Source organism: Ceratotherium simum, chromosome 33 (assembly GCF_057802395.1).
Source record: "Ceratotherium simum simum isolate JZ-2026a chromosome 33, ASM5780239v1, whole genome shotgun sequence".
Taxonomy (NCBI): domain Eukaryota; kingdom Metazoa; phylum Chordata; class Mammalia; order Perissodactyla; family Rhinocerotidae; genus Ceratotherium; species Ceratotherium simum.
The window spans coordinates 17,356,472-17,428,560 of record NC_141932.1 but is presented as its reverse complement, the minus strand read 5'-3'; the positions used below and the strand labels follow the sequence as shown (position 1 = coordinate 17,428,560).

The 72,089-nt window shown below is 41.9% G+C and overlaps 2 protein-coding genes across 4 annotated transcripts; both read right to left on the bottom strand.

Annotated features, from left to right (window-relative positions):
* Positions 1-25,960: 25,960 nt before the first annotated feature.
* Positions 25,961-40,689, bottom strand: ZNF285 (zinc finger protein 285). Its single transcript, XM_087421612.1, is given in 7 exon segments — positions 25,961-27,873; positions 27,876-28,958; positions 31,375-31,548; positions 33,053-33,141; positions 34,471-34,528; positions 38,893-39,017; positions 39,275-40,689. Coding segments are annotated over 3 exon segments (1,593 nt in total). The 5' UTR covers positions 31,409-31,548; positions 33,053-33,141; positions 34,471-34,528; positions 38,893-39,017; positions 39,275-40,689; the 3' UTR covers positions 25,961-27,397.
* A 3,352-nt stretch (positions 40,690-44,041) lies between these two features.
* Positions 44,042-67,135, bottom strand: ZNF229 (zinc finger protein 229). Of its 3 annotated transcripts, none has more exons than XM_087421605.1 (7): positions 67,106-67,135; positions 66,173-66,260; positions 61,066-61,313; positions 60,814-60,869; positions 52,747-52,873; positions 52,137-52,232; positions 44,042-50,701 (listed from the first exon to the last, which is right to left on the bottom strand). In XM_087421605.1, exons 3-7 carry the CDS (start codon positions 61,097-61,099, stop codon positions 48,477-48,479), a joined length of 2,538 nt encoding a protein of 845 aa, XP_087277731.1. In that variant the 5' UTR covers positions 61,100-61,313; positions 66,173-66,260; positions 67,106-67,135; the 3' UTR covers positions 44,042-48,476. The 3 variants fall into 3 exon arrangements, with proteins under 3 accessions (XP_087277731.1, XP_087277730.1, XP_087277732.1); XM_087421604.1 differs by having other exon boundaries at positions 61,066-61,306; XM_087421606.1 differs by lacking the exon at positions 52,137-52,232 and having other exon boundaries at positions 61,066-61,306.
* Between the last annotated feature and the right edge of the window lie 4,954 nt (positions 67,136-72,089).

Genomic DNA, 72,089 nt, shown 5'->3' with positions numbered 1-72,089 from the left:
TTTTGGATAAAATTACAGGAAATTTTTAAAAAAACAATAGACAATGTTTTGTATACTTCCAGTAATAATGAAATAGGTAATTTGGAAGAAACATGTGGCAGATGAAAGATGAACATTTTTTTTAAAGGTGTCAGAAGGCATCAAAAGACAAGATAATGGAGAAGTAGTGGGCTAAAATTCAGAAAAGTTTGGGGAGTCATGCATTTTGGGCTACTTTTCTCCTAAGGATGACAGTTTAGTCGAGAAGCTGGAAAGTCTAGAAGCTCTATAGCACTTTTGATACCCATTTGAGGCTAGGGTAACAAAAGGTTCTGGTAACATCTATAAAATATACGTCTTTTCAAGCACACATATGAAAAGGGACAATATAGTGGGCCAAAAGCAATAACAACAAATTTCAACATATTGAAGTAATACTAAATATGCTTTCTGAATACAATGAAATTAAGCCAGAAATCAATAACAAAAAGATATTTAAAAAATTCTCCTGCATGCGCTTAATAAATTATTATCTCTTAGCTCCACACCCACTCATCTTTACTCGGCTTTATGGAGCTGGAATGGGAAACCTGCAGCCAATCTTTCTGCTTTGCCATCTGGTTCTACATTAGGTTCTGCCAATAGCAGGAGACTGCAAGGCTGGGGGAGGAAGAAGATACTTGCTACTTCCTGTGGGCTTCTAGGCAGCGGTGTTTCTTTCCTGTAGCGGCTGCCCAATCTAATTTGCAGTTTTTCCAACACTTGAATAACCAGTTTCATCATGGCTCTTCAAAGACATTATCAATAGTTTCCCAAAGCCTGTCCCTCAGATGTCTAAATGCCAGAACTACAGGGTCCTGCTTCTCATGCTCAGGGACACCAGAACCAGCTGAACCTCCCCTCCTCAGAGGATTGAGTTTCAGGACAGCAGGATCTTCCTCCAAGCTTCTAAATTGTAATAATCCTACCTCTTCACTTTGTTTCCCCAGACCTCAGGGTGGTTGCTGCTTGCTGCAGTTGCTGCCTCCATCATACCTTAAGAGTTCCCTTCTTGCCTTTTCAGTGATTTAGTTACTGACTCTGTACGTACACTCGTTTTCTTCTTTCATTTTATCTACGCAGTGGACCCTGAATCATACACTGTGTTTGGAAATAAATCAAACCCATGCATCAAAGAAATACTGCACCAGAAACTGGAATACAGTTTTAAATGAATGGTAATAAAAATACCTCCTGTCAAAGTTTGTGAAATGCATTCAACGCTTCAAATGAAATGGAAAGCTTTAGATACACATGAGAAAAAAAATAAAGGCTGGAAATCAAACAATGAAGCATCCATCTCAGGAAGTTAGAAAAAGCAGAGCAAATTCCTTCCCCTCCCAGTGTAAAGGTATGATAAAGATGAGAACAGACAAGTGAAATAGGAAACAAACATAATACAAGGGGATTAAAAAGGTTATTCTTTGAAATGAGACAAAAAAAATTATAAAGCCATGTGAAGATTTCCTATTAAAACAGTTAGAAATCATAAATTACCAAGAAAAAGAATGGAAAAGGAAATAATGCTACATATTCTATGGACTTAACGGGATATGATGTGGAACTTAATGCTAACGAAATTGAGAACTTAAATGAATAAATTTCTAGAGAATTTAACAAACATAACATTTACCAAGATGGACACAAGTAGTAATAGAAAATCTGACTAGATCTAGAAGTATTGAAAAATTGAATTTGTTGTTAAAAACTTCACAAAAGGAATTCTCTAGTCTCAAGTCATGTCACTAGTGAATTTTATATCAAGTATTTAAGAAAGAAACCATGCTTATCTTAAAATTCTTCCTGAGAATAAAAAAATAGGAAATACTTTCCAACTAATTTCCAACCATAACACTGACACCAAAATCTGTCAGAGGCTTTATTAGAATGGAAAATGGCAGGCCTATCTCATAAATATAGGTGTAAAAATTCTAAACAAAATGTCACCACACTATATCCAACAATATATAAAAGGATGACACATCACAACTTAGGTGACTTATCAGGAATGCAAAACAAGAAAGAGTTTGATAAATTTATCATGCACTCATGAGGAGAAAATTTAGGAAACTAGCAATACATTATAGCAACAATACTAAGTATTGAAAATATTTCCTATGAGATTGGGAATAAGATAAAGATGCTCACCCTTACCACTTCTGCTAAACATTGCATTTGCCCCTTTATTCTTCAATCTGGCCAACTTGTCTGATTAATTTTAATAATTTATATGTACATCCTTTGGATTTTCCATGTACACAACGTCATGTTGACTTCAGATGTGCAATAAATGTGGCACTGCAGAGCTGTGGAAACATGGCAGATATTCCCCACATGGTGCTGAGTTAAAGTGGGTATTAAGCAAAAAAATTGATCTCTACCTCATGCAATAAGCAAAAATCTAGTGCTGGTGGATTATAGAGCCAAATTTTAAATGCATGTCTTACAAAACTTCAAATCTACTCAAGGTAGATATACACCCATAAGAAATGTTTATACCAAAACTCACGTATATGTTCATAGGAGCATCAATCATAATAATGATATGCTGGAATTACTCCAAATGTTTGTCAATGATAGAATGAAGAAACATTTTTTGGTGTATTCATACAAGGACACTGAACAAACTAGTTCTATACGTCACTATGGATGAATCTTACAAATATGATGCCAAACAAAAGAGCAAGACAGAAAACAGTAGACACAGTGTGATTCCAATTATACAAAGTTCATAAGACAGGCAAAATTAAACTGTAATATTTAGGATGCACACAAGTAGTAAAAAATAAAGAAAAGCAAGAGAATCTTATGAAATAGGATTGTGATTACTTATGATAGGGAAGGAAGCACGTGATGCTCTGAGTGGGTGGGGCTTTTGCAATTCTAGTGTGCTTCATTTCTTGATGTGGGTGGTGATTACATAGCTGGTCAACTTCTGTTTATACTTTCACATGTATATTTGAGATTGGAACATTCTTCTCAATATGAGTGATATTTCACATCCATAAAACTCAATGATACATGATCAACAAATTGGTGCATCCATGCAATGGAGTATTATTTGGTGATAAAAAGAAATGAGCTATCAAGTTACAAAAAGACACAGAAGAACCCTAAATGCATATTACAAAGTGAAAGAAGCCAGTCCGAAAAAAACCACGTACTATAGGATTCCAACTATTTGACGTTCTGGAAAATGCAAAACTATAGAGACAGTAAAAAGACCAGTAGTTGGCAGCGGTTTTGGGGGAGGGGAGAAGGATTAATTAGTGGAACAGTGTATTTTTAGGGTAATGAAATTATTCTGCTTGATACTGTATGGGAAATACAGGACATTATGTTTTTTCAAAACTCACAGAACTGTACAACATAAAGAGTGAACCCTAATACAAACCATGAACTTTATTTAATGATAATGTATCAATAATGGTTCAACAGTTGTAACAAATATACCACAGTAATGCAAGATGTTAATAATAGGAGAAATTGTGTGTGAGGGGGGAGTGGAGGTATATGGGAAATCTCTGTACTTTCTCCACAATTTTTCTGTGAACCTAAAACTGCTCTACAAAATAAAGTCTATTTTTTAAAAAATCAATAATATGCTTTAAAGGAAATTGAACATACGGTAAGAAGAATGTTTCATAAGCTTTTTTCAGAACTCAAAGGAAAAGGCTGAAGATAATAATGAGAAGAGTCTATAAATGACTATGAACACATCAATCCGGTGCATCTTAGAGGCTAATTAGAAAAAAAAAATGAGGATTAGAGAAGAAAGCAGATTGTAATAAATAATCAAGAGAGAATGAACAAAATTTCTCCATGTGAGCAATATTAAACACTGAAAGGAGGAGAATAGGGGAGGAGGAGGAAGAGGAAGAGAAGTATAGAGAAGCACTTGACATTTGAGAAATTTTTGGAATACAAGGGTAAAGAAAAAATTGAGTCAATTTCAAAGGAATGAAAAATAAGCTATGCATTTTAATTCTCTTCTGCAACATTAAAAGCACCAAAAAATGTAACAATATCCACAGAATTTTGAGATGAAAGGACTGTGTTCTTTCTATGGTCAGAGAATGTACTGCCCACATGCAATATTCCTGGCACACAAGATTCAGGAGTGATTCACTCCAAACACTTCCTGGAAAATTTTCTTTTTTCTTTTTTCTCTGGATTGCTTTAGCTATTCAGGGTCTTTTTTTTGCCTCATATGAATTTTAGTATTCCTTGTTCTATTTCTGTGAAGAATGTCCTTGGGATTCTGATTGGGATTGCATTGAATCTGTAAATTGCTTTAGGTAGTATGGACATTTTAACTATGTTTATTCTTCCAATCCAAGTGCATGGAATATTTTTCCATTTCTCTATGTCATCACTGATTTCCCTCAATAATGTCTTATAGTTTTCATTGTATAGGTCTTTCACTTCCTTGGTTAAATTTATTCCTAGATATTTAATTCTTTTTGTTGCAGTTGTAAATGAGATTGGAACAGTTACATTTTTTTTCTCTCCAAGAAATAAATTTTACTGGAAGAACACAAGTATTTTACAAAATCCAAGAAACCAAATCAACAAACACATTTCAAAGGCAAAGAAATGAGGGGTGCGCAGGAAAACTCAACAAGTGGTCTGTTAAATACATTCTCTGCAAAAAAAAAAAAAAAAGGCATTAGGGAGACTTAGCAGAAAAATCACTCAGTTTCAAGGTTTATTTTTTTTTTATTTTTTATTTTTTTTTTAAATTTTTTTTAATTTATTTATTTTTCCCCTAAAGCCCCAAGCGATAGTTGTAAGTCATAGTTGCACATTCTTCTAGTTGCTGTATGTGGCACGCGGCCTCAGCATGGCCGGAGAAGCAGTGCGTCTGTGCGCGCCCGGGATCCGAACCCGGGCAGCCTGCATCGGAGCGCACGCACTTAACCGCTAAGCCACGGGGCCGGCCCTCAAGGTTTATTTTTAAAAGCTAAGGGGCTGGGCCCATGGTGTAGCAGTTAAATGCACGTGCTCTGGGTTCAGATCCCGGGTGCGCACTGACGCACCGCTTGTCAGGCCATGCTGTGGCAGCGGAAGATGGGCAGGATGTTAGCCCAGGGCCAGTCTTCCTCATCAAAAAGAGGAGGATTGGTATGGATGTTAGCTCAGGGCTGATCTTCCTCACAAAAAAAAAAAAAAAGCTAAAATTAGTAGGACAAACACTGTGATTGGCTCAACTAAGGCAAGGTGAAAAGTAGCAAACCAAGTAGCTATGGGCCAGGGGACTCAGTCACACAGCAAACAGAAGGTCTCAGAGAAAAGGTGCCTGCTAGGCAGACCAATCAGCCTGAGACTACTGCCTTCCACTCTGTAGGATGTAAATACAGTATAGACATGTTTTGATATATCATAAGTAAAATTTCAGGATCCCTTGTGTAAGCACAAATGCAGATATGGAACAAAGGAAACAACCCAAAAATCCAAGCTAAAACCAATCCCAAAGTCACAGTCCCCAAAAGGCAAATATGTTCATATCAATAAATTACTAATGTCTTGGGGCTATTTGTTGAGCTTAAATAATCCTGGTGTAATTCATGGCTCCTGTAAAACTGCTATGATTGAGATTCAGCAACCTATGGACTGAAGGTTAAATTAAACAGTGCAGATACAAAACATTACATATAAATTGAAGAATCAAGAAAAATCCATTTCCCCTAATAGGGGCATTCTTCCCCTTGAGTTCTAAAATCTAAAATCATCCGAGGGCAATAAACTAGGAAGAGAGGAGAACTTCCTGAGCTTGATAAAGAATATCTACACAAAACCTACAGCTAACATCATATTTAATGGGGAGAAACTAGAAGCTTTCCCACTAAGATCAGGAACAAGGCAAGGATGTTTCTTCTCACCACTCCTTTTCAATATCATACTGGAAGTGCTAGCTAATGCAATAAGACAAGAAAAGGAAATTACAAGTATACAGATTAGGAAGGAAGAAATAAAACTGTCATTGTTCACAGATGACATGATCATCTATGTAGAAAGTCCAAAAGAATCAACAAAAAACTCCTGGAACTACTGAGTGATTATAGAAAGGTTGCAGGATACAAGGTTAATAAAAAAGTCAATCACTTTCATACATGCCAGCAATGAACAAGTAGAATTTGAAATTAAAACATAATACCATTTACATTAGCACACCCAAAAATGAAATACTTAGGTATAAATCTAACAAAATATGTACAAGATGTATATGAGGAAAACTACAAAACTCTGATAGCAGAAATCAAAGAAGAAGTAAATAAACAGAGAGATGTTCCATGTTCATAGATAGGAAGACTCAATATTGTCAAGATGTCAGTTCCTCTCAATTTGATCTATACATTCAATGCAATATCAATCAAAATCCCACCAAATTACTTTGAGGATATTGACAAACTGATTCTAAAGTTTATATGGAGAGGCAAAAGACCCAGAATAGCCAACACAATACTGAAGGAGAATAAAATTGGGGTACTGATACTATTGGCAAAAAAATAGACAAATATATCAGTGGAACAGACTAGAGAGCCCAGAAATAGACTCACATAAGAATAGTCAACTAATCTTTGACAAGAGAGCAAAGGTGATACTATGGAACAAGGAAAGTCTCTTCAAGGAATGGTGTTAGAACAACTGGATGTCCTAATGCAAAAAAAAAAAAAGAATCTACACACAGACCTTACACCCTGCACAAAAATTAGCTCAAAATGGATCAAAGACCTAAGTGTAAAATTCAAATAAAAACTCCTAGAAGATAACATAGGATAAAACCTAGATTATCTTGAGGATGATCATAACTTTTTAGATACAACACCAAAGGCATGATCCATGAAAGAAATAATTGATAAATTGGACTTTATTAAAATCAAAAACTTCTGCTCTGCAAAAGACAATGGGAAGATAAGCCACAGACTGGGAGAAAATATTTGCAAAAGACACATCTGATAACGGACTTTTATCCAAAATATACAAAGAACTCTTAAAACTCAATAAGAAGAAAACAAACAATCGAATTTAAAAATGGACCAAAGACTTTAACTGATACCTCACCAAGAAGATATACATACGGCAAATAAGAATATGAAGAGTTGCTCCCATCACGTCATCAGGGAAATGCAAAACAAAAGATTAGTTTCTCATATTTCCTAATGAAAATCCCACCAATAAGTAAAAACAATTGTGGTACATCCATACAATGAAAGTACTAGTCAACAGTGAAACAAAACAAACTAGTAGTAATTACTAGATTCATGCAACAATGAAGATGAATTTCACAAGTATTATGCCAAGTGTAGGAATCCAGACCAAAAAAAGTGTATGTACATTGTATGATTCCATTGATACGGCGTTCTGTGAAAGAAAAGCTGTAAGGACAGAAATCAGATTCATGGTCGCCAAGGGCTGGGGGGTGGGTTGAGTGGATTGACTATGTAGTGGTGCTAGGGACCCATTTTTGTTGGGCAAAGTTTTTGTCTCTAAGCAGGGCAATTAGCTTGTTAAAGATCAGTTTCTAAATGGTAAAAATGTAACCAAGAAAGCTCCTGATGGATAGTTGGCAGAAGGTAAGGACTCAGATCCTATGTTATGGATATATAGTGTCCAGGCCTCCAAAAAACAGTAGACAGAATGTGCAAAACGTGTACACTCCCAGTACAATGTGAATAATCTCCTGTAGATCTCTCTGGATTTCAGTTTACCTTGCCAGCCTGTTGTCCTTACTTCAATAATACAATATGTAGATTACTGACTGCTGCCAGGCAATCCACCTAATAACTTATATTTGGGTTGGCCTTGCATCTTTTTATTCATATGCTGATCTCCTGTACTACTTCTTATAAACTTAGAAAGAGAACAGCAGTGCACTCAGTGATTTTCTCAGTCTCCTTATCAGTCAGACACAGGGGCCTTATGGAATGCTGGAAAGGCCTGGTGTAGACTCCGCTCTAGTATCAGCTTGGAGATTACAGGTGTGCAGTCAGGGTGCTGAGCTACAAGATGCGGGATATGCTTTAAGCTAGGAACCAGGCACCTGTGCTTCTCCTCTGGAGCCCAGAAGAGATGAATCTTGGAACTTGGGGCTAGAGGTGAGCATGGAATCTCTCACGATTACAGGCGAGTGCTCCCCCTCATGTGTTTTTATTAAAAGACTTTACTTTTTAGAGTAGTTTTAGATACACAGCAAAATTAAGAGGAACGAACAGGCATTTCTTATATATCCCCTGCCCCACCACATGCATAGCCTCCCCCATTATCAACACCCCATGCAAGAGTGGTACATTTGTAACAATTGATGAACCTACACTGACACATCATAATCACCCAAAGTCCATAGTTTACAACAGTGTTCACTCTTGTATTGTATATTCTACGGGTTTGGACAAATGTGTAAAGACATGTATCCATCATTACAGTATCATAGAGTATTCTCACTGCCCTAAAAATCCTTTGTGCTCTGCCTACTCATCCCTTCCTCCCCCAGCATCCCTCCCCCCAACACCAACAGTATTTGGTGTTGTCAGTGTTTTAGATTTTGGTCATTCTAATAGGTGTGTAATGGTATCCTATTGTTGTTTTAATTTGCATTTCCCTGATGACATATAATGTGGAACATATCTTCATATACATATACATTCCATATACATTTGTTCAAACTTACAGAATGTACAACACCAAGAGAAAACTCTATTGTAAACTATGGAGTTTGGGTGATTATGAGGTGTCAGTGTAGGTTCATTTAGGTCTGTGATCCATTTTTAAGTTAATTTTTTTTGAAGGGCATAGAGAGAGAGCTTGGGAAAAGGAAAAAAAAACCATAATGCCAACTCTTAAAGCTTGCTGTAGAAAGGGAGAGCTATATTCTGCCTTTAAGAATTATTCTTCCAGATAACTTTGCCTTAATCTCTCACATCTTTCAGGGCTCTGCTCATGTGTCACATTATCAGTGACACTATACCACTCAACACAATTTAGCAAATCTTTTCCAACCACCCCTCAACCGCGGTAATCTTTATCCCCTTACCCTTGCTTAATTTTTCTACATAGACTTTATTACTATCTGACTTAAGATATATATATATATATATACACATATATCTATATATCTTTTTAGTTGTTTTTATGTGTCTTTTCCAACTGAAATGGAGTATTCCTAGGGACCAGCATTTATATAGCCTCTTCCCAGAACAGTGCTTGCCACATAGCAGATGCTTGATAAATAGATGTTGAATAACTAAATACAACCATTTAATTTCTTTGTGAGAGCTTGAACTAAATCATAGAAGTAAAAAATATCTTTTCAAAAGATCTGTTCATGGTACCCATAATGGGACAAGTTTGGAAGTGCCAGTTCTGCTAGGATTAAAGGCTATCAGAGGCAAAGCTACACTCAGGTGGAAGGTGGTGATGAGAAATCAAAGCTGAGGAGAAAAGAAAGTATGAGACATAAGACCAACAATGGCACCTACAGATTGGCTCTCTCTGAAGTTCTTATGTTGTCTCTCAAGATGTGTTAAAATATTCACTTTCCAACTAATGTCACCAGACATGGACCCTAAAGTGGTTCTCTTGTCCTGCTTAAACTCTAACCTTTGTGTTGGACCTAATTCTGCTGTCTTCTTGAAAGGTGCAGGTGTTCCTGTATCTAACACCTGGGAGACTTGAGCTTATGCACTTTTCAGCTAGGTTCCAGGAAGAAGCTCTAAGTGACAACCGCCCTGGGCCCAGCCTCTCTGAACCAGACCAGACCTGCCCAGACTGCAAGCACAAGACTAGCACCTGCACAAATAGGCAGAGAGTTGGACTAAAGTAACCTGCCTTCAGTGACATCGTAAATTCCCCTCCTCTGGGAGAGGTGGAACAGCCATTTTTAGATCATGCAACGTACGTAAAAGCATGATTTCAAACCATGCATGTGCAAACCTATGCCCACCTCTACATGCGATGATAAAACTTCCCCTTTGGATATTCATTCCCTACCCCAAATAAAGATACCCATCTCCTCGTGCTCAAGAAGCCACAGCTTTGTGAAATTATTCCCTATGGTCTCGATTTTTCTTTGCTGCATGCCGCAAATAAAAATTCCGCTTTATGAAACAACTACTTCTGGTGCAGTTTGATTTAACTCGCCAAGGAGGGGCCCACATTTGGTCTGGCAACACTAACAGTCAAATTTAAATGTTAGAGAACAATGTTATCTCTTTCAAAGCAGAATATAAAATTTACAGATATAGATAAATTGACCTATATGGAAATAACAGTTTTTCAAACTGAAAGTGGGGAGCCCATTAGAAATATGTGAAGTAAACTTACCAGCTTGTAATAGATATTTTAAAAAAAACAGGAGAGAGATTATCAGAGGTGAATTACAAACAGTAAATGGGTCATTGCTTAGTCAAGTTACACATCTACAGCTATACACACGTAAATGTACCAGTTATAATGTAAACTGTGTTTCTGACTATGGATCACACTAAAAAAAGGTTTAAAAGCTCTGGTCAAAATAATTGAGGAAGGTGCGAAGTTCTTAACCAAACAATTAAATGGCCCAGATGGAAACTTGGGGAGAAAGACACTAACAGGTAGGTGCATACCTGTACTCATTGTCGAATCTAAATATATTAACAAAGTGGCACTTCAAAATACATGCCTTGTTTCCCTAAGAATGTGTCAGTTTGGGGAGGGCAATTGCCTGATTCTTTCCAGGTTACAGTGTTCACCAGTTAAAAACTGTACACTAGGTCTTTATTAATACAAAGAGCTTTCTTCATTAATATTTGATGTTTAATGACTAAATTTGTTTGAAAAAATTAAAAAATAAAAATACATAGCCATAGTTTTCTGCGTGACCAGAAAGATGGGAAACATTCTGCTCTGTAACTCTTATTACTCTCCCCCTAATTTTCTTTCCTGGCACAGGAAAAGGGAACCTGGGGGAGTAACACGGATGCTAACTTTAGGAGTTAAAAATGGGATGCAAATAGGAAAACACCTCAAGGTAAAAGCCAGCTGAGAAGCTGGTTATTTTCTATGAGTTTCTTTTACCTGAATTAATGGGACCTGTCAAAAAAGTAGTTCTAACAATCTTCATTTTAAAATAAATTTTCTCCTCTAAGTGAACATGTTCAGCCATGGAAAGCTATACAAAAACCAAGGAGAAAGAATGATATTCAATTTGTTTGCAACCAAAATGTCAAAACTCCCATAAGCTGTGGACTAATGGACATATATCACCATATACCCCAAGACACTTAAGAAATTGGAATTAGGTTAGAAAATGCCATGCAATTCTGACACTAATCACTCAGAGTTGGCACAGACTCCACAGATTCAAGGCCAGTCTCCAATAAGACTGCCCCCATTTCAGACACAGTTTCACAAGTTTGGGGGTTTCCAGGCCACCTGCACTTCTGACCAACTGGCTACAAATTCAGGGGTTCTCATGACCCCCTCAGGTTCAATAATTCATTAGACTTACAAAATTCAGGAAAGTGCTCTATTTATGATTACAATTATATTATAAAGGATATGAATCAGGACCAGCCAAGTGAAGAGACACATAAGGCGAGGTCTGGAAGGGTCCCAGACGCAGAGCTTCCATGCCCCCTCCCCATGGAATCAGGTCATGTCACCCTCCTGGTACCTCAATGTGTTTACCAACCAAGAAGCTCATCTGAGGCTCAGTGTCCAGAGTTTTTATTGGGGTTTCCTTATGGAGGCATGACTGAATCATTAGCCACATGATTGAACTCAATCTCCAGCCTCCCTCCCCTCCTGGGAGGAGGTCCGGCTGATTTCACCTGCTTCTAAGCCCCAACCTTCTAATCACATGGTTAGCTTTGCTGGTGACCAGCCCCCATCCTGAGTCATTTTATTAGCATAAACTCAGGTGTGATCCAAGGGGCCCATGATCAATAACAAAGATACTCCTATCATTTGGGAAAGTCCAAAGATTTAGAGGTTACCACTGATGGTGCTCAAGGCAAGCTACCCCAGGAGGCACCACTCTGGTATGCAGATTATTTTGAGCTGAAGACAATAAGAACTCAGAGAACTCAGGAAGAATATTTGATGGTGCTCAAGGCAAGCTACCCCAGGAGGCACCACTCTGGTATGCAGATTATTTTGAGCTGAAGACAATAAGGACGCAGAGAACTCAGGAAGAATATTTGAGTTTCCCCTACCAAACTGCCTAAAGAATTTAAAACAAAAGATCTGTTTCAGGAAGGAGTTATTATCATGATGGCTGTAAAGATAATGTAGGATAGAGGTTACAATAGAAAAGGCACCAACAAGCCCATCTTATCTGAAGTTCTGTCTCCCTGGCCACATTCTCTGGATGGCCCTGGGAGAAGTTGCCAGACAAACATTTACATTTATAAGGGAAATCTCCATTTGTAAAGGTATCTCCCTCTCTGTATTGGGAAGAGGGGGGATGGCCTCATTTCTAGAGACTTATTAATGTGGAAAGTGAGGCCTTAAATCTGCATAACAACCTTACTCCTGTTTACTGTGCTTTAGTGGTAATCTCCTGTAACTGACGGCCCCCACCCCCAACACCCTCCTTTGTCATTGGCTGAACATGGTATTTAAGACGAGAATTTCTGCTATTGTGTTGAGAAATGCAGTGTCCCTGCTTTCTCCCATGTATACATGCTATTAAACTTGGGATTATTTTCTCCTGCTAACCTGTCTTGTTAATTATTTGGCCAGCAAAAAGAACCTTAAGGAAAAGGGCAGAGGCAGATTCTTGCCCTCCCCCAACACCACCCAGGAACCCAGGACAAAGACCAGACAAGTTATTATACAGTTCAGGCATTTATTAGAAGCTTTAAAAAAACACAATTCTAGAACATGTGTCAACAAGATTTCTTAAAGGGCTAGACAGTATTTCAGGCTTGAGGACAACACCCAACTACTCCGCTCTGTCACTGTAGTGCAAAATTGCCATAGACAATATGTGAACAAATGGGTTTAGGTGTGTTACACCAACAGAACTTTATTTACAAAAACAGGGCCATAGTTTGCCCACCCCTGTAGAATATCCCTTAATCATATTGGCTTGTTTATAATCTCAAAGTCTAACTGAGATATTGAGATCTGTCTATCCACTATCTCATTCATATTCAACAAATATTGACTGAACACCTCCATGTTCCAGGCCTGTCCTAGTCACCAAAAATACAGCAATAAGCAAGAGACAAAATTCCTCCTCACACGAAGATTACATTAAAGTGGGGAGAGAGGTGATAAAGAAAACAAATTCATGGTCATGGATTAGACGACTCAATAGTGTTAGGATATTCGTTCTCCCAAAATTGATCTATAGATTCAGTGCAATCCCAGTGAAAATCCCACTAGCCTTTTTCTTGTAGAAATTAGTATGCTAATTCCAAAATTCACAATCTTGAAAAGAACCTATTTAGGATACTTACCCTATCTGATCTCAAGATTTACTATCAAACTATAATAATCTTGAAAGTGTGGAAGTGACAAAAAATAGACACAGATCAAAGGGACAGAACAGTCTATGTATGTATGTCAACTGAGATTCTTCCACAAAGATGCTAAGGTAATTCAATGGGGAAAGGATAGTCTTCAACAAACAGAACTTGAACAACTGGCTATCTATATGGGAATAAAAGATGAAACTTGATCCTTAACTCATACTATACACGAAAATTAACTCAAAATATATCATGGATTCCAACTTAAAAGCTAAAATATACAGCTTCTAGAAGAAACCATAGGAGAAAATCTTTGTGACCTTAGGATAGGCAAAAATTTCTTAGATAAGACACAAAAAGCACAGACCATAAAATACTGACATACTGGACTTCATCAAAATTAAAATATTCTGCCCTCCAAAAGAAATCCCTAAGAATATAAAAAGAAAAACCACAGAGAGGAGAAAATATTTGAATACATAGATCTGATACAGGACTTGTATTGAGAACACCTGAACTCTTACAACTCAATAAGAAAGCTAACAACAAAAAATTGCAAAAAAAACTCTAAAGATACTTCAAAATAGAAGATATGTGAATTGCCAATGAGCACATAGAAAATGTTCAACACTAGTCATCAGGAAAATGCAAAATTAACCCCAGAAATGCAATTTGATATTTCCAAAGGCCCCTAGAAATTTTTATCAGTTTAATCTCAATATTGTTTGATAATTGCCTGTCACTCCTGTCTTGCACAAGCTAACTCTGGATAATGCACTTTTTTTTTTTGCAACAGGCCACCAGTCACTCTTCAAGGGTTGGTATCAAGTTTGTCCTCTGTGTTCTCAAGGTACCTGGCATGTTCATCTACTCAGTGTCAAGGTTAAGAGCAGTCTCTGGAGCCAGACAGCCTCACTGGAATCCCAAGGCTGCATACCTTATTCGCTTGCTCAGACAAATTCTTTTACCATTTAGTATCTCAATCACTTCATCTGTAAAATGGAACCTATACCATAGAGGTACTGAAAGAATAAATGAATGGATATATGAGAAACACTCAAAACAGAGCCTGGAAAATAGTAAGTGCTCAGTAAATGTTAGCTTTTATTATTATCATCATTATCAATTTTATTTCATTTCATGGCTCATGTGATTCCACGGAATGGATGATTAAAATATATGTAATGGTTCCACATAACGCACACTTAGCTTTTGGTTCCTTCCTATTAAGAACAATACTGCAAAGAACTTCTTTTTCCCAGATCTTAGCCTACCTGTTTATTTCTCTCAAGTGAATTTCAAGAAGTGAAAACTGAAACACCAAACACCATTTTACGCACCTTTAAAATTTGGATAGTAAAATAGCATATATCCTCACCACAAGTTTTTCCTATTTTATCTTTCTCCCAAGAGAGTGTAAGTACTCCTGATTTTCCATACTGTGAGCAACATTAGATATTTCCAATTTTTAAAAACTTTGGATGACATGGTCAGTGAAGAACAACTTGTTTTAAAATGTTCATTTATTTGATCATCACATTTTCATGTATTTACTTGCTGTATCCACTGCTTCTTTTTTCAACCCGCCTATTCATATCCTTTGCTGTATTCATATCCATATTCCTATTGGCGTTTCATTATCTTATGAAGCTCTTAAGATTCCTATCAAGGGTTTTAAGCCATTTTCTAGCATATATGTCAATACATGTCAAATAGGTCAATATTTCCAGCCTAGTTTACTGTATGTCTTCTACTTTTATGTATGATGCGTTTCTAACATAGAGAAATTTAAAATTTTCATAGACTTGCTCATTGCTATATCTGCTTCGGCTGGGGCTTTGCGCATCCATAACAAGCAACCTTTTCTGTGTGCCATTCCCGTTCTAAGCGTTTTAAAAGTATTAACTCCATTTAACTTGCACAACCCCAGCGGGTAAGTACTATATTTATACCCTGGAAACTGATTCACGGAGATCCACTCGCCCAACGTTAGATCGCTAGGAAGCGGCCATGCTGATGGGCACAGAAGCCAGGCACGACCCCAGCCCGCCCCCAACTTGGGACGCGCGAACCGCCCCAAACGGTAGGATGCCCTGCCGAAAGGGAAACGCAAACGCCTCTACCCCTTGTCGTCCACTGGAGGCCACTCTTCCTCCTCAAGCCAGGGGGCCGGGCCCCTGTTGGTCCCTCGCCTAGGCTGGAGAGGCGCGGAGGCGTTGCTGGAACTCAAGTCTCACCTCCACATGGGGAATCATGGCCGCGACCTTCCTGGAGCGGAAGTTCCTGAGACTCACGTCCCAGAGTCCGGAGCCCATACCAGAGGGCCACACCCCTCACCCCTGAAGAGGAAGCGTTGTGGACTACAGGGGACTTGGGGACTACACTTCCCAGAATGCCAAAGTGGCATTGGGCTCCGCCCCGCCCGCCTGGGGTGGAAGTGCTTCCGACTATACCTCCCAGAATCCTCTGCGTGGTAGTGCTTCCGCCTTCCCGCCATTATGTCTTCTGATTAAATTCAACCCTGAGTAGCTTCTGTAGCGTGAATAGCGCTTGGCTTTTTTTTTTTTGTAATTTTTTTTTTTGTCTCAAGAAAAAACTGGTACGGGGGAACTTAAAGAAAATATGGATATTTAGGGAAAAAAGCGAAGCTTTTCATGTGAAAAGAAAATTAACATATTTTAGCAGAAAAGCGATGTGTATGACTAAAGACAAGATTCTAAAAGGGACTTGGTCTGTGCTGCACTGGACCTCGACCTTAAGGAATAGGGGATCTCAGACTTGGTTTGACTCGGTTGTTTCTTTATATGTGCCTCTATGCATCTCCCTCTGATTTATATCTGGCATGAACTATTTATTCCAAGATACCAAGAATCCACAAGGAGTTCCAAGCACAGACCAGGCTAATAAAACAGAAACAGCTTTGTTGTTTTTGGCAAATGTAAGGAGCTGCACTGGCAAGGAATTGGAGAAAATATTGTAATAAGGAAAAGGGCTCTTCCCTTGAAATTTTTTGAGTTCAAACTCAGGCTTTCTTTTGACAACTCCTGTGTTGCTCTTTGACATCATATATTTGCTATGAATATGTCTTTTCTATGAATCAGTTCAAACAAGGCGAGGTCATGATTATTCAGGAAGGCAGGGTAGGTTGAAGTGGGAGATGGAGTCCAGAAAATTACAACAAGTGAAACTAAAGCAAGTATGTACTTACCACTTTCCTTCTGGGCAGGAAATAATTTTAAAAGTGAAACTTCTAAAAGTAATACGAAAATACTGAAAATAATAACATGAAATACCAAATAAATATACCTTAAATTCAACACATCAACATTATGTCACTTATCTTTTTTTTTTTTTTTTAGCTTCTAAATACCATTCATTTATTTCAGTCAACCTCCTTAGAAGGACTTGAGGATTTTTCCTATAATGAGGCACTTTACTTATTCATTCATTCATTCATTTATTTATTTATTTATTTATTGAAGTATAGTTGATGTACAATATTGTATTAGTTTCAGGTATACAACATAGTGATTTGACATTTATTTATACTACAAAATGATCTCCCTGATACAACTAGTTACCATCTGTTATCATAGAAAGTTATTACAATATTGTTGACTATATTTTAATTTTGTTACTAAAGTATTTTAAAGCAACTCCTTGACATTGCCATTTTCTTCCAAATACTACATATATCACTTAAAAATCACAATGTTTTCTTATATAGCCACAAAATCATTCCATTATGAAACAAAATTAACAATTCATAATATTATCTGATATGTATCCTGATCTGAATTCCTGTTGATTGAAAAAATGCTTTTTACAGCTGGTTTATTCCAATCAATATCCAAACAGATCAATTCACTGTATTTGGTTATCTCGCCTGAAGCTCATATATTCTAGAACTATATCCTTCACACATACACTACTACCACTATTTTTCATGTCCTTGAACTGTTGGAGAAATCTAGATGTCAAATTAAGTGTCCAAATTCTAGATTTGTCATGGCTTCTCATATTTTCTCTTCCAGTCTTCTAAATCTTCTGTAAAGTAGAATTTTGATTTAAGGGCTAGATTAGATATAGTTTCTTTTTTGTTTTTGGCAAGAATACTTCATAGACGGGACTGGAAATCTTTGAACAAGGAACCACATTCCCTTCAACCAAAGCCACGGAAAATCCTGGGCAAGTTTCTCTGTGAAGAGAAAAATAAAAAGTAATAATAGCAAATATGTAAAAAGAGACAGGGCTTAAACCAAGGAAACCATTATCACAAATCAGCCTATGTGATTCCCCTATACAATAGCTTCTGTCTCTGTGAAAGGAAAAAGATTATTTGGTAATCTCAGTTTTAAAGTTTCATATATATTAAACAGGATAAGATAAAAGCAAAGATTTTTTCAGATGAAAAGAATTTTTAAATGCAGTGGGAAGCAGTCAAGAGTCTATTGTAGCCATCCAGTCCAGTGGTCATCTAAGAAGTAATTGGATGCCATCTCCTGATGAAGAAAAGGAACATCCTTCTCAAGGTATCAGAGAATTTAAAAGGTATTGAAGAAATGATGGGAAGACCTAGGATAAGAAGGAAATCCATCAGGGTAATCTAGGTATTTGAGACCACTTTTAACTGTGGGGTAATTTGTCAATTCCTTGGGAATTGCCTGAGAAGCTAAAGGTAAAAGGTAAAAGCCTGAGAAGCTAATAGTTGAAATTCAGGACCTGCCAAAGGTGGGATGGGATGACTCTGGTTAAAAAATGAACAGACGAACAAAACACCTGGGTTTTGTGTTTGAAATTCCAAAGAACTGCACCCCAGGAGTAAGGATGAATGGGAAGTATACCTAAACTGGCAGGAATTCAAGCCCAGGTCCAAGTAAATTCAATCACTGGTCCTGTATTGCTCATAAATCTGGCAAAAATAAATAAAATCCTCTATAGAAATCCTAAGCATCAAATTATTTTTAAAAAATTTTTAACATTTTTATTTTAAAATAATTATGGATTCACATGAAGTTGCAAAGATAGTAAAAAGAGGTCCCATACACCCTTCACCCAGTTTCCCTCAATGGTTAGGTTATCTGTAATTATAGTGCAACATCAAAACCAGGAAATTACATTGATGCAATGAGTTTGTGTGGTTGTACGTTATATTATCATATGTGGAGATTTGTGTAACTACCACCACAATCAAGATACAGAACTATTTCATTACCACAAAGACCTCCCTCTTGCTACCCCGTTGTAGTCACACCCATTCCTCTTTCTTCCACCATCCCTAATTCCTGGAAACCACTAATCTGTTTTCCATCTCTATAATTTGGTCATTTTAAGAATGTTATATAACTGGAATCATACAGTAGGTTGGCTTTTTTCACTCAGCATAATGGTCTCAAGATCCAGCCAAGCTGTTGCATGTATCAATAGTTCATTCCTTTTTATTGCTGAGTGGTAGTCCATGGTATGGATGTACCAGAGTTTGTTTGACCATTTACCTGTTGAGGAACATTTTGGTTGTTTCAGTTTTTGGCTATTATGAATAAAGCTTCTATGAACATTGATTTACAGGTTTTTTGTTTGTGTCTGTGCATTTAAGTTTTCATTTCTCTGGGGTAAATGTCCACGAGTGCAGTGGTTGGATTGTATGGAAAGTTTATGTTTAGTTTTCTAAGGAACTGCCAAACTGTTTTCCAGAGTGGCTGTACCATTTTGTATTCCCAAAAGAAATGTATGAGAGTTCCAGTTTCTCTGCATCCTTACCAGCTTTTGACATTGTCACGTTTTTTTTCTTTAAAGTAGGATGCTGTGTTTTGACAAAAGATCCCTTGTGAAGAAACAGTATTTATTACTAGTGTGTAGATGGGAGTGACACTCTGGGATATAAGTTGTAAAATTGTCAGGTCTATTATTGCTAAAATAGAGCAGAACCTCATTAATTCAGACTGCTCTGATGCAGGCTTGGAATAATTTTATAGAATTCTTTTTGAGTCAAAAGTTCAAATTTAGCAGGATTCTTCAAGACTTTTTGACTTAGGTTTGAAGATCTATTACCTACAAATTGCATTTAAATATTGAATAAAATTGGCAAAAAGAAAAATAATGTATGGAACAACACTTTGAAAAGTATAACGTGCCATAAAAATAAAGTTATTGTAATTTACCAGCTTTCTCTTTCTTTTTTTCAGATTTTTTTAATTGAGATTAATTGACATATTATATTAATTTCAGGTTTACAACATAATGATATATATATATATGTGTGTGTATATAAAATGATCACCACAATAAGTCTAGTTAACATCCATCACCACACACAGTTACAAATTTTAAAAAATATATATATTGAGGTATAATTGACATATAATATTACATTAGTTTCAGGTATACAACATAGTGATTCAATAATTGTATATATTGTGAAATGATCACCACAATATGTCTAGTTAATGTCAGTCACCATATATAGCTACAAAATTTTTTCTTGTGATGAGAACTTTTAAGATCTACCCTCTTAGCAACTTTGCAATGTACAATACAGTAGTATTAACTATAGTCACCATGCTGCACATTACATCCCCATGGCTTATTTATTTATAACTGAAAGTTTGTACCTTTTGACCCCCTTCACCCTCTTCACTCACTTCCCACCCTCCAACTCTGGCAACCACCAATCTGTTCTCTGTATCTACGAGATCAGTGTCTTTTTTTTTTTTTTAAGATTCCCCACATAAATGAGATCATACAGTATTTGTCTTTCTCTATCTGACTTATTTCACTTAGCATAATGCCCTCAATTTCCATCCATGTTGTCACAAATGGCAAGATTTCCTTCTTTTTATGGCTGAATAATATTCATTATATATATATATATATATATATATATACACACTACATTTTCTTTATCCATTCATCCATCAGTGGACACTTAGGTTTTTTCCATGTCTTGGCTATTGTGAATAATGCTACAACAAGCATGAGGATTCATATAGCTTTTTGAATTAGTGTTTTCATTTTCTTTGAATAAATACCCAGAAGTGGAATTGCTAGATCATATGGTAGTTCTAGTTTTAATTTTTTGAGGAACCTCCATAGTGGTTGCACCAATTTACATTCCCACCAACAGTACGTAAATGTTCCCTTTTCTCCACATCCTCGCCATCACTTGTTATATCTTGTCTTTTTGATAATCGCCATTCAAACAGGTAGAAGGTGACATCTCATTGTGGTTTTGATTTGCATTTCCTTGATGATTAGTGATGCTGGGCACCTTTTCATGCACCTGTTGGCTATCTGTTATGTCTTTGGAAAAATGTCTATTCAGATCCTCTGCCCATTGTTTAATCGGATTGTTTTCTTGCTATTCAGTTGTATGAGTTCTCTATATATATTGGATATTAGCCACTTATCAGATATATGATTTGCAAATATTTTCTCCCATTCCGTAGGTTGCCTTTCATGTTGTTGAGGTTTCCTTTGCTGTGCAGAAGCTTTTCAGTCTGAGATAGTCCCATTTGTTTATTTTTACTTTTGTAGCCTTTGATTTTAGTGTTAAATCCAAAAAAAATCATCAACAAGACTGATGTCAAGGAGCTTACTGCCTATGTTGTCTTCTAGGATTTTTATGGTTTCAGGTCTTACATTCAAGTCTTTAATCCATTTTGAGTTAATTTTTTGTATGGTGGAAATAGCGGTCCAGTTTCATTATTTTACATGTGGCTTTTCCTGACCCCATTTATTGAAGAGACTGTCCTTTCCCCATTGTATATGCTTGGCTCCTTTGTCATAAACTAATTGACCATATATGCATGGGTTTATTTCTGGGCTCTCTATCCCATTCCATTGATTTATGTGTCTGTTTTTATGCCAATACCATACTGTTTTGATGACTATAGCTTTGTAATATAGTTTGAAATCAGGGAACGTGATGCCTCTAGCTTTGTTCTTCTTTCTCAAGATTGCTTTGGCTATTTGGGGTCTTTTGTGGTTCTACACAAATTTTAAGGTTGTTTGTTCTATTTCGGCGAAAAATGCCATTGGAATTTTGATAGAAATTGCATTGCATCCGTAGATTGCTTTGAGTGGAATGAGCACAGGGTATATTACCATTTATTTGTGTCTTCTTCAATTTCTTTCATTAATGTCTTATAGTTTTCAGTGTACAGGTCTTTCACTTCCTTGGTTAAATTTATTCCTATGTATTTTATTCTACAAATTTTTTTTCTGATGATGAGAACTTTTAAGATCTACACTCTTAACTTTCAAATATACAATATTATTAACTGTCATCACTATGCTGCACATTACATCCCCAGGACTTATATATTTTATAACTGGAAGTTTGTACTTTTTGATCCCCTTCACCCATTTTTCCCATCCCCCACCCCTGCCTCTGGCAACCACCAATCTGTTTTCTGTATCTATGAGTTTGGTGATTTTTTTCTTTAGATTCCACATATAAGTGAGACCATACGATATTTGTCTTTCTCTGTCTGCCTTATTTCACTTAGCATAATGCCCTTAAGGTCCATCCATACTGTTTTTGATAGAGGTTGCACCATTTTACATTTCCACCAACAGTATAGAAGAGTTCCAATTTCTCTACATCCACACCAACACTGGTTAACTTTCATTTTTTCAGTAATAGCCACCCTAACTGTTGTGAAGTGATATCTCATTGTGGTTTTGATTTGCATTTCACTGATGATTAGTGATGTCGAGCATCTACCTGTTGGACATTTGTACATCTTCTTTGGATAAATGTCTATTTAAGTCCTTTGCCCATTTTAAAATCAGGTTGTTGTTTTTGTCTTTGCTATTGAATTGTAGGAATTCCTTATATATTTTATATATCAACCTCTTATCAGATATATGGTTTTCAAATATTTTCTCCCATTCCATAAGTGGCCTTTTCATTCTGTTGATGGTTTCCTTTGCTGAGCAGAAGCTGTTTAGTTTGATGTAGTCCCACTTTTGTTGTATGTGCTTTGGCTGTCATATACAAGAAATCATTGCCAAGACCAATGTAAAGAAATTTTTCCCCTATGTTTTCCTCTATGAGTTTTATGGTTTCAGAACTTAATTTAAATCTTTAATCCATTTTTAGTTTATTTTTGTGAGTGGTGTAAGATAGGGCTCCAATTTCATTCTTTTGCGTCTGGAGGAGGTTATGCTAAGTGAAATAAGCCAGTCAGAGAAAGACAGATACTGCATGATTTCACTTCTATGAGGTACCTACAATAGTCAAATTCCTAGGAGCAGAGAATAGAATGATGGTCACCAGGGGCTGGGGAAGGGGGAAATGGGGAGTTGTTGTTCAACTGGTATAAAGTTTCAGTTACACAAGATAAATTAGTTTTAGAGATGCTGTACAGTATAGTGCCTAAAGTCAACAATATTGTATTATACACTTAAAATTTTGCTAAGAGGGTAGATCTCATATTAAGTGTTCTTACCACAAAAAAATAAAAAAACAAAGGGACAGAAGGAAACTTTTGGAGGTGATAGCTATGTCTATTACTTTGACTGTTGTGATGGTTTCACAGGTGTATGCGTACATCCAAACTCATCAAATTGTTTACATTAAATATGTGCAGGTTTTTGTATATCAATTATACCTCAATCAAGCTGATAAATAAATAAGCTAAATGTGATATGCAAGGGCTTCTCCTTGGCAAATAGGAGTCTTGTGACACCTCCACCAAGGCTGAGGGCTGATCTCTATCTTGAGGAAAAGTTGCATCCATTCTGAACCCCCAAAGGCTTTTTCCCTGGCAAATAGTAAACCATGATTACCCTGAATTTCACCTCTGACTTACCCTTTTACCACATTCATATTGTCTTATTGACAGTAAATAATCTCATCAAGATGGAACTTTATCCCCTAGAAAGGCTCTCTGTCCACATCAGGTGTAAGAAACCTGTTCACCAAGATCTCCTGCACCTGGCTTCTGATCATGTCTTCCAGTTCGCCTGTAGGTGTTGAGGCCCCTCCTTCAAGCCCTTAATGTCTGCAACTATCATGCAAAGGCTGTCAGTCAAAGAGTATATTTCTTGTATTTTCTCCCTCACCACTGTTGAATTACATGAAACTCACTATACTCTGACTCCAAACCCTCATTGAAATAGCAATTACAGTTGTCACCTGATCAGCCTGGGTCCAATAAGGAGACAGAAACCACACAATGATTTAAACGGAAGTTTAATATACAGAATTGTTAAATTTTTAGAAGAGTAACTATACAATATTTTAAAACTCTGTATGGTACCCTAACACTGGGGGAAAGTATCTAAGGACTGACTTGGAAGGGGTACCCTCTCCCCAAGGCTGGGTTTCAGACTTTATGAAGGAAGGGTAGCTGCAGCCTCCTGGATGGCAGAGAAGTCTCTGTTTTGCCTGAGTCAGAGCTGGTCCTTGGTTGCTGGTCAGGCAGGAAGCAACATTCTAGGATGTAGGTGGTTTGTAGGCAGGCTCACTGGTGGCGGGATGCTTGGGCATGCAGAAGGGAGAGGGGTGCCGATGGCATCCACTTGGGGAACAGATGAGCCACAGCCCGTGGCCAGGTACACGGATGTGCAGAGGGAATGGGTGTGCCTGTGTGCATAGGAGGCCTGGAGTCCACACAGGGTCCATGTCCAGAGGTCCACGGGAATGTGATCAACAGGCCAGAGCCATGAGATCACCAAGGACTGTGCATTCTGGGCATGTAGCTAATGCAGAGAATGACCAGATATTCTCACACCCACACTGACGACTGTGTGTGAACAGCAGGAGATCCCTTCCTCCTGCAATCTCCTTCCAACACCCTCTACTGAGAAAGCTTAACATTGTGTTTACCGCAGAGGAGAATGCTCCAAGGAATTTCTTTCATTCTCATAGAATACATATTGAAGGGTGAATTTGGAGCTGAAAGGCAATAAATTGGTAACTGGCACATTGCCCCTAGACTTAACCACAATCATTGCCACTCTTGAAGTCCCAGTTCCTGGTCAGGACCTCAGTAAACTTTAGGTTACATAGAAAGCATACAGGATAAGGTTCAGCAAGCCAAGGATTGGCCCAAGACATAGCATGATCAGCAAAGAGACACAGGAAGGCCATCCAGTGAGACGATAGCTGAGTCTCCTACTGGTCCATTTGCAGTAATTACCCACGCAAGGAGCTAGGCTGTAGCAACCACCTCGAGATAGCTCAAGCCCATTGCCTTCCATCTCTGGCAGCCGCTTTCTAAAGCAAAACCTCACAGTCTTCCACCATTACATCCTTTCTCCACCCAACCCACCCTCCCCCCCACGAGCTCTAGTGGCAGCCCATTATGAAAAAAGTGGAAGTGTAGAGTGGTGGAGGGCGATGGTTCCCAGTGCTGCTCTGCGCTCAGAAAATCTTGTGTATCAGTCAGGGATCTTACTTGATCTTTTATGACTTGATTTTTTTCTTCAAGCAGTACGTGAAAATTTTTATCGGTCTAGATCATTTTTAATGGTGCTACATTATTCCATTATATGCAGATGCCATGATTTACTCAATCTCTCTTTCATGGACCTTTAGATTGTTTACAATTTTTATTATTGCAAATATTCTTGGAAGTTGTTCCTCTCTGAAACCATCTTTTCCCACTTGTGCAATTACGTCCTAAAGATAAATTCTGAGAAGTAGGATTAGTGGTTCAAACACAAGGCTCATTATAACCTTTGATACATATACACAAAATCCTCTCCACAAATGTTGTGTCTTTTTTTTCCCCATCAACTTATATAAGAATGCTGATATTTTCCACTCCCTTGCTGACACTGAGTTTTGTTAATCTTTCATTATTGCCCACCAGGATCAGTAAGAAAGTGAGACTTCAGGGATGGTTTTATTTGCATTTGAATGGCTGTTCTGTATACAAGCCATAACCAGTATCAAAATGTAGTGTAAGATAAACTAGGAATAAAACATGATCCAAATGAAGAAACCTATAAATTAAAGGAAATACAAAAAAAGACATTGTTATTGAAGATGAATAAAGATATTGTGAAGCTATCTCCTCCTCCAAAATCCACCTATAATTCTAAACCAAATCACAATTTTGGAAGGAACTTGACAAAATGAACACCTCCTAAAGACCCACCATTAAACAAGACTGCTGAGAAGCAGTGACGCCTGCTTCTGACAATGAACACTTTTGGCTTTCTGTAAGTTGTTAACTCAGCCAGGCCTGGTGGTCTAGTGGGTAAGATTCGGCACTCTCACCACCACAGCCCGGGTTCATTTCCTGCTCAGGGAACCACACCACCCGTCTGTCAGTTGTCAGGCTGCGGCTGCTGCGTGTGGCTGTGATGCTGAAAGCTACACCACCGGTATCTCAAATACCAGCAGGGTCACCCATGGTGGACAGGTTTCAGTGGAGCTTCCAGACTAAGACAGACTAGAAAAAGGGCCTGGTCACCCACTTCTGAAAAAAATTGGCCATGAAAACCCCGTGAATAGCAGCAGAGCATTGTCTGATAGAGGGCCGGAAAGTGAGAGGATGGTATAAAAAGACCAGGCAGGGCTCCACTCTGCTGTCCACAGGGGCACTAGGAGTTGGAATCCACTCGAGGGCACTAACAACAAAGTTGTTACTCACTTCAGTAAATGTTAGTTTTACTTAACTATCTTTATTAAGACTATGTGCAGGACACCTGTTCTAGTTAATTTTTTTATTGCATTTAAGGTGTGAGCTTACAAACTTTCCCCACTAGTACAGAATACAGAGTTCCTCTGCTGCACAGGATTTCTTATGTCTATAAATTGCACTTTTGGCAAAGTTTTACCACATGCACATTATGTGGAATGTTTCTCTTTTATGGGCACATCAGTGAATGAAGATTCTTACTCAAGAAGTCTTATCCACACCATTTTAGGTGGCTGCACTGCCAGATAAAGCTTTAAAGATTAAAAGTTTTGAGCTCTGAATTATAACATTGCTTTCTAATGTGGACTCCAATGACTATGAAGTATGTTGCTATTAAATCCCTCTGTAGTAGTCAGGATAGCCGAGGCAATGCTAATAACAGATAAACCACCAAAATCTCAGTAGCGTTAACACAATAAATGTTTATTTCTTACTCAAAAGTCCAACACAGGTGAAAGTGCCACCTTCCATCAATCCAGTCTGGAACAAACAGCCTCCAAGGTCACCGTGACAGGAAAGAGAAGCCTGGAGGACATCACGAGACACTCATAAGGGCCAGGCCCGGAGGTGGTTTTTATCACTTTTGCTCACACACCGTTGGCTGGAACTCACTCACATGGACCCACTCGTAACTGCAAGGGCTGTTGGGAAATGGAGTCTTCCTATGTGCCCAGGAAATAGAACCAATGATGAACCCACAGCACTGTCTCTGCCACACCCTTAAAATATCACCTCTACAGAGTTTCTCTCCTGTTTAGAGCACCTAACGGATTTGAAAACCTGAGGATGGGCTAATATTCTTACCACAGTAATTACATGGGTTTCATTTCGGAGCACATTTTGAATGTTTTTTATACAGAAAATATCTTTCTAGTAGTGACTCTCTAAAAAAAACTAAAGATTTGGGGTGGACTGAAGTCCTACTTGTACTCATCCCAATTAGAATTTCCCTCCTGGGCACACCCATTAATGGAAATGTGACCTCTAACTATTGCTACTGCCACAAACCATCCATTTGTCAAGAACCACTTACTTTGCCACCACAGCACACGACAGTTGATGGGAGCTTTGCAGAAGTTCTTGCAATCCACAATACTTTCCTGAGATGCTGAAGAACCAGCTGCTCCAGTGCTGTACACTGACATCAAGGGTGGCAGTGTCCCTGTGCTCCGCTCCCCCGGCCTTCCCAACGGCTGAGTAAGCCTCTATCATCTGGAATAGATACAGTGCCTTCTGTTTTCCTGACAGAACCCTGACTTACTATCTTTATAATGCTTCTGTCCTTTTGTGCAGTCTTTGACGAGTAAGGTCTGAGCTATGACGAAAACCCTCGCCATGCTCACGACGTGGATACTGCATCTCATCCATATGCGCTCTCTGATGAGCAAGGAGATCCGAGTTACGGCTGAAGCCCTTGCCGCATTCTTTACACTTACAGGGCCGCTCTCCCGTGTGGACTTGGAGATGAACGTGAAGATCTGAGTTCCAACTGAAGCCCTTACCACACTCACCACATTTATATGGTTTCTCTCCTGTGTGAACTCTCTGATGAGTGTGAAGGACTGAACTGTATGCAAACGTCTTTCCACACACACCGCACTGGTAGGGTTTCTCCCCGGTGTGGACCCTCCGGTGGATGTGAAGATGGGCACTCTGGCTGAAGCCCTTTCCACACTCCCCACACCTATAAGGCTTCTCCCCCGTGTGCAACCTCCAGTGGACTTGAAGCACGGAGCTCGACTGAAGTGTTTGCCACACTCGCTGCATTTGTAAGGTTTCTCCCCTGTGTGGACTCTCTGATGGACGAGCAGATTGGAGCTCTGGTCAAAGCCCTTCCCACACTCCTCACATTTATAGGGCTTCTTCCCGGTGTGCACTCCCTGATGAATACAAAGAAGGGACCTGAACCCAAACCCCTTCCCACACACCTCACATCTGTAGGGCATCTCCCCCGTGGGGACGCGGTGATGGATGTGAAGAGAGGAGATGCGCCTGAAGCCCTTGCCACATTTAATGCAGCTATAGGGTTTGTCTCCCAAGGCGCCCTTCTGATATTTGGGAAGGTCTGAGCTCTGTTTACAGCCCTCAGCCCTCTCCTGACATTCATACGGCTTCTCATCTGAGTGGGTTTGATAATGAGCAATAACATCTGAGCTTTGACTAAAGTCTTCTCTACACTGATCACATTTATGAGATTTTTCTCCTATATGAGCACCATGATGACCATGAGGATTTGTATCCTCTATGAAGCCCATTCCATAGTTATTACATTTCAAAGGTTGTGAGACTGCGTGGACCACAGTATGTTGTTGGACTGCTGATTTCATAACCAAGTTTTCCCCACAGGCGGTGTATGTACAAGATTCGTCTCCTTTACATTCTTGGGAATCACCTAGATCACGTGAGGTCCGATTGAAGCTGTCATCACACCGAGCACATCCATACGATGTCTCTTCCACAGGAATTCTCTTACATCTTCCCTGAGATTTCTGGGGCTCAGTCATTATGACGGCTTTCCTCCAAGATTCTGGGGTCTGTGTCGGGCCCTTCCAAGCCGCGCCATCTTGGTTTTCTAAATTAACGGCATTTGTTACATAGTTTTCATTTTCACAAATCTGAAGAGATGCTCCTGCCCACTCTTCACAGAGGGAGACATCTCCTTCTAAATATTGGGGACAATCTCCTTGAAGACTGGTGACAGAATCCTGACCCACAGTTAATTCACTGATCCTTTGTGTCCAAATCTGCCAACAGTAGAGCACTTCTTGCAGGAGGTAACTCAACCCTTTTTCCTGAAGATTCGAAATGTTCTTTTTAATCTCGTCTCCTGTGAGGAGAAAGAGAATTTGACTAAGGGAACAAGTAAATCATCTATCCAGAGGTTTTGAGAAAATGAAGTAGGATAGGGTAGGAAGTTGTCACTGGCTTCTATTTATATATGTAACAATTGGGACCACAGTAATTCTAATCCGTGAGCTGCCAATTAAAAAACAGGTGTTGGGGGCCGGCCCGGTGGTGCATCGGTTAAGTGCGCGTGCTCTGCTGCGGTGGCCCGGGGTTCACAGGTTCAGATCCTGGGTGCGCACCGACGCACTGTTTGTCAAGCCATGCTGTGGCGGTGTCCCATATAAAGTAGAGGAAGATGGGCACATATGTTAGCCCAGGGCCAATCTTCCTCAGCAAAAAGAGGAGGATTGGCATTGGATGTTAGCTCAGGGCTAATTTTCCTCACACACACACACAAAAAAAACAGGTGTTGTAGGGAAATCAAAAGAAATCTTGGGAAGACTTTATCAAGGAAGAAATTTACCTCCCTGCTATACGAATAGTCAATAAAAAGCCTTTAATCATTTAGCTACCAAAGGTATGGAGAAAGATTCCATATGATTCATGAAGAATATATATATATATATAAAAAATACATAATAATGGAGTGCTGGACATAGTGAGAGACACAAAGGATCACAAGGACCTTCCAAGATGCCCTATAAGATTGCAGAAATAAGCAACAAGTCCTCTTGATAATGTCCTTTCCTTCACATTACTGTTATATGATAGCAAGAACTATCATGAACGTTTGTGTACAACCTGCACAACTGTACATGGAGAGCCTAAAGCAGCAGTGGGGATTGAAATGGGCATAATATTGTGAAATACGGTCCTGAGGTTAGCGGGGGAGGCACATGTACACCTTTGAGAGAGGCTTAAAGAGACATCCTTGCTATTTTCCCCGAGGTTCTCTGGCATCCATGGGGAGAGGAAGCCCACCAAGATCCAGCAATCCATTTCCTTAATTTCTCCCCTTTTAGGTTATTGCTTCTGGTTCAAGATAGTTTCTGAGTCATCTTATTGAGAGTGACCTTAGTTCACATGGTGGTGTCAGAGAAAGGGGGACTTTGAACTACCCAGAACAGGCTTAAAGCAGTGGTTTTCCAATTGTTTTGACCGTACCTGTAATAATAAGAGCATTTACACTGCGACCCAAGTCACACAAATGGACACAGACTGTTAACTAAAACAGTCTTATCAGCTGATACTTACCTTACTAGGCGCAACGTCTTCTGATAAATTTTTTGTGTGTTCTAGTCCATTAATCTATTCTGCTTTTCAAAAACTGCTGGTTATGACACAGTAAGTTGATTTTGGGACTGAGTAATGGGGCAGCATCCTGCAGATTTAGGCCAAGGAGCCCTGCGTCTCTACTCTATAGACATAGTGGCACTCAGTTTCACAGAGTTATTAAAAACACAGGGTCTAGACTCAGATTGGGAGAGTTCTAATCCTCGTTTATCTTACAAGCTGTGTGGCCATGGGCAAGTTACTCATCCACTCTGTGCCTCCGTTGTTTCCTTCACAAAAGGGGACAAGAACAGTGGCTATCTTGCCCCAGCCCTCATGGCCTAGTGGTTAAAGTTCGGTGCTCTCACTGCTTCGGCAGCCCGGGTTCACTTCCCAGTTGTGGAACCACACCACTTGTCTGTTGGTGGCCATGCTGTGGCAGCGGCTCACATAGAAGAACTAGGAGGACTTACAACTAGAATATACAACTAAGTACTGGGCTTTGGGGAGGAAAACAAAAGAGAGAGGAAGATTGGCAACAGATGCTAGCTCAGGGCGAATCTTTCCCAGCAAAAATAATAATAATAATAATAAGGCACTTCTAATTTAAAAACAAAAAACAGTAACTATCTTATAAACCAAACTGAGGTGATACACATCTGTGTACAGACCTCCGAGAAACTGAAATTAGGTTAGATATTTGTCAGCAAGTAAGCTGACAAGGTATGCCACCTCCTACATACCAGATGCTGGTTTGGTTCCTTCAACACTAGTTTGTCCAAAACACAGGTGTTTCTGCAGAAGCAACCAAGGGACCAAGTTCCTTGGCAGTGCGTGAACTTTATCAATCTCACCCTGAGAAATATGAGGAAAGGAGGAGAGCCTAAAATGTGAGGAGGTCAGGGGGGCTTGCTAACTGCATCGGATGCCCACAGGCCTGGGGTGCGGGGTTGAGGACCGCTCTCGCACCAACAGCTCACAGAGGCCACCTGCTCACATTTATCTGTTAAAACTCACTAATTGCAGGGCTCTCATTTGCACGTGCATCTCTTAGGAGTTCTCTCTCCAGTGTCCAAGTTTCTCTTTGTGCTCCCACTGGAATATTCTATCTGGTTTGAAGCTGATCATTTAAGGAAACAGGACCAGCGGGTTGGTGCTCAGTCACAGGGGGTCGCTGTCCTCACCCACTGAGATGAGGTTCCTGAAGTTCTCCAGCATCACATCGCGGTACAGGTTGATCTGGGCCTTGTCCAACAATGCCAGCTCCTCCTCCGTGAAGACCACAGCCACGTCCTTGAAGGTCACGCCTTCCTAAAACATCGAGCACACGCCACATCCACCATCCACACAAATGGCCGCTGGGAGAAGAGCAAAGTTGAAGCTGTGCCAGTCATTAAGTTATTGTCTTTCTGCTGCAAACCCTCACTTTTAAACCACGTGCTGCAATGTTGGAGCTGGGACCCTGCCAATCACATTCTAATTTGACAGCGGGCTCCATGTGAGGCTCAGACACTGGGGGGCGCTAGAGGGACTCTGCAAGCCTAGGGGAGGACATGGAGTTGGAGCTAGTGAGCCAGGAAATACAGACACCCAACAGCCCACGTGGCACAGACACTGCAGGGAGAAGGGGTAGGAAAGGAGGCTCCCCCAGCCTACTCTTTCTCCCTTCTTAGCCTCAACGATAGTCTGGAAAAACAAAACCGCCGTTTCTCGGCCACCCTATGCAGAGATTGCTATAGGATTCCAGTACAAAGACAGTCCAAAAATATTAATAAACCAAATATATAAAGCAATAAACATGAACGCAAAAATCTTTAAATCTTTCCCTTAGCACACAGCACCATCTGTGAAGTACTCATGTAACAGCTTGAATCTGACGCTAATCAAGCATCTAGGGCCTCCACTTATAGGAAATAGTGTGGAAGGAGGAACACCTGAATGATACCAAAAAGAAGCATTTCTGAGATAACCAGGGAAATTTGACTATTGTCTGGGTATTAGCTGATACCAAAGAATTATTGGTAATCTCATTAGTCCATTTCTTTTTTAGAAATACATACTGGAATATATGGGAATATGTGATAGATTAGATTGCTATTTAGAAATATTCTCTCATACTCCCTACTTCCACCAAAGGTTGTTGTTAGTGCCGTCAAGTTGATTCTGACTCCTGGCGACTCTGTGGACAGCAGAGTGGAACCCTGCCTGGTCTTTTTATATCATCCTCTCACTTTCTGGCACTTTATCAGACAATGCTCCGCTGCTATTCAGAGGGTTTTCATGGCCAATTTTTTTCAGAAGTGGGTGGCCAGATCCTTCTTCCTAGTCCGTCTTAGTTTGGAAGTTCTGCTGAAACCTGTCCACCATGGGTGACCCTGCTGGTATTTGAAATCCCAGTGGTGTAGCATTCAGCATCACAGCAACACGCAGCCGCCACAGTCTGACGACCAATAGACAGGTGTGTGGTTCCCGGACAGGGAAATGAACCCAGGCCACGGCGGTGAGAGGACCGAATCTTAAACATTAGACTACCTGGGGTTAGGGCCCGAGTGAATGTCCTTGACCCCAGACTTTGGATTTGCCCAAGTGACTCGCTCCAGTTCTAAGCTCAGGCCTTAAGAGATCTGGCACGTTCTTGCTTGTTCTCTTGCCCCTCTGCCATTGCTCAACACGTCCAAGCTGGCCAGCACAAAGACTGTGACCACAGCAGAGGGCCACCAAATAAATACCTATCTGTGGCTGTGGCTGTGGGGCCAGGCTGCAATAGTCGAGGAGGCTGGAAAAATGGTAACCTGGGCGACGGAGCAGTGAAACGTTCTGTAAAACTGCTGCTGGCAGTAACTTAGAAGATGGAAAATGTACCTCATGAATTTGTGGCCTTGAGCAAGATGGTTTCCAGGCAGACGGGTGACAGCGTGAGCTTGTTTATTTTAGGTGCGTTTAATAAGGTCCTATAAGAAAGTGATAAGCTCAGAGAAAACCAGTACAGTATGAAATAACATCTCTCTGCATTATTCTTTGAAGTTCTTTCAAAATGCTTTGGGAGGGACTGGCTTGGTGGCATAGCGGTTAAGTTCCAAGGTTCGCCGGTTTGGATCCTGGGCGCGGACCTACTCACCGCTCATCAAGCCATGCTGAGGCGGCGTCCCACATAGAGCAACAAGAAGGATGTACAATTATGACATACAACTACCAACTGGGGGCTTTGGGGAGAAAAAAGGAAAAAAAGGAAGGAAGATTGGAAACAGATGTTAACTCAGGGCCAATCTTCCTCAAAAAAAAAAAATGCTTTAGGAAAGGAAAAAAGAAAAGTGAAAAAGAGATTAATCAAATGTGGCAAAATGTTAATTGCTGAAACATTAACAATTGTTTTTAATTGTTGAAGCATGATCAGTATTATACATGGAGATTCATAGTACTATTTTCTCTTTTTGTGTATTTTCATATTTAAAACATTCTTCATGATTTAAAAAATCCCTGCTCCATCCTATGATGGTGTATCAACTTGGCCAGGCTACCATCTCAGTAATTGAAGCAAACACTAACCTAGGTGTTGCTGTGAAGATATTTAGTAGATGTGATTAAAGTCCATAATCAGTAGACTTTAAGGGAGATTATTCTAGATCATCTAGGTGGGCCTGCTTCAATCAGTTGAAAGGCCTTAAGAGCAGTGCTGGGGCTTCCCTGAGAGAAGAAATCCCACCTGTAGACAGCAGCCTCACTGCATCCAAGAGTTCCAGCCTGCCCTTCCTCACGGGCTTCCCCGTGGATTTCCAACTTGCCTAGGACTCACAATCACATAAGCCAATTCCTTATATTCGGTCTCCTAATATATATTTCCTACCAGTTCTGTTTCACATGTTGAACCCTGTCTGATACACACCCATTCAAATCTTGCTACTTACGTGGACGAGACCAGTGCTGCTCAGAGTGCGGTCACGCATATAGTGACCACACGCTCAGATGTTGTGGTGACACCAAATTGCTACAAAGTTTCTGAATTCTTCCTCTTGACATCTGTGCTTATCTCGTGTGGAGTAGCGACAAGCAATGCCTGGACTGGCATGGTATACAAACCATCTTGACATCTCTGAGCATGCTTCTTCATTTCTACAGAGGGTGTGACACCACCTACCTCACCCAGCGGTTATAACCAAGGTCAAGTGCCTGCCACATGGTAGTCACTCCAAAAATCCCTCACCTCCATTCAGAAAATGGAGATCTCCAGCTCCTCAGAATGGACAGGGCATTTAAGAGAAAGAAAGGAAACTTGAACTTACCTGGAACTTAATCATACTGTCTTCCTCTGGGAAAGGGCAGGCTCCTGAGAAGGCAGAACTGCAAAGAAGAAAGAATCCATGAGACCAGGGGCTTCACACGCTGTGAATGAATATTGGTTCCTTCTTATCTGTACAACTGTCTCCCACGTTCTTCTCTCCCAAGATATCTTTTCCTCTCTTCCTGCTCTCAATAGACTGAACTCCCACCTCCTCAAGCCTCTCCCCCTGCCGTCCTCCCAGACCCGTGTGTAACTCCTCTCTCTCTCCTCAAGCTTTTGGGTCTGCCACGTTCTTTTCCTTTTCTCAGACTTGTGAATGTATTGACATCACCTATATCCTAATTACTCCCGTGACTTTTGCAAATATTGATGACACAGCTATGACATACAAGGCACACTCTCTGCTCTGGAAACGCTCACAGTATTCTGAGCTAGAAGCTCTCCAGGACTAGTGAAGCAGACAGACAGAAACCCTGCAAGCCTGCCACTCCATATTTACTCAACTCTCTTCTCCACCCTGCTTATATCAGTGGATTCCCTGGCTCTCTACTTCGGTTGGGTTCGGCCAATGGGGAAAGCCAGTAGGAGATCAGGGAAGGGATAAAAGTGAAGTCAGAGTATTTATCCCCCAGCTCTTTCCCTGGGGGCTGCTTTGAACTGGCTGTTCCATGTCCCTTGACCAAAGGTCAAGGCGCCTGTCAGTGGTCCTCATCTCACAGTTCTCTCTCCAGGTTCTGCTCACTGCTCGCTCACTTAGCCCTTCAATCCTAGGGGCAGTGAGCTACCCGCTACGACTGGCTCTGGGACATTGTAACACCCTTTGTTAATTACCACACTCTGCCTACACCTTTGTAAACTGTCCCGTATTAAGCTCTTCTCAAGTTACCCAATTTGACCGTGCTGTTTATTTCCGGCTGGGATTCTGTCTGATAAACCTTGTAAACCCAGTGGCCTCTGGCCTTTGAGGAGAAACTCACTGCATAAAATTGCTGCTTTAGGCACTGTGGGAACCCCAAAGATTAAAACATAAAAACCAAAAACGATGTCTCTGTCCTCTTAAATAGTGTTCTCAAACTACCCGTGGTGAGAGACCAGTTTTATATTATTTTCAATCTGTTGCAGACTAATATTTTGGTAAAATACAGTAAAAAAGAAATTTCTAGAAAAAGGAAATAAAAAGGCATATAAATTATAAGCCCAATTTTTTTATTACTAGATTAACCAATCATACAATTACTAACAGTGCTATAAAAATTTTTAAACTTTTACACTCAAGTTCTGAAATTATCTGGTCACAGACCAATAATATTTAGTTCTCCAACTGTCACCAGTCTACCGGCCACGCTTTGAGTTGCATGCTCTAGCAGCTCATAGGGTTACAGATTCAGGTTAACAGGATATGAGATGTCTTTTTGACAAATCCTGGGACTTTTTTCCCTCCTTTCCTGCCTTTAAGAAAGAGCAAGAATCACCCTTATTCTGGGCTCCAACCAAGATTTGTTTAATTCCTTAGCATAGCACTAATCGTGTAGTTTTACAATACTAGTTAAAACCTACCAGAAATATTCCTCACTAACCCTGTCAAAAAAACATAAATCCTGAAGAAATAACCAAGCCTTAGTCTTTTATCTGCTGTACCTGGTAAAGATCCTGCCATTTCTCAAACACTCAATCAATCTTTCTTGACATTAACAAATGCATAAATAGAATCAGCTCTGATACATTAGACGTATGTGCAAAGACAGACACACCAGGCTCTCTTCTTCCAGAATCTGTTTTCTCCGGAGAGCCAGCCACGGGACAGGCTGAGTTACACGCACACATGGACACACACGCACCCACACGTATGTGGGGGGGGTTTGGTTTGCCCCATTTCTGCTTTCAGGGCCCTGGCAGGAACCAGATTGTACAATCAGATTTGAGTGGAGTTTAATAAGCAGACTACTTACAATGGTGTAGGCTGGGTGTAAGCAAACCACAGGGGATAAGGCATCGCCCCGGGAAGTGACAGAGAGGTGCCATTATTACGCCCGGCCTGAAGGGATGAGGGGAAGGACAATACTAGGGCCTGGAACAAAGGGCTGTGTGGAAAGGGCCACCCGACAAGATCTGTAACTTTCTGTGGAGAAGTGCAGCCAGGCTGTGACAACTCTGCAGAGAGAGAACTGGGGGAGCAGGTACTCCAACTCCCTTGTCTCCCTCTCTCCAAACTCTCCTGTCGTGACTTCCCATCGGCCAGAGCGCAATGGCAGCCTCTCGGGGCAACAGCAGGGTAGAGAGGTAGAGAGTGGAGCTGGAGGTGGGGAACCAAAGATACGCAGCCCAGGATGCCTCAATTCCCTGCTTTTTCCCCACCTGCCGAAGCCCACACAGCTCTCTCCCACAAACGCCTCTCTCACTCGCTCAGTCTGGTTATCACGCTGATCTGAGTCCCTGCAGCCCCAAGGAGGCCAGGTGCCCACATCAGCCTCTTGAGGGGAAGAGCACCGAGGGCCAGGTGCAGCTGAATTTGGAACTGCAATTGCCCAGAAACACAATCAGAGACATAAGCCCCAATCCTTCCCCAAACCCTGCTTCCAGATTCCTGGCTCTTCTCCCCAGAAGTTCTAGACGCTGCAGAACTAAGAAGAAACTAATTTGACCTCTTACAGATGTATGGAGCAGCCATGAAAATCATCTGGGGACGAGGATAAAGACTTTCTTCTGTGTGTGAGGGTGAAGGTCACGTGATCGTGCCAAAGCCGTACGTCTGTGACCCATGAGGTTCTGAGCCGAAGGACTCTACGAGACCAGCTTCAGCCCTAAGGGCCTGTGGCAGGACTGCAGACAGGGCTGTCCCTGGTCCACTCTCATTTGCCTTTGCACAAATTAGAAAAATGCACCCCGTCCTCAAGATACTTTCCTTCTACCTGTTAGAAAATTATTATAATATACTGATTGTGTTAGAACAAGGCACTCTTACGGCTACCTGCTGAAAAACTGTGCTTGTGTGTGTATATGTATTCTATGATGTGAATGGCACACCTTAGATGTGGTGTCCTTGCGTAGTGTCCAGGCTGCACAACTGTGCCCTGCAGCCCTGCCCTCAGAAAGCCTGTCCCAGACCTAAGACTAGTGAGACTTGGCTGTGTGCACATGACAAAGCCTACTACTGGCCAGTTCAAGTGGCTAGGAACTATGGGACTATGGGAAGGCTTTTCTAATGACCTTCCCATATCCCCCCGCCCATGGGGATCACTCTTCTGTGATGAGACCACAGGATCTTGTACCGACAGCCATTGTAACACTTTTCACATGGCACTGCAACGTTTCTGGTTACTTTTGCTTTCTCTCCTGTAACTAGGGCTCCTTACGAATAGAGATTACATTATTCATGTGCATGTGGCAAGGTTGGCATGCAATAAGTGGCAAACAAATCAATGAATGAAGTCTGGGCCTTTGCCAAACTTAATTCTTAGACTGAAGAGGTCAGACCGCGAGGTCAAAGTGCAAGGAACACTGCTCATAGCTGACCCACTCGTTGAACGCTGACTCTGAGGAAGGCGGCAGAGCCTAGGTGGTAAGGCAGATTCTGCAGTCAGACTGCCTGGGGTTCAAGGCTCCGTCCTTCACTGACTGTGTGCCCTTGACCTTGGGCAAAGTGTCTCCTGATCCCTCAGCTCCTTCACGTGCACAGGACAGGATATTAAGAGAACCTATTTCGTGGGGCAGTTGTGGGAATTCAAGCAGGTCTTACATGCGAAGTGCTCAGAACAGGGCCTGGCTCACAATAAGGAGTAACAAGGGTTGGCTGTCGTGGCTGGGCTGTGGGCTGAGTGCTCCAGATATAAAGTGAGATCAGTCCTTGGTCTAAAGGTAGGCCAACCAGGCGGTGGGGGTGAGCAAACGAATTCACTGGAACCTGAGAAGCTCTGCAGCAGACATCCCACAAAGCCGCACAAAGGCACAGAGAACAGGGACTCGACACACCCCGAGCGGGTCCAGGCAGTGAGGGAAGGCTTTAGAGACACGACCGTTGAGCTGTAGCTGATGCCTGAAGAAACACGGTTCCAAACCGACAAGGAAAGAAGAGGATAACGGGCAAAAGAACAGATGTGGGAAATACTGTGGTCCCATCAAAGCACAGGAAGCACGTGGGTGTGGACCAGAACACAGAGAATCACAGGGCGGCCTGGCTACGACGAGGCCGGAAACATCCCCAGGGGCCAAATCTTGAAGAATCTTGGATGTCATGCTAAAGAGTTCCAACATCGTGTTGCTATTATTATTATTATCTTTCAGGTCTCAGTTTAGATGTTACCTCCTCCAGGAAGCATTCCTTGATAACCCCTACTACATTACGTACTGTCTTAGTTTGCTCAGGCTGCTATCACAAAATACAGCAGACGAGGTGGCTTATAAACAACAGAAATGTATTTCTCACAGTTCTGGAGGCTGGAAGTCCGAGACCAGGGTGCCAGCGTCATCAGGTGAGGGCCCTCTTCTGGATCACAGACTTCTTGCTGTGTCCTCACATGGTGGAGGGGGCAAGGGCGCTCTCTCGGGCCTCTGATTTAAGGGCGTTAATCACATTCATGAGGGCTCTGCTCTCACGACCTAATAACCTCCCAACACCCTACCCCTTAACACCATGATTTCAACACACGAATTCTAGGGGGACAAACATTCAGACCACAGCCAGTACCTACTGGGGCTGGCACCTCTCCTATCACCACCCTATCCTGTGGCTGCTTAATCATCTCCCGCCTTTGGCTATAAGCTCGGAGAGGACAGGAACCGCATTCCCTCATTCATCATATACTTACTAAGTGCCTACTGTGTGCCAGGCAGTGATCAGGACACTGAAGATACAGCCGTGATAAGTGCTATGGAGGAAAAAAATGGGGGGAGGGGGATAGGGAATGAAATAGGGTGGGCAGGAAGGCTCTCACCAAAGTGATATGTGAGTAAAGACCTAATGAAGTAAGGGAGTGAGTCACACAAATATCTGTACCAAGAGCATTCTAGACAGAGGGAACAGCAAGTGCAAAGACCCTGAGGTGGCAGCACACATGGCCTGTGGGTAAAGTGGAATGAGTGAGGAAATGAGCGACAGGAGATGAAATACAGATGGTATATGGGCTTATGGACCATTTTAAGGATTTGGGCTGTTACTCTCGTTAGATGGGAGCAATGGAGGATTTTGAACAGAGGAGTGCCTGATCTAACTTAGGTATTCACAGGATTACCTGGTGCTGTTGGCAACGGACTAACAGTGGCAAGATGGGGAGCAGGAAGACCAGCTCGGAGGGATAATGGTGCCTTGGACCAGGGCGGCAGAGGTGGAGGCAGTGAGAAGTTAGTGGTTTCTGCATTTATATTAAAGATACAGCCATCGGGAACTACTGTTCACTTGCATGAAGAATGGGAAAGAAAGACAGCAGTGGAGGCTTTGGCCTGAGTGACTGGAAGGATGGAGTTGCCATTTACAGAGATGGAGAAGACCCTAGGAGGGGCAGGTTTTGTAGGGGAGGATCAGAAGCTCAGTTCTGGAAATATTAGGTTTGAGATGTTGAAAAACACACCCATATTTACAGAGATAGAAGAAAAAAAAATATCCCATTCACAAGAGACAACAGATATAAAATACTTATGAATCAGTTTCATTAAGAAAAAAAGTAGACGACTGGGCCAGCCCCGTGGCTTAGCGGTTAAGTGCGCGCGCTCCGCTGCTGGCGGCCCGGGTTCGGATCCCGGGCGTGTACCGACGCACCGCTTCTCCGGCCATGCTGAGGCCGCGTCCCACATACAGCAACTAGAAGGAAGTGCAGCTAGACATACAACTATCTACTGGGGCTTTGGGGAGAAAATAAATAAGTAAATAAAATTATTTAAAAAAAAAAAGTAGACGACAGAATTTTGTTGACAGGCCTGAAGCTCTGACCGCACCTCCAAGCTCACAGTGATTCCCAAGGCACAGGGGTCTAGTCTGAGGGGGAATTCTCAAGGTCTGGTCCCCACAGACTATGCACAACTAAGAGTAAAGTCCAACTTTTCTATGCCTCAGGCACCTCCTAGCTAGTTAACTGGAAAATTGTTTCAAAAATATTTTATTACGAAAATTTCAAACGGATACAGAGGTAGACAGAACAGGATAATGAACTCTCAGGTAGCAATCTTGCAGCTTAAACAATTATCAACACGTGGTCCCTCTCGTTTCAACTATACCTCTACCCACTCCCCATGTACTCACATAATATTTTGAAGCAAATCCCTGAAATCATATTATTTCGTCCATAAATACTTCACTATGTAACTCTAAAAGATAAGAAATCGTTTTTAAAATGCTAATATTACACCTAAAATAATTAACATTAAATCTCTAATTTTACCAAATGTAGAGTCAGCGTTCAAATTTCCAATTTGTTGACTGCAATTTAACAATTTACAATTTGCTATGTCTTATAATCCGCAAAGTTTGCATTCTCTGGTTCACAGCATGCAAGGAGAGGCTGGGATTAATAATTTGGGGCAGTTCTTTTCAAACTGTATTCAGAGACACACTCCAGATATATTACTAGAGATAGGACGTGCAGTCGGAGCTGTCGCCCTGTGTCCAGAGGCCAGAACCTCCGCCCTAAAGTCGAGAATGCCCCAGATGGACCCTGAGCTGCCAAATACCCAACACAGCGTTCAGAACTCAAGACTCCAAGAACCTAGGGGTGCTGAGCCAGAATCGCCCCCCGCCACACCGAGGAATGCACAGCCCAAGCCGCGCCCATCCTCGGAGATGAACTGCTTCAGCCAATCCGTCTCCCCAGCCCGGGACGCACAGCCCAAACCATTACCCCCCAAACCTGAGCCAACGGCCCCCTCCGCGCCTGGGTCCAGAGATGCGCGTCTGAAGACTGACACCAGCCCTGCGCCGGGGATGCACAGCCCAAGCCGTTATCCCGAAACCTGCAGAGGCACCTCCTGAGTCAACGCCCCCAACCCGAGCCCAGGCTCTCCCCACCCCATCCCAGGGAGGCCGATCCGGAGCCGCTCATCACCCCACCCGCCAAAGAGGACCTTTTATCGGGCACCCGGCCCTCCTTCCAACTCCTCCTACTCCAGTCGACAGGGCCGAGTCACAGCTGCACAGCCTCCACCCCTATTCCCGGCGACGCCTCCGAAGGGGGCGCGGTCCAGGCCGCACTCACCTCAGCGCCCCGGAACAAGTCGCCCACAGCGCGCGCCTCCGTGATCACGGCGCATGCGCAAGGAAGCCTGTGGACTACAATCCCCACAAGCCCCTGCGCGGCAGCTGCAGCCGTGGGAGGCCCCCCCGGGGGGGGGGGGTCCTAGGTACACGTGGGGCCCGCCTGGCTCTGTCCTTTTATCTAAAATAATGGTAACAATTACAATAGCGATAAAATAACACTGACATGTTAATAATGACTAAGACAAATCACTCTCCACTCGTGATGAAAAGAAAGAGGGAAGACGCAACGTCTTACCTCCTGGAAAAGGAGCACTTGTTACCATTTTAGTAAAAATCCTTATAGGTTCTTATTCTGTAGACATACCCTTTGATTTTACAAGCACGCGATTTTTCAATTAAAATTTACTTAAATACCTTTTTCACAGTTTGTCTCTATTGAAGGGGTCTCTGGAAAATCTTCCACACTTGAGACCTGACACAGCCCTGTAATATGTTTCCCCTTCTCCGGTGAAGCAGAAGGAATTAACCACCACTGGCTTCTATGTTGAATCAGGGACTAGCACGAGTCGGGGGAGGGGGGCGGTTTCCTCCTGAGAGAGACATGTCAACAAATCACGAAAACACGGAAAGTTTTCAGATTCTCTCTGAGAAGTCTCTCTTGTTGGGACTTAACGCTTTTTTGCATTTTAGGATTTCTATTAAAGAAAACATCTTTTTTTTTGGTGCCCTAATGGGGATAAGAAAATTGAATAAGGATTTCACTAGAGGCCCACAATTCTGGCCTGGAAGAAAGTACCAAAAAATGGATGAGAACAATCTCTTTGCCAGCTCTAGTCCCACACTAGACAGACAATTGAAGACCCCCCCCTCTCCAAGCAGTGGGCATGAGCTGGAGGAATAACACCCAGCTATAGCTTGACATTGCAACTTAGGGCACACAAAGAGGACAGTGAAATTCTTTTGGCCTTTTTTGATGTCTTGACGTTACAGTTTCATCGTGATTAAAAAAAAAAAATCTGGAAAGATCTACCAGAGATGGGAGTCATTCTTAATTTTGGCAGCTCCTAAAAGTCTTTTTATTGGTTGGGGAGGAGGATATTTTCTTTAATATGCCTCCGTATTATTTGTGATAAACATGCAGAGCCTCCCAGTTTGAGTTAATTTATTCTTTTTTTCCCCCTCCTCTCTGACCTCATCTTCTACTACTTTCTTACTTGCTCATTCTGGTCCAACCACACTGGGCTGCACGCTCTCAAACATGATCACTGTTCCCTCTGCTGGTATGTTCTCTTCCCAGAGGGCCACAAGGTTTGCTTCATCTTTATCCTTTGCTCAAATGTCCCTCTCAGCGAGGTCTACTGTGACACTCCTATCTACAACTGCAACAGCCCCTCCCACTTCGCCACCCACCTTTCTCCACCTTACCTTTCTCCTCTTGGTACTTAACACTTTCTAAAATACTCTATCATTTACTTACATATTTTGTTTACTGCCTACCTCCCCCTACTAGGATTTAAGCTGCATGACAGACAGGAATTTTTGTCTGTGTCCATTGTTATAGTTATTTTTCGAGCACCTACTATGTGCTAGGCACCATCCTAAGCACTGGAGATACAGCAGTGAACAAGAGACAAAAATCCCTGCCCTTTTGGAGTCTAATTTGTTGAATGTTTAGGGTTTTTTGTCGCTGCTGCTACTATGAATGGTATCTCTTCCCAGTTGATTTCCTAACTCATGACTGCTGGTGTAAGGAAGTTATTGATAACTTTTTGGTATAAGTCAGCTTACTAAACTCCCATATTGTTCTGCATTGTGTTTCTATTGGACGGCGCTGTTCTAGATCAACATGACTCATATCGCCAGTTACTATGTGATCTGAAATCACCTCCAGAAGCAGCCCCATCAGCTACTTACTCTTTGAAGTCCCCAGCACTTTTGTGGGGAGAAATGCATTTGCCTCTGTCAGAACCGTTGTCACAGTAATGTCGTCACCATCTGGGACAATTGTGTGCTTTCCCTGATCCCGGACGCTCTAGAACCAAGGTAGAGTCTATTGATCTTCTGGACTTGGGTTTCTAGAAAATCAGTCCCACAGAGGACCACAGGTTTCCAGCATCTGGGACAAGGATATGTTTAAGATGGTTTTCTACACACCCTGTTTGGTACAAGTTCTCTGTGAGGCCATCTGATGGCCATAATCTCCTGGCTTTTGGCAGCTGATGAACCGGGCATGCACCAGCTGGATGGGACTAGAGGTACTTCCCTCACCGACCGACCACGATGCCAATGTCCCAACAGACGTCAGTGGCCTTTTGTAATAATACCTCAGAGCCAACTTTGAGGGTTGTATACTTGTGAGCACTGAAATCATTTTTTAGACAGGAGTCTCTTTATCTGCTAGATTCTTTTTTCAATTGCACAGCTAAGAATTCCAAGTTACAAACATGTGTATACAATCAAAAATAAGTCTCCTTTCCCATCTCAAATCCCCAAGTCTACTGTGAGTGTTTGTAGGTACAGCCATGCTCTGCATAATGTTTTGATCAACAAAGGACCGTGGCCCCATAAGATTAGTACGACAGAGCTTAGATGTATAGTAGGCTATACCATCTAGGTTTGTGTAAGTACACTCTATGATGTTTGCACAATGACAAAATCACCTAACGAAGCATTTCTCAGAACATACTCCCATCGTTAAGCGACACGACTAGATATACAGATATATGTCTCTGCACACATATTTGTTCCTCCACACAAATGAGACAATATTAAATTGTTGTGCATCTTGATTTTTTTTAAAGTTAACAATTAGTCAAGGAGTTTTGAACCACATCCTGGGTCCCCAAGAATCTTCTGATATGCATGAGATAGAGTTCAGAACTTGAAGTAGGGGGTACGGACTGAAGTCTCACTTCTTCATGCCCTCCTCTCCTAGCCACTAACAGACAGGTAGTGATTTCTGGGGTTCATAAGATAGTACCATCAGTTCATTCACCACTTCAGACCTGACTTCCTGGAGAACAGGGTCTGTCCAGTCAGCAGACCACTGTGGCACAACTGGTTAACCTGCCACAACCTCGGCACATCCACGCTTAGTTCAGCTTCACAGTTAAGATCTTAGACTCCTTTAGGCCAGTGGGTACCATCCTAAGGAGAACCTTCCCACTGATGGAACCTCCACCCTGCACCTTTTCCCAAAGAAGCAGTCTTGAGCAGAGAGCTGGCTCCTCTGTTAATAGGGTTTATGTCTTCGGTTCCTGATGTCAGATAGACTTTTATAGGGTTAGCCAGCAGATGCTGTGTGTTATAGAATGCTAAATGCCCAGATTCTAACACCAGATGGGTACTGTGAAAATACCCAAAGCTTTTCCATTTGACTTTATTTGGGAATGCCTAATTGCTAATTATAGGCGCAATTGTTGAAGTGATTGGGAAAAGAGCAGAGAAGATGCTGTAATACGGAGACTAGCTATCTGATATCTCTATTTGGATGTATACCAAGAATTGTAAAGTTAATATTCCAACATGGAACTAAGCCCTCACCTGCACTTAATTTGTCTTCTCTCTCAGTCAATGACCCCGCCATCTACCCAGAGGCTAAAGCCAAAATCTCATGAATCACCCTCAATTCCACCCTTTCCCTCAATCTCCACATCTCATCTGTTAGAAAGTCCTGTTTTGCCTTCAAATATATATCTCACACCCATCCACTCCTCTCCATTTCCACTGCTACCCCAGAGTCCCAGCCACCGCCATCCCTCACCTGGACATCTCTGACCTGCAAGACCCTCCCAATTGTTCTCACGTTTCTAGTTTTGTCTCTCCAAAATTCTTCTCCACACATTAGCCAGTGATTTTTTTCCCTTCAAGTCAGAAATCAGATTGTTGCTTTGCTTAAAAACTCCTTGCAGGACCTACAAACTCCTGCGTAATTTTGTCCTCCACCATTCTAGTTATCTATTGCTATTTGCATAACAAATGACCCCCAAATTTAGCAGCTGATATCAACTATCATTTTACCCTGTGTCATGATTTGACCGGTGGGAAATTCAGGTAGGGCTCAGCAGGGTTATCTTCTGCTCTCCATGGCATCCATTGGGATCCCTGTGGTCTAGAGGGACCAAGATGGCTTCACACACATGCCTGGTGCCTTGGTGGGGATGGCTGGGCTCCGTCAGCCTCACGTGGCAGTTCAGAGCTCCAAGAGTGAGTGTTCCAAAAGACGGGAAGCAGACACTTTATTAGACCTTAAGGCCTTGGCCTGGAAACTGGCACACCATCACTTCCGCCATCTTCTATTAGTCACTCGAGTTACCAAGGCCAGCCCTGATTCAAGGGAATGAGAACTAGACTTCACCTCTCAACAGAAGGAAAGAATCTGTAGCCATCAGTAATCCACCACATTCCTCTACTCCTCTCAACACATCTCCTACACTTTCTCCTTCATTTGGTGCCTTTCAGTCACACTGGCTTCCCTTCTGTTACCATAGAACTGTCCCACTGCAGGTCCTCTGCCCCCAGCTTTCTGGATGCTTGGGTCTTCCGCTGTCCACCTTTGGAAATCCACTGAGTGAGTTAAACTTTTCACCCACAAACCTTGAAGGTCTGAGGTGTGTCTACATTTGTTTCTTGGCTATAAAATCCACCCCATCACGGAGTGACCCTGCTGCTATTCTATAACATACTGTAGATTTTTTTTCAAGTCTCTTTCTGAAAGCTAACAATTCCTTGGTATCAACACTTTGCTTCTGACCTCTACATATACTCTTTAACTATTTATTTAGATTTAAGTGCCCCTTCCACACCTTCCTGAGATGCCTAAATCTTAGACTCTTGGTTTAGCAGCCCCAGGCAGCAGAGAGGAGCTCTGCGCAGGCCACACCCGGGTCTCCTGAGTCACCCAGATGGACAAGTCAGCCTGGAGGGAGCACATGCTAGCACACTGCCCTCTACGAAGCCAGCTTTGTGGGCTCCCTGGTCCCAGAGGGCCAGAAGGCAGCACGGAAGCACCAAATCTCCTCCCAATGACCCAGACTGCCTCACCTCCTACCAGCCAGGACAAATGATGCAGCCTCTGAAATATCTCAATCACAAATTCCAGTTCATTTGCATCCCTTATATTTGGTACTGGGTGCTGACGAAACAGTAGAAAAGGCCAAAGGTATTATAGAGGTTATAATATGGATCTTTGACCATAAAGGATTGTTCCATTAGACTATGTTTTTTAAAAAAAATAGCTTTACTATTGATATAAAATTGATACTCTTTGCTAAAAAGTAAAATATGTGAAAGGACATGAATGTATTACACACCCCCATCCCACCTCCTGGAGATGAGTTATGATATCGACCTTTCACACATCTTCTTTCTTTCTCTCTATAAACATACATTCACATAAAAACATATTAACAACATGGGGTCATACTATACTTGTTGTTCTACAACTTTCTTGGTTCACTAAATAGCTCGTGGGCAACCTTCAACAGCATCATAGGTGTATCTGAATATTTTTAGTGGTTTTCCCTCATAAACATGTGCCTTAACTTATTACACCTGGAGTATTAACATTTTCTTTTTTGCTATTGTAAGAAAATGTTACAAAACTCATCCTTAGGCATACTTTTCCCATATTTGCAACTATATCCCAAGTATAAACAACTACACACTTGTTGCCACTTCAAAAGTTATGCAAATTGAATTCAATACACTGACAAATTCTTTCAAAAAAGACTATTTTCACTCTCACCAATAAGGGTGTGTTTCCACAGATCCTCACAGACGTGGCTTCGCTCAATCTGTCTTATCACTGCTATTTTGACAAGTTAAAATGGTATTTCTCCTTTTGAAAATGTTTTAACGTTTGTCTTATACTTAAAAAAAACCCCTATGAAATGAAATAGGGTAAAAATATTATATTCATGATGGCAATAAAAAAAAATTCCTAGAAATGTAATTAAGAATATTCAGAACCTATTTTTTTAAATCTCTAAAATATATTACCGAGAGATCATTTAAAATACTTCAGTAAGTGGAAACACATGGCACCGTCAAAACGGGGAAAAAAAAAAAATCAGCATTTCAAAGATGTAAGTTCTTTCCAAATTAAATCTAAATTCAATGCAAGGCCAATGAAAAGCCCAATCAGATTTTGTTTTTAAAACTTGAGAAAATGAAATATTCTTGCAGTTTAGTACAGCTTCTCTCTGAGAGCAGTCTACCTCCATGAGACAACCCACAACCACAGAAACACGATGAAAACGTGATGGAGAGACATTACCCAGACCCGCCCAGAGAAGGATTTTCCTTGTCACTGTTCCTGGCCTTCTAAAAGTGACTTGTCTCAATGAACATTACCATCTTTTAATTTTTATAAAAACTACCTTCTAAAAAATACATACAATATTGGTTTTAGTGACACTTTTTCCCTACATTTGTCCCATCCGTAGGTATTTCGCCCCCACAAGGAATCCATGTCCATAATGTGCTCCTTTCATATTCTCACTACTCATATGATTTGTCAAAGCTCCCTCCTAGGCCAACTCTGATGAAGGCGATGATTTTTACTGAAGCCACTGCCGTGTCATGTCTTTAAGGACTATTCTGCTGCAAATAGACTCTTGAAGACTGAAGTTTGTGACTAAGTGCTTTCCCCATTGATCAAACTTCCAGAGCTTTCCTTCCTACGCAGACCAGCCGCTGACTACGAAAATGTCAGCCTCTATTACAGCCCTTCCTGCACAAAGACATTCATAGAGTTTTTCTCCCGTGTTGGCTCTCAGATGAAACCAAAGTTCTGAGTTCTACCTGGAGACCTCAACTCACATCTACTTATAAGGCTTTTCACTTAAATGCACTCTCTGATGATTCCGCAGCCCTGAGCTGTAACTGAAGCCTTTCCCACACTCTGCACACTTGTACGGCTTCTCCCCAGTGTGGACTCTCTGATGGACATGAAGACAGGAGCTTCGACCAAAGCCCTTCCCACACTCCTCACATTTATATGGTTTCTCACCGGTGTGGACCCTCTGATGACCTTGAAGATGGGAGCTCTGACTGTAGCCCTTCCCACACACATCACACCTATATGGTTTCTCTCCAGTGTGCACTCTCTTGTGACTGAGGAGACCCGAACCATATCTGAAGCCCTTTCCACATTCATAACATGTGTAGGGTTTCTCTCCCGTGTGCAGTCTCTGGTGGGTGCGAAGATTTGAGCCGTAACTGAATCCCTTGCCGCACTGATCACACGTATAGGGCCTCTTGCCCGTGTGGACTCGCTGATGTTTGTGAAGGCTTGAGGTGCACCTGAAACCCTTTCCACACTCTTCACATTTGTAGGGTTTCTCACCTGTGTGGACCCTCTGGTGGATGAGAAGCCCAGAGCTGTAACTGAAGCCTTTGCCACACTCGGCACATTTATAGGGTTTCTCTCCCGTATGGACCCTCTGATGGATGAGGAGGTCGGAGCTATAAATAAAGCCCTTCCCACACACATCACAGATGTAGGGCCTCTCTCCCGTGTGGACCCTCTGGTGACTATGAAGGTCTGAATTCCGCCGGAAGCCTTTCCCACACTCGATGCATTTATAGGGTTTCTCCCCCGTGTGGACCCGCTGATGGACGTGGAGGTCTGAGCTTCGGCCGAAGCCCTTCCCACATTCGCATTTGTAGGGTTTCTCCCCCGTGTGCAGTCTCTGATGCATGAGGAGCCCTGAGCTGTAACTGAAACTCTTCCCGCACACATCACATTCATAGAGACGCTGCCCTGTGTGAACTCTCTGGTGAGCCTGAAGGTATGAGCTGTGACTGAAACCCTTGTCACACTTGTCACACTGGTAGGGTTTCTCTCCTGTGTGCGTTTTCTGATGACTGCTGAGGTGGGAGCTGCAACTGAAGCCCTTCCCACAGTCGACGCAGCTGTAGGGTTTTTCTCCCGGGTGGACGTGCTGATGCTTATGGAGTGCGGACTTGGCGTAGAAGCCCTTGCCACACTCGCTGCACGTGTAGGGCTTCTCCCCCGTGTGCAGCCTCTGGTGGACCTGAAGCACCGAGCTATAGCTGAAGCCTTTTCCACATTCGCTGCATTTATACGGTTTCTCTCCTGTGTGGACTCTCTGATGGACAAGCAGGTTGGAGCTCCGACCGAAAGCCTTCCCACACTCCTCACATTTGTAGGGTTTCTTTCCTGTGTGCACTCCCTGATGAATAAGAAGAACTGATCTATACCTGAAGCCCTTCCCACACATATCGCATCTGTAGGGCATCTCCCCCATGTGGATCCTGGGACTGAGTATGTTCTGCCTGAAGCCCCGACCACACTCGTCACTTTTAAATGACTTCTCTCCTGAAGGAATTCTTTGATGTCTCTCAAGATAGGCAGTCTGCCACAAGCCTTTACCAAACTCATGATATTTATAGGGTTTCTCTTTCAAGGGTACTCTGGGATGAGTAGGAAGGTTTGAATCGTCCCTGAGGCCATTTCCACATTCGTTTCTTTCAAAGTCATTCTCTCTAGGGTTAGGATGATGAAGTACTGACTTTTTAATGCAATCTGTTCTGCATTTATCACCATGACATGGGGTTTCTCTTTCAGGTAATCTGTGGTCATCATGACAACATGAAACCCAGCTGAAGCCATAATCATCCCAGTCACATTTATATATTGCATCTTCCATGTTGAGTTTTTTACATCTTTCTAGAACATTCCATGGTTCATTCACAAAGGCTTTCATCCAAGATACTTGAATGGAGACTGGCCTTACAGCTTTCCAGGATGGAAGCTCTTGATTTTCTAAATTCATGGGCCCATCCCCTTGAAGACTATCCACGACATTTTCAATCTGGGAACCCTGAGTAGATGCTCCTTGACAGAGAGAACCATCTTCCGAGAACTGGAAACCTTTCTCTTGAAGATTTACACTATGGTTTTGACTCCCCATTAATTCACTGGCCACCTGTTCCCAGATTTTCCAGTAAAAGAGCTCTCTGTAGGAAAGGAGTTTTAATTCCTTTTCTCGAATATACTCCAAATCCTTTTCATTCTTGTCTCCTACGGGGTTAAAGACAACTTATGAGAACAAGTACAAGATCAGCTCAGGGATATCAGGCTTTCAGACTTCAGCCAATAATGGCCTAGAGAAAAATTAAGCTTTATGTGTAATAACTATCATGGCATTTATTTTTATGTCTGAAAAAAGGAAGAGGCTCCTATTAATAAGCTTTGAAGCTAAAGGTTAATATGATCTATTAGTAACAAACTATGCTTCATATAGTTACCAAGCAAAAAAGAAATTCTGCACAGATTTTTACAGAGAAAATTCACTTCTTCACTTAGTAATGCCATTGGTGCTAATAATAATAATAATCATAATAATATCATCTAACACTATTGTAACACTTCCTATGTGCCAACGATGTATACATATTAACTTATTTAACCCTCAGAATAACACTGAGGTAGGAACCATGATTATCTTCATTTTATAGATGAGGAAACCAAGGCACAGACAGGGAAAGTAACTAGTGAAGTTACCCCACCATGCCGTGAGAAAGTGGTGAGGGGGGATTCAAACATGGAAGTCTAGCTGTAGAGCCCACTCTTAACGCTCTCTCCTCACTGGCCCCCGGAGTAGGTTTAACTGTGGGTATGTGTGAGCTGAACTTGGGAAGGGAACCTAGTACCAAATCCCCTAAATGTATTAGCTGGGTCTGTGGCTTCTGTGAGCATATTAAACAGGAATCCAGATGACACTGGTAAGGCACAGAGACATAAAAATAGCAAGTTATCCCCCTTACTGATTGCAAGCCATCAAACTGGCATATTTACCACATAGTTCCAGATGATTTTAAAAATTTGCCCACACATTCTGAAATTCTTTGTTGGCTATTTTTATCTTTTTTTTGGTTTTTTGCTGAGAAAGAGTCACCCTGAGCTAACATCTGTTGCCAATCTTCCTCTATTTTGTATGTGGGTCGCCGCCACAGCATGGGTGACAAGTAGTGTAGATCTACACCCAGGATCCGAACCTGCAAACCCGGGTTGCTGAAGCAGAGCGCGCTGAACCCAACCACTATGCCACAGGGCCGGCCTTGAAGGCTATTTTTTTCTTTTAGAGCTGAGGTAACATGAATCTGTTTACAATTAGGGACTTATAGGATATTGGAGTTCAGTGAGAAATCCATCAGAGGACTCTCAATCTTCTGGAACAGTCTCTCTGTCACTGGCTTGTCTTACACAGCCTGACTCTTTCGATCAGAGGGAGGCAAGTCCAGAGATCCCTCACTCGCTCCGGGTATGTCATTCTCTGAAAAGCATGAAGCAACCATGAGAAGGTGGGGACTGAGCAGTAGAAAGGAGGTTGCAGAACAAACAGCTACAATGATTCCAGCAGGATCCACAGGAAGATCAAGGGTGAGGACTGGGCCTCTGTGTCACGCTGATCCCCTCACTGCCCAGCTAGGACTCAAGGCTCCATGGTTCTCACCTGGATGTGCATCTCTTGGAGTGTCTCTCTGTGTCACCCAAGTCTCTCTGTCTTTTTCCAAATGGGGTACCTTATCAGGTTGGAAAGGTTGTTGTCCTGAAAATGCATGAAATGCAAGGCTTAGGCTCATTTTTGAGGTGCAAAAAGGAATCTGAAAATGCAGCCCTAATCCCATGACCTTCAGGCCTGTGAAGGACAGACAGGAAAAGATTTGGGACTGGCCAAATGCAACTACTTTCTAGCAGTTCTATAAAAAAAAGGATTTAACTTGGGGCCGGCCCGGTGGCGCAAGCGGTTGGGTGCACGCGCTCTGCTGTGGCAGCCCAGGGTTCGCCGGTTTGGATCCTGGGCGCGCACAGACGCACCGCTTGGCGGGCCATGCTGCGGCGGCGTCCCATATAAAGTGGAGGAAGATGGGCACGGGTGCTAGCCCAGGGCCAGTCTTCCTCAGCAAAAAAAGAGGAGGATTGGCAGATGTTAGCACAGGGCTGATCTCCTCACAAAAAAAAAAAAAAGGATTTAACTTGTGTACAAACACCAAAAATATCTTCTCTGGGGAACCAGAACACTCCAATAAGTTAAGTTTCAATCAACCAGAGGCTCCCCTCACCCACAGAGACCAGGTTCCTGAAGTTCTCCAGCATCACGTCTCGGTACAGCTGCCTCTGGGCGGAGTCCAGCAGCCCCAGCTCCTCCTCCGTGAAGACCACAGCCACGTCCTCGAAGGTCAATGGCTCCTAGAATGGGAAGCACCATCAACACGAACACCCACTAGATGAAAAGTAAGTTTGCTATAACTTACTTGGCATCACTAAGAAAAGTAGACAAGAAAGCAAGATGGTGTTCAGTTTGGCAAGTCAGATCAGGTTTTATTAACGTTTGGTGCCAATCATTCCGATTCTAACCCACTGATCTTCCACGATTACCTAGAGTAAAGCAAGGAACATTCTTTGCTCGGTGTGAGCACTTCTGAGGGCAACTTCCTAGACCTGGTACGGTTGAATCACAGGATCTGCGCATTTTACAAGTTGACTCTAACTTGAGATTATTGACTCTTCCTCTAAAAAGACCATGACAACTTACAGTTCCAATAGCGCCTAATTTTAGAGGGCCCACATCTGCACACACCCCAAAACCATTCTTTGCCACCAGGACTGTTCTTCACCAACCACCCCTCTCCCCTCCACCAGCAGTTGGGCAAATCTGCCCTTTACTGCCATAGCCCCCCATCCCCTCCATAGACACATCTTTTATGGGCTACCATGTCAGCACTTGACAGAAGCAGCCAACGTGTGTTTATGCAACCACCCTCCACCCAGAGGAGACCTCTAATACGGCGCTTCAAACTGCAGAGTTTTCAGTCGTGCTGTGTCAGCCTCAGTTATGAATCATGGCCCAAGTTTTTACGCAAACTGCTCCAGTTCAGCAAGGAGAAAATGGCAGTTATATCCTCTGAAATATAGCAATCAACTATATTCCTATATCATCACTGTCTTCACTTAGACTGTGACATGCTTTCTTGAGAGGGAGACAAATGTATATGAGGGCTTTTAGAATTACACTTTACCTTTGGCCTGTCCCTGGAATACCTGTGACAAGGTATTACAAGAAAGAGTGAGTTGTGATTCCACAGGTATTTCACAGTTTAAAAAAAAATTCATGGATATATTTTTAATAAGATGGAAGGCAAGATAGCGCTAGTAAGGTTTGGTGCATGCATGTCAATGTTATTACTCATTCAAGAAATATTCAGTACCTACAAAACACTATTAGGCCCAGGAATTAGAGAGATAAGCAAGAAAGACACAACTCTGCCTTGATGGGGCTTGTGTTGGTATGCCCCAAGACCATCCCCAAATTCTCTGATTCGCTTGGAGGACTCACAGGACTCAGTACACAGTCACACTCATAGCTAAGACTTATTATGGTTAGAAGAAAACAAAAAATAGCAAAATCAGCAGAGGGAAAAGGCACATGAAGTCTGGAGGAAGCCAGATACAGCCAGGTGTGTGGCTGTGAGAAATCTTAGCCATGAGTAAAATACACACTGAGCCCCGTGAGTCCTAGCAAATCTCCAAACATGGGGTGGTCTTGGGGACCCCCAAACCAGGAGGTCAAATAACTCGGCCAAGGTCATACAGCTAGTATGAGAAAGAGCTAGAACGTGAACACACAGAGCCTAGTTCCAGAGGCATCATACTTTAACAACTGTCCTATGAAAGCCAAGAGGTATGTTACCAGGGGAGCAGAAAATGAGAAGATATAAAGTAGATATTATTAATACCTTATATTTATAGCAACTTTACTAGGAGGTGGGCACTAGGCTAAGTATTTTTTTTCATATATTTTTATTTTTATTTATTTTTTGTGAGGAGATCAGCCCTGTGCTAACATCTGCCAATCCTTCTCTTTCTTTTTTTGCTGAGGAAGACTGGCCCTGGGCTAACATCCATGCCCATCTTCCTCCACTTTATATGGGACGCCGCCACAGCATGGCTTGCCAAGCAGTGCGTCGGTGCGCACCCAGGATCCAAACCTGCGAACCCCAGGCCACCACAGCGGAGCGCGTGCACTTAACCGCTTGCGCCACCGGGCCGGCCCTAGGCTAAGTATTTTTACATGACCTGTCTCATTTAATCCTCATGGAACTCACAGAAAATGAGAACTTCCCGGAATGTCGGAAATGCTCTATTATCTATTGTCAGTAACTACTTATAAGGCAGTTACTATTGCTATCCCCATTTCACAGATGAGAGAAACGAGGTCTCAGAAAAGTGAGTATCATTCATCCAAGAACATACACCCAATAAGCGTAGAGCCAGGACTGAACTCGGGTGGTCTGACTAACCATGCTCTAACCACTCTGCTATATGGCTGCCCAAATGAGAGCAGAAGGATCACAGACCAGAGGAACCCACATTCCCATTTTGGAGAAGGAGTACCACCAAGAGAGCACATTTCCCAGCAGAATCCTAGATCAATCCCAAGACCAGAGGCAGTGTGAGGAGGGAGAAAGCTGAGGCCAGAGGCAGTTGGTTTGGCAATTAATTAAACAGATGTGGACCAGCTACCAACTCCCAAATCTTTATATCCAGTCCAGCCTTCTGCACTGAGTCCTGCCTTATCCAACCACCACTTGGAGGTCTAAAAGGTATCATGAAGCAAAAAACACCAAAACAGAATGGAGTCTTTCCTCCCAAATAGTTCTCTCCTATCAACCCCATGAGGCTAAACACAAGTACTATCTACCTTAGTCATCATTGATTCTTCCCTTTTCCTCATTTCTCACATCTAGTTCATAAAAAAGTCTGCTATTATGCCAAAATACACTTCAAATCTATCCACTTCTCCCCATCTCTACTTCCATCTCTCTAGTCTGACTCATCATCATATTTTGCTTAGATGATTGTAGATACTCTCACAGTTCACCCTGCCCATGTCCCTCAAAATATGTGAGAGCAGTTATCTTGTTTTTAAGTTATTTACTACCTGTCTCCCTCCTCTAGAATGGCAGCCCCACGAGGGCAGGGATGTCCTGTTCTGTTCTCTGATACATCACCAGTGCTTAGAATTACGTATGGCCCATAGCCGGCGTGCAAGAAATACTTGCTGAACGCACCAATGAAAGAAAACGTGAATAGATCAACGACCACACAAATGACTGAAGAAAGGTATTCAAGTTCTATTATGAGAAAGCACACCTGGTTTGAAGAACATCATGACTAAGTTTAGCCAGACTTTAATTCTAACATTATTCATTTTTTCTTCATAATTTTTCATTTCAAAAGTATGTGTTCAGTATAAATAGTATAAGCAATGCCGAAGATGTTCAAGTAACTCAGAGGACCACAGTACAGAATGCAGGAACAGGGAGATCATGTAAAAGATGAATCGATTGTTATCTTTCTTTATCTCTCCCCACATGTATAATATACATACATATTTTATACATATCTATATACATACATAGATAAATATAAAAATAAATATATAAATGATAAGGATGGTATTTCAGTTGACTTGCAAATGAATGATTAATTTAATAAATAGCATCATCATAATTAGCTACCCATCTTGAAGAAAATGAAGTTAAATGTCAACCTTGAGTCATTTACCAAAATAAATGAGTCATACTAGAGATGAAAAATTTTTAATACAAATATTAAAAAATCATTTAGATGCTTTTTTCATTAAGCTTAGGATGGGTATGGTCTTTTGAAACTAGATATGAAACCAGATTTTCAAAAGGGAACTAACAAATCATTTCACTATGTCAAATTTTAAACTTCTTTATGGTCAAGTCGCCATTCAGAAAGTTTGAGAGAAAATAATCGTGATACTTTTTGTGTGTATGTGGGTGAGGAAGAGTAGCTCTGAGCTAACATCTGTTGCTAATCCTCCTCTTTTTGTGGAGGAAGATTGGCCCTGGGCTAACATCCATGCCCATCTTCCTCTAACTGTGACACTTTTGATAGGAGAGTTAACAACCCTACCATCGAAAGAACTCCTAAAAATATGATAAGAAATGAATTAATGAAAAAATGGGCAAAAGCATTTCATAAGCAATTCACAGATGAGAAAACAAATACAGCCAAGAAACATACAAAGAGATGCTCATCAAGCTTACTATGCAGGGAACTGTAAAGTAAAATGGGAGATCTTTGCCACACACCCTCATCAGATCAGCAGAAACATTTAGTATTGATATATCCTTGGAGTTGAAGGTATGTGGAAACAGCATGAATTGCTACGATTTTCTCTCAAATAGTCTGACAATAATATATTAAAAAATTTTGAAAGAAGTGCATTCTTTTTGGCCCAGCAATATTTAGAAATCTATACTATAGAATTTAAAGATTAAAGCACAGAATACGAGAACATATGTGTCTGTGCGTAGGAAAGGAGATTTATCACTGTACTGGTCGTAGTGCTAAAACTGGTAATAATCTGAATGGAATATCTTATAGTAGTAAAATATGGACTACATGTAAAACATCCACTTGTCCATTTCTGTTTAAAAAAGGGAGCAACAATGAGATATCACCTTACATCCACAAGAATGGCTATTATTAAAAAGACAAGAAAGAACAGGTGTTGGAGAGGATGTGGAGAAAAGGGAACTGTCATACACTGCTACTGGGAGTGCAAACTGGTGCAGCCACTATGGAAAACCATGGAAATTCCTCAAAAAATTAAGAATAGAAATACCATATGATCCAGCTATTACACTTCTGGGTATTTATCCAAAGAACACAAAAACACTAATTCAAAAAGATTTATGCACCCCTATGTTCACTGCAGCATTATTCACAATAGCCAAGACTTGGAAACAACATAAGTGCCCATCAACGGATGAACGGATAAAGAAGATGTGGTATATATACACAATGGAATACTACTCAGCCATAAAAAAAATGAAATCTTGCCATTTGCGACAACATGGACAGACTTTGACGGTATTATGCTAAGGGAATTAAGTCAGACGGAGAAAGACAAATACTGTATGATTTCACTCATATGTGGAAGACAAACACACACACAGATACAGAGAACAGATTGGTGGTTACCAGAGGGGAAGGAGGTGGGGGGAGGGCAAAAAGGGTAAAGGGGCATATGTGTACAGTGACAGATGGCAACTAGACTTCTGGTGGTGAACACGATGCAGTCTATACAGAAGTCGAAATATAATGACGTACATCTAAAATTTATATAATGTTATAAACCAATGTGACCTCAATAAAAAAATAAAAATAAAAAGGGAGCAACCTATGTATATACATTTTCACATGACAAAGATGTTGATGGATACACATCTTTTTGTTAATGGTGGGCATATTAGGGAGGACAGAATTGGAAAGGGAAACCTAATTTTTTTCGTATAGACCTTGGTATTGTCTGACTTGTATTAAATTTTTATTTTGACGTTCACAATAAAATATATGTAAGCTAGTATTATTAACATGGCCAAGTTGCACAGGCTTAATACTATGAGATAGTCAGGTGGACAATCCAAAAATATGTTGGTGGTAGTCCCACGGTAACCCTTTTATGTGGCTAGAAGGTGGGGTGAGGCAGGAGAAAGGTCTCATAGTAGTGAACCACAGTGGCTTCTGAAGAGGTTAAGACAGTCTTAAAACACAGGACTCAAAAGCTACATTCACTAGATTTTTTTGTTTTGCAGAGGGGAAGAACTTGCTAGAAAAAAAATAATCAGAGTTCTTAGAACTGTAAAAAAATCACTGCTATAATTGGGGGAAAAAAAAAAAACCTCAAGAGATCTCGAACTAAGCAGTAGAATGAACACTCGGGAAGAACAAGCCAGTGAACTGGAAAACAGAGCAGGCTCCTGGAACACAATGGAGAATTTCAAAGAAGAGAACAAAAGAAAAGTTAAAGGACAGGGAAGATAGATCTAAAAGTTATACCATTTACAATAGAAGTTCCAGGAGGACCCAATGAATAAAATAATAGTCACAATAGACATCCAGGCAGAAAAAGAACTACTTAAATGCCATAAGATCACAAAGCAAGGGCAATACAGTGTGACCCTTCAAAATGACACTCAGCCAAGATGTTGTCAAGTATAAACACAACAGGTCTTTCTGGAAAAAATGACCAGAATAAACTTTGCTCACCAGAAGATGAACGGAGAAGCCATGAGAAAAACAACCATCACAAGACTTAACGCCAGCAGAAGATGAAGTAACTTATACAAAGATTGGAAAGTATGAATGAAGAATTTTAAGCCCAGACAATTTGCCACTTGAGCAAAAACTCAGTGGATACAGCATCCACAAGTCTTCTTTGGAAAAAACAAAGTGTGCATGAAATTAAGCCAACCTACAGATAAATCAAAATAAAGTCAGAAACAAAGAAACTGTGGTAAAAGACAGGTGGCGAGCAACAACTTATACAGACAGAACTGAGACAGCTCACCTCTGGGAATCAATGGTGACAAATCAGAAGGTAATGATAATAACAACAACAGAATATCAGGAGATGGTGGGACGTAAAAGAGTGCTGATTTCTTTAGCCCTCACAGCAAGCAGTTCAGCAATAATATTTAAAATTAAAGCATTTAGTAAAAGAAAGGGACTCAAACTTTCAAAATTTTTTTTGGAATTTCTTTTCATAAGAGAAGGTTTTATAAAATAATCTCTCATGCTGAAAAAAAACATGTACTTAAAATCCTACAATTGCTTTGATTTCTTTTTTTCTCAATTTAAAGGAAAAGTAAGTTAACATAAATGCATGCATACACTGAGAGAGAGAGGGAGCATCTTTCCATGTCCTAACATTTTTATCCACTTTATCTCACTTGATAATAGCACAGGATCTAGATAAAAGAATGAATGAAACCATAATAATTCATCAATATAACATCAATCCAATGGAGGTTTGTTTTTTTTGCACTGTTATGAACGATGCTGCAATGGTCATCCTTTGAACACTTGCTCTGATTTAGAATAAATTCTTGCAGTGGGAAATACTGGAGCAGAGGTATGTAGAACTTCCAGACAGGCCGAAATGCCCCTTGCAATTGTGTGGATGTTCCCATTTCTCCATACTCTGGCTAACAGTGAATGCTGATCATTCAAATCTCTGGCCATCGGCTAGAAAAAGAATCCCACCTTGTTTTAATCAGTATCACTTTTACTAAGAGAGGCTGACCATCTTTTCATATGATTATGGGCCATTTGTGTTTCTTTTTTCCTTCCTTCCTGAACAAGAATGCTCGGGTTTTATTCAAACCTCTCTTTTAAAAATAAGAGTATTAAAATTTTGGCATAGATGAAACGTTCTTTTCCCCCAATATGCTGTCTTTTAACTTTGTTCACGATGTAATTTTTAGTAGGGTGTATTACAAGGAGAATATGACATCTATACATGAAGTAGAGAAACATCCCAATGAGGAGAAAAACACAGGCAGAGTGATAAAAGAAACAAATAAGCATGAGGCCAGAATCAACATGACGGTTACCACGGCCACCTCAAGGCTGAGCTATGGGCAGAAATAGAAAATTACATTTTAATCTTGACTGTCTCCAGTGGCCGGAGAACAATGCAGTAGCCTTTCCCTGCAGTGAGGACATCTAGAAAGTCCCGGGCACAAGACACACTGTAGCTGGGAAGGGTGACCAATCAGAAATGGACTCAGCCTTAGCCTTGCAAACCCTGCACTTTTTGCCTTTAACCCCCAGCCACCCAAAGACCAGGCGGGGGCTCGCCTATCAACTAGCGGGTTGAGGTGTACTTCCCCGGTTCGCACACCTTTTAAGAAAGCCTTGCTTTTCTTTAAAACTTATCTTTGCCTCGTAAAGCTGCTCATTTCACTTAACAAGAGAAAGAGAATTCGTTACTTGGGGTTACCTCTCTGCGTAATTTGGGCTCAGGCCCTTAGATGAAACTATTACTGGCAGCAGCATGCAGAGCAGAGAGGCAAATTACAGAGTCACACTGACCTGGCTCAAATCCAGGACTCACCACTCATTTCTTCATTTCTAAAATAAGATCATATCCTCTCTCTCACACAGCTGTTGGTGGATAAACGCAATGAGTAATGTAATTACTCACCCCCAGTACATTTTTTTCTCTTTTTCCTTTTCCCAAGGAAGGGAGATATGTTGACTCTCTGATGCCCTAAGTGTTTCTAGAGAGAAAAGAAGACTCAACCCACCTGAAAGTTGGTCTTGTCTCCACCTGGGGAAAGGGCCGAGGCTTGCGAATGAAGAGCTGCAGGAAGAGAAAGAAGCCATGAGATGAGGTGGTGCCCGCCTGTGCTCTCGAACTATCTACCTGGACCTCAGGAACGTCTGTGCTTTAGAGACCGTTTCCCGTCACCTGCCACAATTCCTCATCCACCTAACTCCTTCTCTCTCCACACCCGGCTAAGATTCTCCCCCACCCCACAGCCTCCATAAACTCTCACCTCGTTCCCCAGGCCTTGAGGGCAAAGTCTCCATGGTCTCCTCTGCTGGGTTTTCCGAGAGCAGCAGCAAGTTTATTTATTCTCTGATCTTCCTAAGCTGGAGAAGCAGAAGATCCAGCAGTTCCTCATTCTCGAGACTCTCCAAGCTCTGACAAGGAGCGTCAGATGGATACCTGGGGTCAGAAGTACCTGCCTCCCCCTCCGCTCCGCAGAACCTGCTTGGTTCCCACGCTCCAGGGACCTGTGGGCTCAAGAGGGAACCTGACTTTATCTGAGTTCTTTCTTCTGGGCCCCCCAGTTCACACCCTCTGGATACCATCCATTCAGTGGACATTTACTGAGCAGCTGTATGCATAGTCCCTGCTCTGGGGGGCTCAGAGTCCAGAGAGCCAAGAAAGTCGCAGACGGCCGGGGACAGCCAGTGAAGGGTCTTCAGGGAGGGCCCAGCAGCAGAAGTCTCACAGTGAGACACGGGGCCCTACAGGAGTGTTCAGAGACTCCACAAACATATGGGATGTGAGTCGTGTGAAGGAAAACCTGAAGTGTAAATTAGTATTACTAATGCAATACCGTGGAGGTTGCAAAGACAGAAAATAAACACATCCCTGTCCTCAAGGATTCTAAAAATCAGGACATAGGCTAGCAAATGTCTTCTAAATCAGAGTTTGTAACCTTTTTTGTTCCATGGTCTCTTTTGGCAGTCTGGCAATGCTTATGGACTCCCACTCAGAATACTGTTTTAAATGCATAGAATAAAACAGACAGGACTATTTTAAAAGCTAATTATACTGAAACACAACCTTCAAAACTATTACACCACGTATGTGCTTCTTTATTAAACATTAAACACCAAGAATGAATGAATGACTGTAATTTCAAAATAGTAAAGAGCATAACCAATATTCTGAAACATCTACACCAACTACAATATGATATAAAAATATCTATGATTTACATGGATAACAGTCACAGGTTCTGCTAATACTATTGTGGTTTGTTGCCTACATTCATAATGAAAGGAAACTGAAGGAAATGCTAATTTTAGTTCAACTAGTATACATTATTTCCCCACGCAAGTTCATGAACCAACTGCATTAAGCCCACGGACTTGAGTTCAAGAATTCCTTTTGTAGGGCCGGCCCCGTGGCTTAGCGGTTAAGTGCTAGCGCTCCGCTGCTGGAGGCCCGGGTTCGGATCTCGGGTGCGCACCGCTGCTGGAGGCCCGGGTTCGGATCTCGGGCGCGCACCGACACACCGCTTCTCCGGCCATGCTGAGGCCACGTCCCACATGCAACAACTAGAAGGATGTGCAGCTATGACATACAACTATCTACTGGGGCTTTGGGGGAAAAAAAAAAAATAAAAAAAAATTCCTTTTGTAAATGAAGCCTTCTCCTGCTGCCACCAGACTGAATCAATCACTCTGGGACCCAGCAACACTTTGTTTAAATTACCACCTTTCAGAAAGCCTAGCCTGTTAAGATCTCTAAATCATCAAGGGAATCAGCCCTCCTTCCTTTATGCATTTCTCCATCTTGCACGGGTCTGGCACATTGGCCGTACATAAGAAAGTCCATCAACAGCATGTGATGCACAGAGATGAACAGAACTCTTCGAACCAACTCAGAGTTGGTCAGTAGGTAATACAAAGACACTGACCCTGAGCTTTTCCCCTCCTTGCCTGACGTGTTTTCTCTTGAGATCCAAGCCACAGGGCGAGTTCAGACAAACATACACACACTTGCGATGTCCACTCTAAGATACTCCCTGGATTGTCTGGCTTCAGGGGCTCAAGTCTCCGGCTCTCCTCTAACCATCTGTCTCAGACCTTTGCACGGCCCGCTCTGACGAGCACCTCTCCGTCTCACACTGTTCGTGCACTGCCCTGCACTAGGACTGCTCTCTGAAGCAAGTGTGGAAGACTGGGCAACACGCTGACCTCCTACACGGCGGACAAAGAGGAAGCACAGAGCAGAGGCCAGATCTGTAAGAAGCCCTCCACACCAACCATTTAAACTCAGCTCTTCATGGTCCTCCAGGACTGCGCTGTGCAAATCTCAGCTTAAAAATCACCATGAGAGACTGTTAAAACAGACTGCTGGACCCTGCCTCGAAGATTCTGATTCCACTACCTCTGCAGCGAGGCCCGAGAATCTGCAGTTCTAACAAGTTTCCAGGGGATGCTGATACGGCTGCTCCAGGGACCACACCTAAGTAGCACACGCTAAAATACTCTAGCTTCCTCTGTCTGATTTTCAGGGTTCCAGGGGCTTCTAAGTTGTACAAAATTTCCTTGTGGTCCCTCCTGTACCCCTGAGCTCTCAAAGTTAGGACTGCCTCAAGATTTAGTCCATGAAGTCCTACCCTCTCTACTCATTCACTCCCCTGATGAACACATCCAGCCTTGTGGCTTCAAATAGCACCTCTAGGCTGAGGATTTAACGCCAACGTGACATCGCCACTTGGATGTCCAGAAGGCATCTCAAACTTAACCAAACCAAACTCAAAAAAAAACTTAACCCAAAACCAAACACCAGATTTGCCTCTAGAGGTCCTTCTCTTCTTTCAAATGGGCAGACCACATATTTTGGAGCAATCCTTGATGTTTCTTTTTCATACTCCATATCCAATCATCAGCAAAACCCTTCAAATTATAGCCAGAATCAGATCTATTCTTACCGCCACTGTCCAAACCACCATCATCGCTTACCTGAAGGACTGCAACAGCCTCCTAACTGGTCTCTCTGCTTCTACTCCTGTCCCCCTACAGTCTATTTCCTACACGGCAGCCAGAGTGATCTTTTTAAAACATAAATAAAATCATGTCACTCTTCTGGCCAAAACCTACACTTCACTCAAAATCTTCAATGAAGTCTTTTTGATGGCCAAAAGACCTTACACTATCTGGCCTCCCAATACGCAATTTCCTACTTATCTTTCCTCTTCCTCGTTCTGCTCTCTGGCCTCCTTTCTGTTCTTCAAACAGACCAGTCACGCACCCACCTCAAGGTCTTTGCTGCTGTTCCCTTTCCCCAGATGTCCACAGGCCCCTCACTTCCTTCGGGTCCCCACTCAAGCGCCTCCTTCTCAGTGAAATCATTGTCCTGACCATCCTACTTAAAATTGCAAGTCCCACCACCAGCACTCCCAGAGCCCCTTCCCTGCTTCATTTTTCTCGGTGAAATTATCATCTAACCTCTCGTCTACTTTTCTTGTTTCCTGTCTTTCTGCGCCCACCAGAACATGAGCTTGGGGAGGGCTGGGACTGTGGCCCGCTCCTGGCACAAGGCAGGTGCTCAATAAATACTTAAACGGGAGAATGGGACTAACCTGAACTCAGCCTGCTGATTCCTGGATCCTGGGTCCTTTGATCCCAGCTACAGAGCAGAACGGATTTCGTTCCCCAGTTGGTTCGCTTAGTAAATTACATGCTAAAGACCACGCTGGGTGATCACGATGGTGATCAGGGCAGACGAGGACTCTGCACTCAAGCAGCTGACATTCCAGCTGGGAAGACAGCACACATTTACTGAAACTCTGCTATATGTCAGGTGCTTAGGTTATAAAGAAAGACACAGCCCTTGACCGTGTGGAGCTCACACTGAAGGGAGAGAGGAGGACAGAAATAATTGGCGACAAAGGCAGTGGGATAAAGAGGTCACAGGAATCAGAGACATTGCAAAGGTAGAAATAACAGGACTAGATGAATAATTACACGTGGGGATGAAAAGAAGGAGAAATCAAACACGAGTCCGGGGTTGAAGTTTGAGGAAAACAGGTAAATTATGACATTTTAATCCAGATAGCAAAAAGAGGAGCAAGGTTTTGGAAGCTGTAGTTTTTGTCTCTCTCTTAATATTGGAGCTGTCAAACTCCAATATTTGTGGGTTCAAATTCTGGGTCAGCCACTTGGTAGTTGCATTGACACCAAAGAGTGACAAACTTCCGCAAGAGTCTGTTCTTGCTTCTGTTAAATGAAGATTATACTTCTTGCAGAGTTGAGTGAATTAAGGCTTTCTCTCTCACACACATCCACATGCACAGCTATCTGAACAAAGCTCAGAGCCCAGTAACCAGCCGATAGCAAATCCTTAATAAACTATTATCAATGCTGTTATTCATTCATCCCAGCACTAACCCAGAAATACAGGGGTTCGTTCATTAACAAACATACATTCAGTGTCTAACCACATCTTGGACCCTAGAACACACACCGGGATACAGCAGTGAGTAAGATGGACAAGCCACTTGCTCTTACGGTGGTTGCATTCTGGTGGGAAAACGAGTCTACAAATAGGTGATCTTTGATTACAAAAAGGGAAATGAAGAAAATAAAACAAATGGGATAGATTCTTGTCTACCCACCAGAATAGAGGTTCTCTTGTACAGAACATAGGTGGCAGGTGTGGGACGGGCACCATGAAATCACGCTGTCATGGACAGTCTCTAAGACGTGTGTGAAAATAAATCACCTGTGCAAAGGTCTGGGCTGACAAGAGCACAGAGCGAAGTGCAGGTGCAAGGGCTCTGACTCGTGGTTACAATAGCTCCTGACCAAGGATGCTTGCTAAGTTTCTTCACCTTTCTAAGCCTCAGCATTCTCATCTGTAACATGGGACTAATAATATCGAACTCACAAAGTTACTGAGCAAATTAAATATAAATAGATTTGCTGATTCAAATATTTATTGACAGGCAGCTATCTGCCAGGGACTGTTCCAGGCACCAGGGATACAGCAATGAAAGCCCTCAACATAATAACCGGTATATAATAAGCACTTAATTAATGCATACCGTTACAGTTACTATAATTATGTCTTCCCTGGACCTAGCACAGCCCTGAAACAGTATAAGCCTGGGTGATCTATTGACCAAATGAAGCACTACTATGAGCCAGGGAGAGAATACGTGAAATACAGACATCCGGAAATTCCTCAGCCTTAGAAGAAACCCATTTCTGGGAGAAGGCAGCTATGGCTGAAGGGCCTGAATGGGCATTTGCCAAAACCAGAGGATGAAGAATAAGGCTAGGAAAGCAGACCTCCCAATGGAGAAGGGAGCTGGCAGTGCCATAAAACAACAACAAAGAAATCAAAGTTCTACTCACCTGGGATTCCAATGGCCAGAGACCAGGGTTACTCCTTCCTCTTCTATGCAGTTCTGTCTGGGAAAGGAACAGTCCCAAGAAAGCCAGGCTGTGAAAGAAAAAGGAGCCATGAGATACGATGATTTGATCACAATGCCTAACACACCACAGGGAGAAATCTCTGAGCAGCAGTTGGATGTATCTACCTCTTCATTTAACGCAGCCTTCCTGGAATATACTCCTACTACTTCCTTCAGGAGGGCAGGAAAGGGACCTCCCTCCCTACGGGGCTCAGAGAGAAGGGCCCACGCCGTTGCTTCTTTGGGCCCTGTCTACAAGCCTGCACTCACTGCAGCTTCCAGACACAATGAGAATCAGGACACAGTCTCAAGATTTGAATTCAGAGCTGTGACTCTCACATGCTGTGTGACACGGCGCGGAATTCAACCTGTGTGTGCCTCAGACACTGCACTAGAGCCAGCAACAAGACATCAGCAAACAATCGCTGACATCTTGTACAGTGCTTAGAGGGAAACATACAGAACATGAAGATTCAACTCCTTCAGCTCTTTACAGAGCTGGCTTCACAGACAGAAAACACTGCAATTGGTACAGAAGTGGGTGGGCAGCTACCGTGAAAGAATTCAAGAGATCATCAATCAGCGACGGCCTGGATCGGTCTCAAAGCCGGAGCTGCCGGCCTTGAACTGTTCCTCCCAAGCCTGGGGGTGCCACGGGCTGCGGGCCCGAGCCTCGCCCCCCATCCCAACCCGGGATGCTCGGTGCCTCCGCCTCCTCAAACCCTTCCTTCGCCAGGCCGCGCTGTCGCAATCTCCTGGCTCCGACCCTCCGCCCCTCGCCGCCCCTTCCCCACCAGGTCCTAGAGATCCGGCCCCTGTGCCTGCAGCCAGAACGAAGATCCGCTGAAAATTCCCTGTCCCCCATCCTACTCACCATCACATCAGAAACGACGGCTATGGTGCGCTGGCCGGAAGCGGAAGTGGGAGACTCTAGGACCGGACTACACTTCCCAGAATCCTCTGCGGTGCGCGATCTTGTTTGGGGTCCAGGTGCTGACGTCAATAAGCGTCCACCTCCAGCCTAGCCAAGGCCACCGGGAGGGCAGCGGGTGCGGCGGGTGTACCGAGACAGGTGAGGTGCACGCGATGTTCCGGCGCTAAGGCTTTCTTTCCTTTCCTTAAAAAAAAAAAGCTATTACTCAGTAATAACATTTTCACGTTGTAGAAAATCTGACAATATTCTCAAACATCTGTAATCCCATCACCAAAGGATGTAAAGCGTTATTGATGTCATGATGTAAATTATATTTATTTATTCCTAAAGTAGTGCATGATCAATGTTAAGAAAAAAGAAAAAGACAATAATGTAAAGAAAAGTAAGAAAAAAAAATGTAAGAAAAAAGAACGAAATTAAAGTCCTCTGTAATTTTAGCACCCAGAAACAAGCGTCATTAATATCTTGGCTTATGTATTTCTCCATCTCCTATATGAGTATATATGTATTTAAAATTTTTTCTTCCCATAAAGTTGGCATCATAATATTTTGGAGCCGTATTTTTCCTACCACTTCATATATTGTGGGTAGCTTTCCATGCCACTAAATAATGAAATCATTTTAAGTGGTTGCTTAGGGTTCTTTATTTTTTGATACAACACCACCTTGTCCGCCAATGGGGTTATACTTTCAATCTTAGTGTGTCAAAACTAGGAATAATTATTTTCTTTAGTTTTTCCCAATTTGATAGACCAAACATGCTGTCTCATTTTTTTATTGCATTTCTTTGCTCATAGAGATGTTGATATGTCAGTGGTGGGTGAATTGTCTGTTATATCCTTTGCCCATTTTCATATTTTGTTTATTTATTTGCAAGTTCTCTTTGTATACTAATGGTATGGACTTTGTCCTATATGGTGAATTTTTTCCCAGTTTGGACTTTTATAAAATAAAGTTTAAAAAAAATTCTAATCTAATCGGATTGATCAGTCCTTTAATTTTGGATTCTGTATTTTCCCATATGATTATAAAGACTTCCTTACCCTGATTTTCCAGTAAGTACACATCTATATTCACTTCTGTTCTAAAAAGTACCCAGGATTTGTTTTAATCAGGTATGGTAAGACACACAGACATGGAAATGATTGTCATGAAGGAAGAAGTTTATACTCAGAGATCCCTAGAAACAGGAGGTATGGTATGCTATGCAGGGCCTCATGAGGAGGGATCAAGCTTGGGCAGGAGGCAGAAGAGGAAAGGGGAAGGCATGGCCCAGAGACTTCATTGGGTTTTTATGGGAAGGATTGGGCGAATCAGGGTAGGTATGCTGAATAAGCTTAGGACTGTATAGTTTGAATAATTCTGGTGGACTCTGGGTTATAGGGGTGGTCCCTAGTTGTCCAGTACTTGGTCCTGGGTTGATTTAGGGCAGGGGCAATATTGCCTTGGTGCGTGAGAGTGTGATAAAGGAGATGGTTCGGGGCGTGAGCTCTGGATTTGTTGGTTTGTATATCAAAGGTGCGCTCACAGGGGAGTAGTTTGCTATCTAGGAATTAGCTAGCCCGGGGAGGGGTGGTCTCTCCAAGATTAAGGCCTCAAATGCCAGAGCATCAAAAATACAGAAAATAAGAAAATATAGTCAACACAACTTCTAGTGGTTTTATTGTTCTATTTAATACTTGTGTGACTTATTTCAGTATATGGTGTGAAGAAAAGATCTACTGTTCTTTTTCACCAGGTTGTTGTCAAGTTTTCTCAGCAAGATTTACTGAAAAATTAGACAACTTAGATGAAATGGACAAATTCCTAGAAGGGTGTCAATTATCAAAACTGACTCAAGAAGAAATGGAAAAATTAATCAGACCTATAACAAGTAAAGAAGTTGAATTAGTAATTAAAAATCTATCCCCGGGGCCGGCCCTGTGGCTTGGTGGTTAAGTGCGCGCGCTGCGATGCTGGCGGCCTGGGTTCGGATCCCGGGTGTGCATCAAGGCACCACTTCTCTGTCCAGCCTGAGGCCGAGTCCCACATACAGCAACTAGAAGGATGTGCAGCTGTGACAGACAACTATGTACTGGGGCTTTGGGGGCAAAAAATAAATAAAAAAAAAAAAAAAAAAAAATCTATCCCCAGGGGGCCGGCCCCATGGCATAGCTGTTAAGTGCACACACTCTGCTGCTGGTGGCTCGGGTTCGGATCCTGGGCGCACTCTGATTCACTGCTTGTCAGGCCATGCTGTGGCAGCATCCCATATAAAGTAGAGGAAGATGGGCATGGATGTTAGCCCAGGGCCAGTCTACCTCAGCAAAGAGAGGAGAATTGGCATGGATGTTAGCTCAGACCTGATCTTCCTCACAAAAAAAAAATAATCTATCCACAAAGAAAAGGCCAAGCCCAAGCAGAATCATTAGTAAATTCTATCAAATATGTAAAGAAGTAAACATACTAATCTTACACAAAATCTCTTATAAAACAGAGAAGGAGCGAAAACTTCCCAACTCATTCTATGATGCCAGAATTACCCTGATTTCAAAGCCAGACAAAGACTTCATGAGGAAAGAATCTATAGACGTTATTCCTCATGGACAAAGATGTGAAAATCTTTGACAAAATATTAGCAAACCAAATTCAACTACCCAGTGATCAAGTGGGATTTATCCCAGGAATGCAAAGTTGGTTTAACATCTGAAAGCCAATTAATGTAGCACACCATATCAATATAATAAAGGACAAAAAAGATCATCTCAATAAGGTGTAGAAAAAGCATTTGACAAATGAATGTTCATGAGAAAAACGTAACAAAACAGGAATAAGAGAGAAATTTCTCAACTTGATAACAAAAATCTACATCCAAAAGATCAATTGAGAGACCAAAAGTAAACCCTTATGTTTATGATCAATTGATTTTTCAACAAAGATACTAAGCTTTTCTTAGAGTAGTAATAAATCCAAACACTACAAATAGTCAATGTGTCTAGATAGGGACAATATGGGCCTGGAGTTCGAAATTGTTTTTCTAATGTAATAGAAATAAAAATGGACTCTTAAAGCTTTTCTGTATCTTACACACAACCTCTATTATTGTCTTTGGCAGTCTGCTGCCAGGTCACTCTCACTTGTCCACACTTGAGAAGACAATAGAGGTGTTGTCTATATTCGTTCGTCTAGTTGCCTGATTTTCACTCTGGATTTTGTGGTCTTAGGTCTCAGTGGATTAGTGACCATTCTAATGGTCAAGGGAGATGATCTTGAATGCAGGAGGGCCTGATTCTTTCTAGTATGTTCCAGAGTATGTTTTATCTATCCTTCTGTGTAAAGGTGTGTTTCTGTAAATTATTGAACTCCCTGACAAGGCAGATTCAATCTCTGTCCTGTATCCTAAGACCCCAAAACTGTACAGTTTAGGGAGTTCCCTGGTCATAAGCTCTGGTGGCTCAGGTGGTTGAGGGAGGTCGTGAGCAAGGTTAGTACCTCATCACCTCGTCATTTCCTAGACACCCCAAGATTTGCCTCCAAGGACGTGAAACCTTTATCCTGTAGAGTAATAGAAGGCTTAGACTTGAAATAGTATCAGAAAAAGAGAATGATACTTTGTTTGAAGTATAAATAAAGGGTGACAAGGATTACAAGGTTAGAAGATGTCAGAGAATTAGGTAACCACCTAGAGCTTTGTAAGCCATGGAAAGTAATTTGTGATTTTACCTAAGATCAATGGAAAAACCACTGAGGTATTTAATCAAGGAATGATTTGTATTCTTAAAATGTCACTTTTGCTGCTGTGTAGGGGATAGATCAGATAGGAAGAAGAGTGAAAGCAGGTAGACAAGCTAAGAGGCTGTTGCCATAATCTAGGCAAAATGTTATGGTGGCCTGAGCTAGTCTAGTAGCTGGAACTGGAGAGAAGTAGAAGAAGTCAGGACATATTTGAAGGGAGGAGTCAACAGAAATTGCTGCTGATGGATTGGACGTGGGGAAAGAGAATTTGAGTGTCAATAATGACTCCTAGGTAGTGGGCTTGAGGCTCTGGGTGGATAGTTGGGGAGTGACAATTTAGGGTGTAGATTGAGTGCAGGGTAAACATCACAAGTTTGAGATACACATAAGATGTCCACTTGGAGATGGAAACTAGGCGTTTGAGGTTGAGCCAGGAAGAGGATCCATCAAAAGGGAAGACAGATGGAAATGCCACTGATGTAGAGGCATCAGGGAGTAGAAAGTAAGGTGTTCGAAGAACAACAGAGTGTCCTCTTTACCAAATAATGCTGAGAGGTCAAGAGAGAAGAGATAAAAAGGATGACCACTATAGTTAGTTCTGAGTGGTCATTGATAGTTATGAAGAGAGAACAAAGAGTTTGAAAAGAGTAGTGGACACAAAAGCCTAATCCAGGTGAGCTCAGGAGAGACTGGGAATGGGAGGGTGGAAGTAGTATGTGTAGACATTTTCTAGTTTTTCCACAAAGAAGAGCAAAGAAATGGGCTAAGAGCTGGAGGAAGGTGCTGTATCAAGGGTAATTAATTTTTTTTCTTATTAAGATGATGTGGTAGGCAGAATTCTGTGATCCCCAATGATTCATGCATGTGTATAATCTCCTCCCCTTGAGTGTAGGAGGGACTCCATACTCAAAATGATGTAAATAAGATGGGACAGTAACTCTCGTGATTAGGTTATGTTGTGTGGCACAATTATTTTTAAAAAGGGAGGTTATCCAGGTGGGCCTGAACTAATCACATGCGCCCTTTAAATCTGGGTCTAGAGGTCAGAGACAGAAGTCAGAGAGATTTGAAGTGTGAGGGATTCAATGTGAGGCTTTGAAGATGGAGGGAGCCACATGACAAGGAATGTGGGTGGCCCCTGGGAGCAGAGAGCAGCGCCCGCAGCTGACAGTCAGCAATAAAATGGGGTCCTCCGTCCTACAACCATGAG

What these genes read in the sequence shown, in the direction of transcription:
- ZNF229 (XM_087421605.1), bottom strand. Translation starts at nt 61,099, where the DNA reads ATGGAGACTTTGCCCTCAAGGCCTGGGGAACGAG. An exon ending in CTCAAGGCCTGGGGAACGAG is followed by an intron (nt 60,870 to 61,065) that starts GTGAGAGTTTAT and finishes CTCTTCCTGCAG; the next exon opens with CTCTTCATTCGCAAGCCTCG. An exon ending in CAGGAACCTGGTCTCTGTGG is followed by an intron (nt 52,233 to 52,746) that starts GTGAGGGGAGCC and finishes ATGCATTTTCAG; the next exon opens with GACAACAACCTTTCCAACCT.